At 54.0% G+C, this 52,496-nt stretch overlaps 1 protein-coding gene across 2 annotated transcripts; it reads left to right on the top strand.

Annotated features, from left to right (window-relative positions):
* The first annotated feature begins 26,533 nt into the window (after nucleotides 1–26,533).
* On the top strand, nucleotides 26,534–39,605 carry LOC142594832 (uncharacterized). 2 transcript variants are annotated; one of them, XM_075720715.1, is made up of 11 exons: nucleotides 26,534–26,586; nucleotides 28,412–28,555; nucleotides 30,501–30,842; nucleotides 33,164–33,433; nucleotides 33,648–33,764; nucleotides 34,879–34,980; nucleotides 35,805–35,927; nucleotides 36,168–36,263; nucleotides 36,626–36,718; nucleotides 37,884–37,960; nucleotides 39,189–39,605. In XM_075720715.1, the coding sequence occupies exons 2-11, from the start codon at nucleotides 28,522–28,524 to the stop codon at nucleotides 39,228–39,230; spliced, it is 1,296 nt and encodes a 431-aa protein (XP_075576830.1). In that variant the 5' UTR covers nucleotides 26,534–26,586; nucleotides 28,412–28,521; the 3' UTR covers nucleotides 39,231–39,605. The 2 variants fall into 2 exon arrangements, with proteins under 2 accessions (XP_075576830.1, XP_075576831.1); XM_075720716.1 differs by lacking the exon at nucleotides 28,412–28,555.
* Nucleotides 39,606–52,496: the final 12,891 nt, after the last annotated feature.

Raw genomic sequence — 52,496 nt, 5'->3', positions numbered from 1 at the left:
TTGTGATTTTTTTTTTTTTTTCTTTTTTCTTCCCCCCCCCCCCCCCCCCCCCCCCCCCCCCCCCCAGTGAAAATAACCAAGGTCGAGGTTAGGTTCTCCACCCTGTGCTCTCTGGTCTGGAAACCACGACAAAACTTATAGACTTATAGAATCATTTAGGTTGGACAAGACCTTGAAGATCATCCAGTCCAACCATTAACCTAACACTACCAAGTCCACCACTAAACCAATTAAGGGTAGAGTAGTAATTAATTTCATGTTAACATCAGCAAAGGTTTTCATCCCTGTTTCCAGTGTCCATCGAGCTCTCCCATCCGCTCTGCAGGCTGTGTCTGTTTTGTCTGAGAGGTCCTTGGGCAAAGTAGATGTCACCCTCCGGTGCACCTGACGGGTTCAGCCAGTTTTGCATCCATGGGGTGGGGGAGCTGGGACCAATGTTCCCCCACCGCTACCGTGGGTAAAGCCGCCTGGGCTTTACGTAGCTCCTGCCTCTGCCAACTCCTCATTGAGTGCAGACAGTAGCTCTGGACCCCTCCTGATCCCAGCACAGCCTCTGGAGAAGGCTCTCATCTTTGGCGTTTCCTTTGTACTGCTCTAGGTCTCGAGTGCGGAGGAGTCCCACATGGAAAGCACCGCGATGAGGGACATGGCAACCGTTTATGCCAGAATTGGAGACAGCTTTGAACAGCCACAGCTGAGCCCGGCCCCAGAGGTCGTATACACATCCATAACTGCTCCTGGTCCACCAGGACAGAACCCTAGATCCTACAATCTCCTCGTTTGACTCTGGGAGCTGCCTCAAGCGGGAGCTTTGCAGAAGGTAGTCATGCCTTAAAGCAAAGAGGATGTTTTTGTCACTGATGCTGTCTCTGCTGATGCTGCACCCTTGGTGCTCCCCCTCCAGCAGCTCCGCACACTGACCCTAGGCTGTAAAGGATTTGGAGCAACAGAGTATGGAAATGCATTAGTTTGTCTCAAATTGCAGTCTCTCTTGAATTCGAGGGATGAGCTGGTTTTAGTTGCTGCGTGAGACTTCCTGGGAGTACAAAGACACCCAGTGTAAGAGAAAGATGCCTAAGGCAAAGGCAAATCAACAGGCTGTCTGTGGGAAGCTTGCTTCCATAGACTCATCTTAATTTGAGGGGTAATGGAGAGCATTAAATGGAATTTAATCATGTGTTCCAGGTTCACTACCGATAGTCTTGTCATATTAAAAGAATTTATGAAGATCCTTTGACCCGAAAAGTTGTCCTTATTTTTTGTAAGACTGCCAAGTAATTGTTGAGCAGACTCTTCCTACAATGAAATTTGCTTGGCCTCGGGATCCCAGGGCAACAGGTTCCTTCACTGTTGTTTTGAAATGTCCCTTTGAAGCACAAGGAGATGGGGTTTTCTGTATAATGGATCTCCTGGCACATAATGCTGTTTCCTCAAAACTGTGTGCATGGGTGGAAGAAGGCTGAGCTGTGTAATTCTAGTTTAAAATTAAAAGGCCATGTCTCCCCCAGCAGCGCCAGCATTTTCAGGCATCTTTAAAATGCAGTGAGGGCATAAATTGGTTTTGTTTCCCCCTGGGTTTCACGGAAAGACAGTTAGTGTGTACCAAAACATGGGGCCCCATCAGTAATAAATGGATGCTACAAAAGGAGGAGAGCTCTTGGCATCTCCCAACCGCAGCCGCTGTCGGTGCAGGCAGTGATGGCCAGGCTGCGGGGCAGGACTCCCTTGGGCAGGGCACGGATGCTGCTGCTGCTGCCTCTCTCCCTTTTTGGGTGCTCCTCCATCGGCTGGGAGGATGTTCAAGAGGGATGATGCTGAAGATGATGTTCAAAGCGCCAAGCACAAGGAGGCTGCACCTTCCCTCCTGCCTTCTTCCCTCCAGCAGGGAGGAAAGAACACCCAACGCCTGCAGCAGCACTGGAGGCTGCCTCCAACGCTCCTGTCTGCTGTTAGCGAGGGAAGAAACCTTTTTCTGGAGGGAGACATGCAGTGGCACACGCAGCTTTGACTTGCTGCTCACCTGCACCTCCAGCTGAGTGTTCTCCAGCCCCCCTCTCCTGGCACCGGTGGAAGACCTGCCTCGTGGCCTGGCTGCTCTGCTCTTGGAAAGCCCTGCTGGCATTCGTGATGGCAGAGCTTTGCTCCAGAAAGCAAAAGCCTTTTGTGGTTCAGTGAAGCCACAAAAGCTGAAAATGCATTAGGTAAAGAGAGATCTACTGCTGTGGTTGTGAGCCCTTAAGTAGCAGGAGACATGAAAGTACTAAAAATGTGAAGAAGTAGCAGATAAGTACACAGGAAATATGACTTTCACTCTCCGGCTAAAGCACGTATGGACTGCCTTGCTGGCAGAGCTGGGGGGTCTGTCTCTGTCCCACTGCTGAAGGACTTTGGAAAGGCCATCCCTGGGGAGCGTGCAAGGGCAAGGGAGGGCTGCTCAGGACACAGACCTGGCCCTCAGCGCCTGCCAGCAGGCACAGAGCCCATTGAAAGGGTCAGCAGAATAACCTCTTGGTCTCCCCCAGTGCCTGGTAAGTCACAAAATAATCTCAGCCCTGGAGCAAAATGAAGTCCTAGAACTGAATTCGTGTATCCACTAATCGCCCAGAAACACAACTGCCCCGTTACCAGCACCCATGTCTCCCAGAGCAGCCTCTGCCTCCTGGAGAAAACACCCCAGGGAGCCCAGCCCATGCTACGGAAACACGGCAGGCTGAGCTGCTGCTTCCCAGAAGGTAACACCAAGAGGCAGGAGCGAGCCCTGACCCTCTGCAGATCTGTGAGTCTGCAGCAAAGCTTTTTAGCTGCTGCAGGGCATGCACAGACTGTCCCGTATCTCCCCTACCCTTGCATTCTCCTCGTCTGTTTTGCACAGCGGTACCCAGGTGTCACCTCCGGTTGCCTCGCACCCTGTGGTGCCAAATGGCTGCAGAGGGAGAGGAAGACTTGTCGCCGTGAAGCTGCACATGCCGTGAGCTGCTGGTTTGTTTGGATGTTGTCCTGGTTTGGGCTGGGATAGAGTTAATTTTCTTCCTAGTAGCAGGCACAGTGCTGTGGTTTGGATTTAAGATGAGAAGAACGCTGATCACACGCTGATGGTTTAGTTGTTGCTCAGTGCCGCTTATGCCAGTCAAGGGTTTTTCAGCTTCCCCTGCTCTGCCAGGGGCACAAGGAGCTGGGAGGGGGCACAGCCAGGCCAGCTGACCCCAACTGCCCCAAGGGCCGTTCCATACCATACGGCGTCATGGGCAGTATGGAAACTGGGGGGGTTGGCCGGGGAGCAGCGATCGCTGCTCGGGGACGGGCTGGGCATCGGTCGGCGGGTGGGGAGCAATCGCATTGGGCATCACTTGCTTTGGGTATCATTATTATTATTATCATTATTATACTGTTACTATTATCATTACTATTTTACTTTATTTCCATTATTAACCTGTTTTTATCTCAGCCCAGGAGTGTTTCTCACTCTCACTCCTCCGATTCTCTCCCCCATCCCATCCCATCGGGGCAGGGGGACTGAGTGAGCGGCTGCGTGGTGCTGAGCTGGGGCTGGGGCCGAACCCCGACAGACATCTGTAGTATGCACCTGCACTTCGTGGGGAGATTAAACCCTCCCTGTGGGACTCAGGTTTGGTGTTACTGCAGGAGCTGTGGGCTGATCTCGGTTCGGACGTTTTCTTGAGCTACAGAAATGAGGTAAGCTATGACCACGAGTCTTCCTTAACAGTGAGTTCAGCTAAGGGAAACTTTTGATGCTTCGTGCGCTGCTGACAGGCTGCTGGGAATATAAAAATGGGATTTGGTTTAAGCAACCAGCTAGGTGATAGCAACTTCTCTCTTGGAATGAAATTATGCTTCAGCACTGAGTGGAAAGACGGATCTCTCCCTAATTATGCCTGAGGTAGGCTGAAACCAGCGGGAAGTGAAGTTTTGCAAGAGTTTCCAGGATTTTGCTTTATCCTTCTGCTTTTTGGTAAGGTTGGGAACTCGAGAGGAAGAGGAACCGAGTATGTTTGATACAGATCAACTGCTGTGGCTCTGTGAGAAAATACATAGGGCCAGACAGATAAAGGAGCACAGCCTGGGAGATTCCCCCGCTGCCGAGCTGTTGTGCCAAATTGGCAGGTCACTTTAGTATGGATTTTATTTTGGACTTGGAAAACGGAGCTGTCTAGCAAAATTCGCCTGATGGGCTGGCGTGTTTCTGTATACGAAGTGCTTGTGGTACGAGGCTTAACTCCGAGCAGGACGCTGGTGTGGGGCTTGCGAGTCGTAGCACGAAGGCGTACGTGATGCTTGTGCCTTGCTGACCCCGCTCAGCATCGTTGGAGCCGCTTCTGTGAACGACCCTTTTCCCAGGGCTGAAACCTGCTGTCTCTTTAGGTTTATTCCCCATCAATAACTAGCACCAGCTTTTGAAAGGCACCTCTCTGGGGCTGGAGTCGCTGCCCTGGCAGGAAGGACCGTGCAGCGGGGCTGGCCCCTCTGGCCAGGCGAGCTGGCGGCGGCATGGAGAGGAAGGGAGCGGTGAGGTCTGGGTGAGCTCATCTAGAGCTAACGGGCAATTGCAGCAGCTTCCTGGACATTGCACAGAAGATCTGCAGTTTTCACTTTTGCTTTAGCGTGCCCATGGGAAGACTGGGCTTAGTTTCTTTCTGGAAACTCACTTGCTCTTTTCCCCCTCTTGTTTCGAGCTAAAATTCAATTTCTGCCACGCTCAGCCTGTCTCAGGCATGATTAGGGGGAAGGCTGTCGTCTGGCTGGACTGGAGGTCCAGGATTTGGGGTGATGGGTTTAACAGGAACTTCAGTGCCTGATTCTGGAAGCGAAGTGCCACTTGCGCTCATTTTTTTTGTCCGTTGTGTGATGTGCATGTCATTTGCTAAGTGCGCCAACCAGGAAAATCGGTCTCTTCTATTACCTGCCTGCTCGGGAGCTCCCAGGCTTTGGTATATTCGCTTCAGCCCATGCATCCCTGCCACCAGCGCCTGCTCTTCCCTTCAGGCAGCCTGGGACATCCATGCACCTCTGGAGAGAGGCCGGTGTCTGCTGGTGGCAGGCAAGATGCTGCATTTAGTACTAATTACGCGTGGTTTTGTGCTGATGAGGCTTGCCTAGAGCTGTCCTCGATGCTGGCCAATATGCTAACGGCATAACTGCATTTGTGGCATCGTGCTGTTGAAGCTTCACGCTTCTTTGGTAGACTGCAAGTTTAGCTGGGGGGAGGAGAAAGCAGACCCTACGCTTTCTCAGCCTCACACAGCTGAGCGGCCGTGAAGTCCTCGCAGCAAGCCCACAGCTCGTCCTGCAAGGTTACAGCTAGGGCCTCGCCTCTGCAGGAGGGAGAGCACGCTGCATGCAAAATGGAGAGGAAACTGCAGAAATTAATGGGGGGGAAAAAATGAAAGTGAGAGGAGACAAGGCTGGCCACATTTGCTCCATGATGCTTTTCATGCTTCCCTGTTTCTACCTTCTCCTCTCCACCTCTTTGCTCACCCTGAGCTCCCACCACAGAAAACATTTGGTTTTCGTCTACGCCGTGCCTGTCTCTAACCCCAGCTGCAGCCTTATCAGCTGCCTCTGCCTTTTCATCTCCTTCTCTGACCAGCTTCTTCGCAGGGCTTTGTCTCCCAGACCCTTCTCTGCTTGCTCTTTGAAGCTCTTAAAGGTCAGTGTGGCTTTCCTTGTGGATGCAAATGGCTCGGTGCTTGCAGACCTCAGGTGCTTGCTGGCTGCATCTCAGAGCAAGCTTCCTCCCGCTGGACACGTGTAGCCTTGTATTTTAAAGACTTCAAGTGGCACATTGGTCCTCTCAACGGCCTTGCTGCTTGTCATAATTTATTCTTCCACGTTTCAATCCATCCCAGGCTCATGTGGCTGAATATCATCCTTCGAGACTGCTGCTGAATGGGTGGGGGACCTGGTGACAAAGGACAGGGGCCCAGGCACCCAATGCCTTCTTCACCTCAGTTTTTACCAGTAAGCGGCCCTCAGCAATCCAAGGGCCCGGAGAAAGTCCTCAGCAAGGAGGACTCCCTCGGTGGGAGAGGATCAGGTTAGGCAGCACTTCAGCAAACTGGACATGCCAATGGGCCCTGAGAGGATGCACCCACGAGTCCTGAGGGAGCTGGCTGCCAGCATTGCGAGGCCACTCTCGATAATCTTTGAAAGGTTGTGGCAACTGGGAGAGGTTTCTGAAGACTGGAGGAGAGCTCCTATCCTCAGAAAGGGGCAAGAAGGAGGACCCAAGGAACTACAGGGCAGTGAGCTGCATCTCAATCCCTGGGCAGGTGATGGAGCAGCTAATCCTGGGAACCATTTCCCAGCACATGAAGGATAAGAAGGTGATCAGGAGGAGTCAGCATGGATTTCTGAATGAGAAATCCTGCTTAACCAACCTGATAGCCTTCTGCAATAAGGTGACTGGCTTGGTGGACAAGGGGAGAGCAGTGGGTGTTGTCTACCTTGACTTTAGTAAGGTTTTTGATACCACCTCCCATAGCATCCTCATAGAGAAGCTGACAAAGTATGGGTTAGATAAGTGGATTTACCAGTTTTGTGGGTTGAAAACTGGCTGAACAACCAGACCCAGACACAGTCCTGGGCAACCTGCTCTAGATGCCCCTGCGTGAGCAGAGGCTTGGACTGGTTCATCTCCAGAAGTTCCTGCCAACCTCAGCTATTCTGTCGTTCTGGGATTCGGCTACATTTTTTGTTTAGAGAGGAAAAAAGTGTCACAGTTGTCCCTTGTACAGGGGTTGTTCAGAGCCTATGGGATGCATATCATGGCTACCTGAGCTGATTTAAAGTGATGAACACAGCACAGTCAAGATTACGGTTGTCTGCCAAGGCTTTGAGCTGCACCTCTTCGCATGTGAGCAGGCTGGAAGAGCTTGCTGTCAGCTGGTTTCCCAGAGCTGGGTCTCCAGACAACACCTTCTTCACTGGGACGGACCAGGTGAACCTGACTCCTTTTTACTGATTGCTTTTTTTTCTTTCATTTCATCCTAGGCGGAGAATTCCAGGAAACCCCAGCCATATGCAAAGCTCTGCGCAGACACCTCTGCTGAGCACCTACACGAGTATTGGTGACAGCCAGGAGCACCATGGCCACAGCAAAGCCCTCTCCTTGCCCGGAATGCCCCAGCATGCTACTGTCCAGATCAGTAGTTTTGTGGGCAGGACTCATGAGCCTTTCCCCATTGCCTTTGACTGTAGGTGGGTGGCAGTTTGTCTCCTCCAGCCTGGGGACCGCAGAAGGGGGTGAGCAGCCATCAGCTGCGCCATGCATGTGCTTGCTGCATCCTGGGCTTGGTCCTGCTGGGGGTGGAGGGGTGTCCGGCTGCTGTCTGCAACAGGGATGTTGATTTTGACTAGAAAATGCAATTTACTTTTTCATCCACACACTTCTGACCTCTAGCAGAGACCGACTATCATCCCTTTGTGACTTTGGGGTTGCAGCAGCATGGTATTTGGAAGAGTGAAGGACCTGGGGTTGTGCTTTCAGACAGCCTGCGGCCTGAGTTTCATGTCTGCTGGTGGTTGCCTGCTCTTCTTATCTCTTTCCAACCACAATATGCTGCGCTGGCCCGAAGCGATGGCTGTGCAAACTCCTCTTCACAGCCAATATTTACACATTTGTGCTGCTGTATTTGCTGTTCGGTCTCTTCCAGCCCCTCAAAGGGTGCAGGGTGCAACACAAGTGGTGGAAAAGCTTTTAAAATTCTTGTGAAAGGAGTTAAGCACTAGCAGAAACCTGCCTCAGTTTTTCATTTTGTTTATCTAAGAGTAAGCGGAGAATGTGTTTTTAAAGTTTCCTTCCAGCAACCTGGAAGGATTAATGTGGCCAGAGTGGCCTGACTGATAAAAATGACTCTTTGGAGCAGTCAAATGAAGAGGTGGATATGGGTGATGGGGTCATGGTGGGAGCAGTGGGTGGGCAACACTCATCTACGGCAGCTCATCCTTCCTGAAAGCAAATGAAATATCTGCCTCGAGAATGAAAGATTTGTCCTTTAGTGTCTTTCTGAAGATACCTTTGGGTGAACAGTCACCCCAAACGTTGCTGTTGCACATTGATGCATCCATTGCTGCTGCCAAGGGTTACCCAAGAAGGGTGCTGCTCCAGAGATGGAACATCCCTGGGGAAAGGACAGAGTTGTTCTTCCTTTTCACAAATGGCATTTTCCTTCTCGTGTCTTGCACCTATGCCTTTGCACTGCTTTTGGTTGCTGTTAGCTTCTCAGGTGTTGCAAGCTCACGCAAACCGCATGCAGAATGCAGCAGCCCTTCACTGTGATGACAAAATGCTAATGGACGTGTGATACGAGCTCACAAATACCCGGGCCTGAGCTGAGGAACCAAGCAGATGCGAACAGAGAACTTTCACTCTGCTGGGCAGAGAGAGAAAGAGAAGTTAACTTAAAAATGAAAATGCACAGTTGGCCACAAAACAACATGAAAGGCAGAGTCTGAGTGGGAGCAGCCTCCCCCTTAATAGAAAAATAAAACTCCAAGCCAAAAAGTTTTGCTTGGCATGGAGTTTGTACTGAGCTCGCAAGCTCCACTTGCCTTAAAGGTCACTGTCCTTGTCTGTCCTGCCTGCTGGGGCTGCAGTGATGGAGTCACTGCCTAGGCTCCAGCCTAAGGCTGAGCAGCCAGCCAGGGCATAGAAAACTGCTGAAATAGCGGACACGATGGATTACAGCGGGAGGAGCATCAAAACTCGGAGCGGGTGCGCAAGGTGCAGCTGGGTTTCACTGTGGCCGAGGCGGGGAGAAATGAGAAACAACTGAACTTCTCAGATAAGTGTGTGGAGCACTGGGGACCTCTTGGGGAGCAGGCTTGCAAGGTCACTATTGCCTAGGTAAAACCGAATTGGCAATACCAGCGAAAGCTGAGAGTGCCCAGGTAATGGTGTCAGGAATACTAAATTTGGGATGGATGTAGCAAAACGAGGACCAATGGGGGAAAAGTAATTACAGGCATATTAATTTGGAAGGAGACAGCTAGAGAAAGGAAGGGTAAAGGGATGGCAAGGTCAGCATCGGGCTGACCACGGCACAGGGGTGGGATGTGCTTTGGCGGGCGGGATGCACAGGCTGGGTGCTTTCCCTGGCTGGCAGGGAGCATGCAGACGGGGCTGGTGGAGCCGACAGGAATCACCGTGCTGGTGCTCTGGACCTGGTGAGATCTGCACTTAATGCTTTACCCACAAGCTGTCCTGTCCCAGCATCCATCTCGCTCTGGTTTTGGTGGTCCAAGGGAGTCAGACAGGGCCAGCTGTGCTTGGCAGGGCGGGAAAGCTTTCCCCAGTGCTCTGGGGCAGAGCTCAAACCTTCCCAAGTCTCATCCCTCTGCTCTTCAGTCTAGAGGTGAAACTTCATCCCCAGGTGTCCCTCTGATCCCAGGAGCGTCTCTCCCTTAAACTGAAATTCCCTTTGCAGAAAGCTTGTGGGACATGGATGATCCCAGCTGTCGTGGTTTATCTCCAGGCAGCAGCTCAGCACCACGCAGCCGCTCGCTCACTCCCCCTGCCCCGATGGGATGGGGGAGAGAATCGGAGGAGTAAGAGTGGGCTGAGATAAGAACAGGTTAATAATGGAAATAAAGTAAAATAGTAATGATAATAGTAACAGTATAATAATGATAATAATAATAATGATATACGAAGCAAGTGATGCCCAATGCGATTGCTCACCACCCGCCGACCGATGCCCAGCCTGTCCCCGAGCAGCGATCGCTGCTCCCCGGCCAACCCCCCCAGTTTCCATACTGCCCATGACGCCGGATGGTATGGAATGGCCCTTGGGGCAGTTGGGGTCAGCTGGCCTGGCTGTGCCCCCTCCCAGCTCCTTGTGCCCCTGGCAGAGCAGGGGAAGCTGGAAAGCCCTTGACTGGCATAAGCAGCACTGAGCAACAACTAAACCATCAGCGTGTTATCAACATTCTTCTCATCCTAAATCCAAACCACAGCACTGTGCCAGCTCCTAGGAAGAAAATTAACTCTATCCCAGCCGAAACCAGGACACCAGCCCACATCTCCCTTGGTGGAGGAAAAAGCTACCCGCAGCGGGACAAGGGTCTTGGAGCCTGCTTGAACCCCTGGCCACCCCTGCCTCAGGCTGGAGGACGAGTTCAACCCCTGCTCTGCGCAGGGAGCTGGGCTCCTCTCCCAGGGGCAGGCTGGAAGATGGCTGAGCTGTAAGAAAGGGACGGGGACGGATCTTCTGGCCTCAGGGCATGGAAATGATTTGGGACATCCCTTGTAATTTGTATTGATGCAAGAACTGAAATAGGAAACGTCTCCTGGAAGCGGAGTCAGGCGGGTTATTCTCCCGGGTTTAGCCTGGCAATCAAGCTGGGCGTTTCTACCAACCGGGCTGCTTCTGGGGTGTGTTGCAGCTCTGGCCACGTGCCCCTGCGGGGCTGCAGCATGGCCCCTTGGGGACCCCCCTCTGCCCGGCCCTGGCAGAAAAGCCATCGGGGTCTAAGCGCTGGGTTGCCGCGGTGCGGGGAGCCATCAGGCAGCTCTGCGTCCCGTGCTGCCCGCTCGCAGCGCCAGGGAGCGGCCGGATCCCGCTGGCGTCGCTGCCGGCGTCAGAGAGCGCGGGGACGGGAGCGGGGAGCTGCCCCCCGCCGCCGGGAAGCCTCCCGGGAAGGGTCCCCCGGCAAAGGGGCAGAAGAGGAGGCAGCAAGGAAGGAGAGGAGCAATCGGCAGGAGAACGGCGAGCCTGGAGCCAGTCCGGGCTGGGAGCACTGCCCTCACCAGCATTGGAAATCCAGTCCTTAAGACTGCGAAAACGCCTCAGACGGTACAGCCCGACCTGTTATCCTGGTTACAGCGTGGACTTTTAAGGGGCTATTTTAAGTGTGGCAATTTTTGAGCCATTTTCCCTTGACAGATGCTGATGTGCCATCCCTCAGAGCTGCTGGGGACCAGCTGGGTGCTCCTTGCAGGTAAATTGTCCCCAGGCTGGGCCATCCAGTGGGCTCCGGGCCAGATCCTCGCCCGTTGCAAACCCGCAGGGAGCCTGAGGCTTCCGCGCAGCTTTGCAATTGCACACGGGGATCCCTGGTCCGTGTAAGTTAGACTTTTTAGATGGGGTCACAACGCTTAACCTGAAAGGGAAAGGTGTCTCTGCTTCGCTGTCCAAAGACAGAGGAGGTGGAAGCAGCTCAGGAGCTAGGCACAGTGCCAAGGGTGAAAGTCTACTGCAGATAGATTTATAGTGGGGCTGTGTATGTGTGTATATATATATATATGTGTGTAATAACACAAAATTTACTGCGGTTATACTCATGTGAGCAATCTCGCTGCCGTCCTTATATATGCGCTGGCTGCCTTGAAGCACAAATGTACAAAGATTTTTCAGGGCGAACGCCTAAAATAGAAAAGAAACCCATTACAATGTACCCGGATTTTCCGATGCTGTGGTGTTAGCGAGCCCTGTTTGACTGCCTATAAAATGAGCTTTGGATATTGCAGTTGTAAAAAGATGCTGGCGATGAAGTATTTTCTCTTACCCTCTGCTAGTGGTACCGCATGTTCTGTATAAATAGTGTTCTCCTAGAGCTGGGGGATTTTCGGTCGTAAGATTGTTTCTTCTCTCTGCACATCTTACAGTTTGGGGTGCGTGAAGGCACAAGAATAAAACCCGATAGCTGTTTTTCAAGGTTATGAGAGCGAGAAATTAAAATCATCAGATGAGCCTGGTTTGCTTGGATTGTTACGCCTATTTTCCTTCCCACCTGTGCTGCAAAATTAGTAAGAGAAATCAGCGGTCAGAGCACAAAGGACCGTTTTCAGGATTGTTTGCAGAGACGGCAGCAGGCGGCACATGAACATCTGCTTATCGGGGCAGGAACTGAGACACGGTGGAGAGAGAAGAGCAAACACAGTCTGTGCAGCTGGCGCACCGGGAGCAGCCGGCCACCCGAGGCACGCACACCCTGCGTGCCGAGCACCCCTCCGCCTCGCTGCAGCCGGGCGTTCGGGGCCACGGGAGCTGGAAACGTGTTTTCATGGCATCTCTTTTGTCGGGAAGCGGGTGTCTGGGGACAGGCTGGGATCGCTGCCGCCGGACCCCGTCTCGGCGAGGCTCAGACCTCCCGTGCAAGGGCTAGGTGACAGCTTTGGCGAGGGCAAGAGGAGCTTTAGCAGAAATCCTGCCGCCTCCTTCGGAGCAGCCTCTTAGGAGTACTGGGATTGCCGCTGGCAATTAACTGGACCTCTGCCTGGGTAGATAAACACCCTTTCTTTCCTTTCCTCTGCCTAGGGCTGGCTCCTTGCTTTAAACCCTTTAACCACACCTTTTTTTTGTAAAGAATCCACTTTACAAGATAGGACTGTAGTAGTGATTTCTGCCTGGCTCTCGTAAAAAGCTCTTTTTTTGGGGGGGGCGGGGGGAGGCTGGGAGCTGTGACCGACCCACAGTGGCTCCTCCTGAAGTCCTCAAGCTCCTGCTAGAGCCCAAGTCATGACATGCCCAGAAATCGCCATGTGTTTTGGGGAGACAGCTGCATGGGAGCGTGCGGATGCTTTCAGCCCCAAACAAGAACAGGAACTGGGAATGAGCCATGGAAATTAGGTCAGGAGTAGAAAGTCCCTTCTGGGCACAGGCTGTGAGGAAATGCCATCCAAATACACACAAACCTCAAGTAGGAAAAGCTCGCAGCCCTGCAGCCAGGTATCTCCAAGCACCCTGTGCTGTATTTGGGCACCTGTACCAGCTCCGGCTGGGATGTCTCCCTGCCTGGCAGCACGACAGGCGATGGCTTTGTGAGAGGCTGTGACCAAACGGTCCAGGTACCACGCGTGTGTCCTTGGCGCAGCGGGTACCGAAGCCTCTCCCAAGCCACGCCGACTCGCTCCGTCTCCCCAGCTCATCTTCCCTTCCCCTGCCATCCAGGGCTGCTGGTGCCTTTGCAACAGGCTGCAGAAGCGGCGGGACCCCTCGAGAGAAAAGCCGCCGCTGTGGGATCCTCGGTGCTGCTTCCTGGGCCGGATAACGTCACGCACATCCGCTCCATGCAGTGGGAATACCTCAGCGGTACCAGCTCCCGCACCATCCTGCAGTACTACAGGGGGTCTCACAACCCCGCCATCCGCGCACCTTACGCAGGACGAGCCGTTTTCCATCCATCCAACGGATCTCTCTTGCTCAAGGATGTCCAGGAAAGCGACAGTGGCATCTACAAAGTGACCGCCAACGTGGGAGACAGGGAGAGCCTGAAAATCCTGCTGGAAGTCCTCAGTAAGTGGTGGGCAGGGGAGGGAGGAGCGGGGTGATGGCTGCAAGCAGAGCAGTGGTGTTATTTGGCTGTATATGGACCGTGGGCCAAAGGGATTTGGAGAAGGGATTTGAGCCAAGTCTAATGCACCAGCCATGAGTTTATTTGAACCTGCCATGCATGCAGACATCACCAGGGAAGCTTTGGGAAGAGGTTCCCAACCTGTCCTAGGGGAGAATCTCTGGTGGTGCTGCCCAAGGAGACCTTCTAGGGTGCCTGGCTGTGACCGAGGGCTGGGCTCCATCCTGGGAAGGCAATTTCCTCCCTTGTTTTCCACTCCTAGTGCAGGGATTGAGGGAGTCGTGGGATGCCGTGTGCCCGCTGCCACCCGTGCAGAGCACCTCCGACACCTTTTGCGAGGGGGGCCTGGCAGAGGGGAGGGAGCTAAGCCCAGCAGGGTGGGCTTTATGGAGAAGTCACGAAAAAAACCTCCCCCCCTCAGACCATACTGACTGATAGTCTGTTTGCAATTTGGAGGCACCAGCCGCTGTCACGGAGATAAGAGCACACTTTAAACAACACAGAAATTCCTCCTCGGTATCGCTCTTGGCAATTCCCTTAGTCTGCTTTGGCGCCATCCTTTCTCTGCTATAATAACACTGCTGCCATAATGCTAGCACAGCCCTTCACCAGCCATTTCTCCTTTCCACCACAGATAAATCTGAGTGGGATCTGCATGCTTTTCCTCTTTTTTCTCATTTCCTGACACATTTTGAAATGCCCTGTATTTACCCAAATGCAATAAAAGCATAAAAAGAAAAAAAAAACCCCAAACCCGGAAAGCACGGCAGCCCCGTGCAGCAGAGGACTTTCCAAGGGAAAGGCACCTGCGATTGCACCGTTGCAGGCTCAGGGATGCTGCGGTGACAATTGCAGCCCAGATCCCCATCACGGATGCTCCAGGTCACGTCTGAGAGAAGTGCTGGTGTTTCTGTCCCCTTTCCAGAGCCCGTGTCTCGCCCTCGGCTCCGGAGCAGCGCTCTCGTGGCCCAGGCCACCGGTGAGGTGCTCTGTGATGTGGCGGAGGGCAGGGTGGACACCATCGCCTGGAAGAAGGACGGGCAGCCCCTTCCCCTGGACAGAGGATTCCACCTCTCTGACAGCCTCAGCATTTTGTACCTGAAGTCAGCGAGGAAGTCGGACTGCGGCTCCTACTCCTGCAACGCCAGCAATGGGATAAGCTGGCAAGAAACCTCCCTGAACATCACCATTGCAGGTGATCGCTGCTGGGGTTTCGCCTCCCACCACTCCTCCTCCTCTCCACCCTTCCCCGGGGATCCCTGGGTGGTTTCACCCCATCCCTCTGCCTCCATCCCCCAAGGTCTGGCCGCCCTCCTGTGAGGTTGTGGCCCATATGCTGTGGACAGGAGCTCCCCATCGTAGGATGATCAGCAGCAATTCCTGGTCTCCGATACCACCAAGGCACAGTCCTTGGCAGGATGGGCGGCAGGAGATTGGCTGATCCCTCTTGGAGAAGGTCCCAAGTAATGGCCCTTGGCCAAGGTGATGGTGAGCGGGACATGGGCAGGGGGGTGGTGGCCAGGAAGCCCATGGGCAGCACACATCCCAGGTTGGGCATTTTATGGACCACAGCCTGCAGCAGGAATTGCGGATTTGGCCACCAGCTGGCAAATAAATTGAATCTGTCCTGGTGATGGAGGAGCCCCGTGGCCCACCAGAGCCATCCATGCTGGTCCTGCTGGTGGCCTGACTCCTGGCTCCTCGGGGATATTTTTTTTCCAGGTCTCTCCCCTCCCTTGCAGGATGCGCTGAGGATTGCGGTGGTTGCTGTGGTCTTTGCTGCCGTCTCGGGATGGGGATTAATTTTTCCCGTCTGCCAGTCTGAAAAGCTACGAATAAGTGAGTCTGCAGCTGGGGGGCAGCCGAACCCTCATCTCCCTTGGCTGGTGGAGGAGAGCAAGGAGTGTTGCTGTGGGAAGAGCTGGTAATCAGCTAATTCCCTTTCCAGCTGTCTGAATATCTTGCCTTCTCCTCATCTGGCAGGTCTTTGTAAGAGCAGAGAAACTGTCCTTGGCAAATTTTTTTAATGGAGAAAACTGATTTTACCCTGTTTTCAAGCTAGGTTAGATCCTACTACTTCCCAGACATTTTTGTTCTAGAGAGTTGAGGTGATCGACTGACACTTTAACAAAAAAAAAAAATGTTTCTCAGGAGCATTTTCTTTAATTACAAGTCTCCATTTTTAAGAGAGTATCTTTAATAATACACTGTATCGGGGGGGGCACAGAGCCCTTTCCAGCTACCCACACTAAAGAGTAGGTCAGACCCACTGGGCCCTGGCCAGGGATACCCCACGGCATCCCGGGTGGGGACGGGCTGCATCCCACCCTGAGGAAGGGGTGGGGGCTGGTGTGGGACATCATGAGGGGTCACAGCAGTCACCCCACGCTGCTCTGGGTGCCTAGGAGGGGAGCTGTGGAGGTGGCTCAGCGCCTACACCTGCGGGCTGGTGTGCATCGCCTCCGTCCTGGCAGGCACCGCCGGGATCCTCTGGATGCGAGAGGAAGGTAGGAGGTGGCTGCGGGGCGGTTTGGAGTGGGGGCCGGTGCGGTGCAGACCCTACTCCTTTACCCTACGCAGGGTGCGGCACGGAAAAGCCATCACAGAATCATAGAACGCTTTGGTTTGAAAGGGACCTTTAGAGCTCATCCAGCCCAACCCCTCTGCAGTGAGCAGGGACAGCTTTAACCAGATCAGGGTGCTCCTTGCTGTGTGTCCTGGTTTCAGCTGGGATAGAGTTAATTTTCTTCCTAGGAGCTGGCACAGTGCTGTGGTTTGGATTTAGGATGAGAAGAACGCTGATAACACGCTGATGGTTTAGTTGTTGCTGAGCAGTGCTGACACTGGTCAAGGACTTTTCAGCTTCCCCTGCTCTGCCAGGGGCACAAGGAGCTGGGAGGGGGCACAGCCAGGAGAGTTGATCCCAACTGCCCCAAGGGCCATTCCATACCATACGGCATCATGGGCAGTATGGAAACTGGGGGGGTTGGCCGGGGAGCAGCGATCGCTGCTCGGGGACGGGCTGGGCATCGGTCGGCGGGTGGTGAGCAATCGCATTGGGCATCACTTGTTTTGTATATCATTATTATTATTATCATTATTATATTGTTACTATTATCATTACTATTTTACTTTATTTCCATTATTAACCTGTTCTTATCTCAGCCCAGGAGTGTTTCTCACTCTCACTCCTCCGATTCTCTCCCCTATCCCACCTTACGGGATGTGAGCGAGCGGCTGTGTGGTGCTGAGCTGCTGGCTGGGGCTGAACCCCGACACTGTGCAAACCAGATGGGGTGAAGACCTCATGGGAGGTGTAGAGCCTCGTGGCGGGCAGAGAGGAAGGCGGTGGCCCGGAGAGGGAGCGTCACGCAGCTAAACACGTGGGGACAGACCCAGCCACAGTGGCATGTGTCTTCCCCATGTGTAATCTCAGCTAGTTGTGGGGGCCTGGACCACCTATGGATTACACACCCATCCATACAATTAATATACATATTCCCCTTCACTCAGAGCCCTTTCCCAGAGCTAATTGCAGAAGGGTGGTTTAAAAGATCGAGGGATGGAGAGGCTGCTTGCAAGGACAGGTTGAAAAGGCTGGGAGTTGGGAGAGGGTGGGGAAGGACTATGATGGAGGGTCACAAAATGATGAAGGTGGTAGACAAATGCAAGAACTGGTGCTCTGCCTCGTCCTGTTTTCTTTCAGGCCCGTCTATTGCGATCATATTGCCAGAGATCGCCCTTACGTATGTGACCGTGGTAACCTTCCTGGTCTCTGTCACCGTGACCTTCCAGCCTACAAAGCTCATCCAACTGAAAAGCAAAACAGGTGAGCTGTTTTAGCAAGGATGGCAGGGAGGGAGATAAAACTGGTCCACGGGGTTTTTATTTTGCCCAAAATCTCATGCTTAACTTTTTTAAACAAAAAGCGTTATTCCTACTTCTGTGCTAACTCAGGCTGGGGGATTCCGCACCAGACCATGGCCCCGTCCGCATCTCATAACACAAATTAACATCACTTTGTCGCCTTTCCCTCCGCCAGCGCAGCGCACGGTGGCCTACGCTGCTCCCGGAGGAGTGGTTTCGGTGGTGCTGACGACCAGCTTCCTCATAAAGAACATCCACCATCGCCACGGTGAGAGGGGATGCTCCAGGGACCACCCCAAGGATTTGTCACACTGAGGCTAAAACTTGTCCATGATATGTAATCCTGATATCCCTTCAGCTGGGTCATTTGGCGTTAGACCTGCTCCAAAAAAAATCCAACAAATTGGGGTTTTCAGGGAAGTGGACTCTTTGCAAAAGCAAAACTAGTTTTCACACACACACACACCTTTTTTTTTTTTTTTTTTCCACACATGCATGTTTTCACGGTGGCAATTCGCCTTTCTCCGTCCTCTCCTTCTGCTTTGGATGGCGTTTTGTGCCGCCGCCTGGTTTGTCTGACCACAGGAGAAGGATGCACAGAACTCGCAGACGTGACCGCCCTCACGGTCAGCACGGCGGCCGTGTCGGCCCTCCCACTCCTCACCATCTTCCTCTGCTGTAAGTCTCCCTGCTCTTTCATTTCCCTGCCCCTCTGAGTGCCTTATATTTAGCCAGCTCATTTCCCTCCGTCCCCATGTGATCAAGCAGCCATGTGAATTATTTAAAAATTATTTCTTTGGCTCTTGCGAAGACCCCAAGAGCTCTCCGTTGACCATTCCCCTTCCCCGGTGAGCCCCAGACACCATCCCCGAGTGCAACATCCCGTGCGGTGCGTTCGGTGCCTCTCATACGCGTTCTCCTGATGCCTGGGAACAGACTTGTCCTTTCGCAGATCACACGACGCAGGGGTGGCTGAAGGGACGTGACGCCGGGTGGGCGGACAAGGAGAGGTAGATCCTCTATTGGTTTTTTCCCGCGTACATTCGTACCATCTTGAAGCGAAACGAGTGGGATGTGGAAACTATCCCGTGGCTTGTTTTAAGTCCTAGACCCCAAGAAAGACGCAGTCCAGCGCTGCCCTCCCAGCCCCTGATCTCATTCCGGGTTCAGAGCAGGTAGCTCTGGTAGAGGTCCCCATCCAGCGAAGCGCTTGAGTGCCTGCTCAAATCTCCCCACAAATTTCTCCCTCATGGCCTCAGCCTGAAGCCTTTAAGCCTTAACTCCTGCTGGTTTCATCCCAGCGCTTTTGGATTTCATGCTGCGGGGGCATTTGGGCTCAGCCAACCTGCGTGCCCTGCGGGAAAGCCCCCGGGGCATCGCACCCCCATGGGCCTCAGCCAGCTTCTCTTCACCCCGGCCAAAGCCATCCTGAGACGCAGAGGAACGGCTATCGCGCCCACGGACGCTCCTAGGGTCGTCTTGCGCCTTTGGGCCGCGCAAGGGTGGGCGCGGAGGGCGGCCGCCGCGGCCTTCGCCCCCGCCTGGCGCGCGGGGCAGGTCTGGAGGGGCACTGCAGAGCCCCCGGCCCCGCGGTGCTCAGCACGTCCCACCCCCTCTTCCTTCCAGGTCCTTCCAGATGTCTCAGCCCGGCAGCAAGGATGCTCTTTCCACCCGTTAGAGGCCGGTCGGGGCGTTTCTCACTCGGCTGAGTCAACTCAGTCTTTCTCCCGGGTTTGGCGGGTTCATGGCTCTCGGTTTCAGTGGATTTGAGCCTCTGTAAGACCCTAATAAATGGCGATGAAGTGAGCTCATTTCTGCTTTTTTTTTTTTTTTTTTTTGGCACAGATCCAGGCCCTAAAGTAGAGAAGCGCCTCTAGAAATAGTTGCAGGAGTCTCTCTAACCTCCTTTATCGCAATAACAAGGCCGCATCTTTTTTTTTTTTAAGCGTATGCGGGCCAACCAAATGCGCCCACCCCACCCTTTCCCGCTGCCGTGCTTGACTGCTCGCTCCCCGGTGCAGCTGATTTCAGGGCATGGCGGGGGGGGTTTGGGGGGTGTCAGGCTCTCTCCCCCTGAATCCACAGGTCTAGGTGCTGCCTGTCCCCTTTATTATGGGACAGCATCTCCAGGGGACCGCCGGCCCCCCACTGCAAGGCTCGGGGTGCAGCTAACCCATTTGCTTACATGCAAATCGCTCTGCACGAGCCCTGGCCCGGCGCTGATATTATCTCCTCCATGCTGTGCTCGGTTTTCCTGTCTATAAGGAGGGGACCCAGCTGTGGGACGGTTTTGGGCGGTGATGGGGAGGCCAGGATTTGCATGCTGCCTACACGGCGGCAGTCCTACGCTTCGGGGCAGGAGAGGTCTCGTTCATTGTAGTCAGCAGGAATCTGGATCCTTATTAACCTTTTTTTTTTTTTGGTCTTCCTCCCTGGGTTTTCCTGCCTGAACAGGCAGTATCATATCCGTATTTCAGCCCTCCACCCACCTCTCCCCTTCCTGCATCGCAAAACAACAGCTCCTGGTCCTCTTGTATCAAGAAAACAGGGAAAAATCCTGTTGCCTTCAGCAGGAACTGTACTTTCTACAGGCCCCTCTCCACGCAGCCCGACTTAGGAGGAGCTTGCAACCAAAGATCAGAAGTAAGATGGAGACGTAAGAAAAATATACATTAAAATCAAAAGTGGGGGGTTAGACTCTGAGCGCCCTGTGGATTTACCCCCTGGCTAAGCAATGATACGTGGTTTGTGGTTTGTTTTAGCTGTTGAGATGCAGGGAAAATGAGACTTGGAGCTTAATCTCAGGCTGAGTGTCGGGGCTCAGCCCCAGGCAGCGGCTCAGCACCACGCAGCCATCGCTCACTGCCCCTGCCCCGGCGGGATGGGGGAGAGAATCGGAGGAGTGAGAGTGAGAAACACTCCTGGGCTGAGATAAGAACAGGTTAATAATTGAAATAAAATGAAGTAAAATAGTAGTAGTAATAATAGCAATATAATAATAATAGTAATAGTAATATCCAAAGCAAGTGATGCCCAATGCAATTGCTCACCACCCGCCGACCGATGCCCAGCCCGTCCCCGAGCAGCGATCGCTGCTCCCCGGCCAACCCCCCCAGTTTCCATACTGCCCATGACGCCGGATGGTATGGAATGGCCCTTGGGGCAGTTGGGGTCAGCTGGCCTGGCTGTGCCCCCTCCCAGCTCCTTGTGCCCCTGGCAGAGCAGGGGAAGCTGGAAAGTCCTTGACCAGTGTCAGCACTGCTCAGCAACAACTAAACCATCAGCGTGTTATCAGCGTTCTTCTCATCCTAAACCCAAACCACAGCACTGTGCCAGCTCCTAGGAAGAAAATTAACTCTGTCCCAGCTGAAACCAGCACACTCTGAACACTTCAGAGTCTGGCAAGTTTAAAGGCCATCAGACTGCGAGAGGTGGTTCTGGCCGTCGGCATCAGCTAATTGCCTGAAGCAAATCAGGCAGCCGAGAGTAGTCAGAGGCGAAGTAACTCACGGACCTAGCAGGTATCTCGGGCAAAATTCTCTCATCCCATCAGGACGCCAGTGCGATATCCAGCTCCTTGCTGGTACCTGAGAGCAGCCTGCTCTGCTGTGCCAGAGATCGCAGCTGCATTAGAGGTGGGAGTTAAGAATTCACCCATTTCTGTGGCTTTTTAAAGTCTCTTTTTCTGTCCCACCCCCCCCCCCCCCGCAGCTATTCCTGCAAATGTAGCTGAGCCCTGCAGTTCTGCCTGCAGGAAACCTCGGGGCTGGCCCCAGAGGAAGCCAGGACAAACAGACCGGGGGTCACTGCTATTTGTAAAGGGAATTTTCTCCCGCTTACAAGCACAACATCACGAGAATCTCTAGTTAATAATGGATGGAAAGGAGCTTTGCTGGGGCGTGTGGGCCATGTTTACGTATCTCCGAGCCTTATGTCCTCCTTTCCTGTTGCCCTGGTAGCAGCGGATACGAATTACTGATTGACTTTGTGTTTGCTTGTTAGCAGAGTCTCTGTTTTCTGTAATAACATCAAAGTTAAAAAAAAAAAAAAAAAAAAAGTGGCTGATTTAATCCAGCAGGCTAAACTAGACATGCAGAGAGTGCATGGCTGCTCAGGACCAATAGTCAGACGGTGTCAGGGTTCAGCCCCAGCTCAGCACCACGCAGCCGTCGCTCACTGCCCCTGCCCCGGTGGGATGGGGGAGAGAATTGGGAGAGTGAGAGTGAGAAACACTCCTGGGCTGAGATAAGAACAGGTTAATAATGGAAATAAAGTAAAATAGTAATGATAATAATAACAATATAATAATAATAACAATATCCAAAGCAAGTGCTGCCCAATGCAATTGCTCCCCACCCGCCGACCGATGCCCAGCCCGTCCCCGAGCAGCGATCGCTGCTCCCCGGCCAACCCCCCCAGTTTCCATACTGCCCATGACGCCGTATGGTATGGAATGGCCCTTGGGGCAGTTGGGGTCAGCTCTCCTGGCTGTGCCCCCTCCCAGCTCCTTGTGCCCCTGGCAGAGCAGGGGAAGCTGGAAAGCCCTTGACCAGTGTCAGCACTGCTCAGCAACAACTAAACCATCAGCGTGTTATCAACATTCTTCTACTAAATCCAAACCACAGCACTGTGCCTGCTAGTAGGAAGAAAATTAACTCTATTCCAGCCAAAACCAGCACAGATGGCTTTCGAATGCTGACAAGGATGGAGACTTCACCACCTCTCTGGGCGAACTGTGCCAGGACTTGAGCAACCTCACAGTAAGTCACTGTTTTCTTGTATCCGGATTGAATTTCCTTTTTAACGCATGCCCATCGCCTCTTGGCCTGTCAGTGGGCACCGCTGAAAAGTCTGGCTCCCTCTTCGTTACACCCTGTCCTTAGATATTTATATCCCTTGATGAGACCCCCGCCCAGCCTCCTCTCCTCCAGGCTGAACAGTCCCAGCTCTCCCAGCCGCTCCCCAGATTGTTGTCCCAAACGGGGCTCGTGTACCCAGTGTGCAATAAGCCAGTCTTCACACGCTGAGCCGAGATATTCTTTTACTCTCAAAGTTGTGCAAATTTGGGAGTGAGGTGGTAATTCCACAAAGCTAGCACACCGAATCATCAAGTTAGCCCCTATTTATACACATTCATTACCATATTTAATTCCCTAGTACCTAGTGCTATGATTGCTTAAAATGTCTTTGCCTACTATTTAAATTAAATGAGCATGCTCAGTGGTCCTTTGGTTTGAGTCTGGGGTGTAATTGTGGTCGGGGGCTCGTGAGTCGGTGGTGGCGATCTCCCGCTGCTGCAGTTGCCTTTCCCCTAATTGCCTTCTTGGCGGACCTTCAGTAACTTCTCACAGTTCGCTGGTCGCGCCAGTAATACATCACCTAGACTTCTGCTCCTGGACAATGTGCTAAGTTAAACAAAACCGCATTGCGTAATTTAGGGTCACCTAGACTTCTGCTCCCGGACAGTCAGTTCGCTAAACAGGAGCATAGTTAGGGTCGGGCCGTACAATGGGCATCTATAGCAGCATCACTTTTGGACAACGGGATGAGGGATGCTTCAGTACCTGCATCATCTTTGTGGCCCTTTGCTGGACTCCTTCAGTCAGCCCACGTTCCTCCTGTACTGGGGAGCCCAGAACTGGGCCCAGCACTCCAGATGGGGACTCGCCAGTGCTGAGCAGAGGAGAAGGGTCACCTCCCTCAACCTGCTCCTCCTAGCGCAGCCCGGGACACCGGTGGCCGCCTTCGCTGCACGAGCACGTTGCTGGCTCATGGTCAAGGTGGTGCCCACCAGGCTCTGCAGAGCTGCTTCCCAGCTGGCCAGCCCCTGCCTGTCCTGGTGCCTGGGGTCATTCCTCCCCAGGGGCAGGACTTTGCACGTCCCCTTGTTGAACTGCCACGAGGTCCCTCTCAGCCCATTCCTGCAGCCTGTCGAGGTCCCTCTGGATGGCACCAGGACCCTCGGGTGTACCAGCCGGTCCTCCCAGCTTTGTAGCATCGGCAAACTGGCTCAGGGTGCACTCTGTCCCATCGTCCAGGTCATTAATGAAGATGTTAAGCAGGACTGGCCCCACTACCACCCCCCGGGACACACCGTGAGCAACAGCCCTCCGCACCCGGCCAGTTTTCAACCCACCCCGCTGCCCGCTCATCCGACCCAGACTTGGTCAGCTTGTTTATGAGGACGCTATGAGAGACGGTGTCAAAAGACCAGCTTGCCAAGTGCCGTGGTGGTGTGTAGAGGACAGCACTTAGCGAGGAGCCAGAGGTCCCCGGGGGATAGAGATGGGCTGGGGATGTTTCCTAGAGCTGAAACATCTCACGCAGAGCAGAAAACCGCAGGTCCAGATCCCTGCAGAGGTGGGCACATAGGGCAGCGGGAGCATCTCACTGCATGGTGGTCCCATTGCTTTGGCAGCGGGTGAGCCAGAGGTGTGGGGCAGCCAGGGCTGAGCAGAAACCATGTTTGCTGACAGCTCCAGCAATCTCTGGTTTCGCACAAGCGGAGGCGGCTGACACTGGCCTGAACAGCTTCCCACGGTGCAGCAGCATAGTCCAAGCCCTGCAGCCTACCCGGGGCGCAGGCGCTGAGTCCCGTGGCAGGACGGGTGGAGTGAAAGCAGAGGGTCATCCCTCCGGCAGCTGAACCCCGCCCTATTTAATGCTGCAGCGAGGACGGCAGCGTCGGGGCAGCGGCCCCGGGGCCGGGTAAGCGTGGCGGGGGACCCCGAGATCCCATCACAGGGATGGGGGATGGCTCTGGGCTGCAGGAGCTGGGGAGATGGGCACGGGGGCTGGAGCAGCAGGGCTGGGGGCTGCAGTGATGGGAGAAGGGGCTGGAGCAGTGGGAGAAGGGGCTGGAGTGAGGGGACCAGGGGACCGGAGCGGTGGGAGCAGGGACTGGAGCGGTGGGGCTGGATACTGGACCCATGGGACGAGGGGACTGGAGCGAGGGGAGCAGGGGACTGGAGTGGTGGGGCTGGGGGCTGGAGCAGTGGGGACCAGGGGACTGGTGGGGCTGGAATTGAAGGAACCAGGGGACCGGAGCGGTGGGAGCAGGGACTGGAGCGGTGGGGCTGGATACTGGACCCATGGGACGAGGGGACTGGAGTGAGGGGAGCAGGGGACTGGAGTGGTGGGGCTGGGGGCTGGAGCAGTGGGGACCAGGGGAGCGGTGGGGCTGGATACTGGACCCATGGGACGAGGGGACTGGAGCGAGGGGACCAGAGGACTGGAGTGGTAGGGCTGGGGGCTGTGAGCGGTGGGGACCAGGGGACTGGTGGGGCTGGATACTGGACCCATGGGATGAGGGGACTGGAGTGGGGGGGCTGGGGGCTGGAGCAGGGGGGACCAGGGGAGCGGTGGGGCTGGAGTTGAAGGAACCAGGGGACCGGAGTGGTGGGAGCAGGGACTGGAGCGGTGGGGCTGGATACTGGACCCATGGGACGAGGGGACTGGAGCGAGGGGAGCAGGGGACTGGAGTGGTGGGGCTGGGGGCTGGAGCAGTGGGGACCAGGGGAGCGGTGGGGCTGGATAGTGGACCCATGGGACGAGGGGACTGGAGCGAGGGGACCAGGGGACTGGAGTGGTAGGGCTGGGGGCTGTGAGCGGTGGGGACCAGGGGACTGGTGGGCCTGGATACTGGACCCATGGGATGAGGGGACTGGAGTGCGGGGACCACGGGACCGGAGCGGTGGGAGCAGGGACTGGAGCGGTGGGGCTGGATACTAGACCCATGGGACAAGGGGGCTGGAGTGAGGGGAGCAGGGGACTGGAGTGGTGGGGCTGGGGGCTGTGAGCGGTGGGAGCAGGTACTGGGAGCGAGGGGATTGGGACGGGACAGGGGGACCAGGGACTGGAGTGATGGGGCTGGGGACTGGGACCCATGGGACACAGGAACTGGAGCAAGGGGACCAGGGGACTGGAGTGGTGGGGCTGGGGGCTGAAGCGAGGGGACCAGGGACCCCACGGAGCCAGGAGCGGTGGGGATGTGCACTGGAGTGATGGGGATATGTACCGGAGCAGTGGGGACAGGGAGATGAGGCAGGGGCTGGGGGGATCCCCCCCTTCCCTGTGGGGCTGCAGGCGCTCTCTCCCCCAGGCACCGGGCTCCGCTCTCCCCTCCCACGCAGCCCCAGAAAGAGCAAATACTTACATGTAGGCAGGATCCAGCATTAAATTCTCCCAGGCCTGTTTATACAGCTGCTAAACAATCCACCTCCCACCCCCCAGTCCCTTCCCGGCTGTTTGCGCACATCCAGAGAGCCCCCCTCCAGCACCTGGCCGCCGCGACCGTGCGTCCGTGCCGTCTGTCCGGCCGCCGGCACGGCCAGAGCTGGCTACTCTGCTGGCAACGCAGCAGTGGCCGGCTGCAGCCCCCTCGTACGTGGAGGAACTCGTCACGGCCCCCGCGGTTGGGTTTGGTGGCTTTTTGCACGCGGGGTCGGTGCCAGGCTCTCAATTCGTCTGTGCTGACTGCACGCTGCGAAGAGCGTTCGGCGAGGGCAGGGTAAAGTTACAAAATTCTCTGAACTTCCTCATAATTCATTAATGAGGAAGGGGTTTTCTGGGTTTACTTAGAGCTGCGCTTACGCATAAAGCCGCTCTTTTCCAGATGACTTCTACCTGCTGCTTCTTTTTTTGGTTACTCTCACTTCTGGTTTGCGCACAAATCAGTCTGGGGACTTTCGAGGCGCTCACGGTTTGTATCAGCCTACCTGCACGATAGTCCTGCTGTTTACAGGGGACTTGGGATTTTAGCTGAAGGTGGGTTTTTCCCCTTACGTGCAAGGCACTACCGTTGAGTACTGGTTTACAGTTTCTCTGCTTGTCATCGGTTTTAGCAGTTCCCTTATTGCTGTTCTTTTTTCTGTGCTGCCGCAGATGTGAGACAGAACAAAATGACACATTGCTCAGTAGGGTTTCGTATTTGCTAATGCGATACTTTATAGAGTATAGATATTTACTCATCTGTAGGATGAGCTGTAATAGGATGATTTGCTTCTCTTTTTTATGTCAGGCAAGACCAAAGATCATTCCTCATCATTTTGCAGGAAGGGCTTTGCATAAGAGCAGAAAGAGCACACAGTGGTTTTAATATATGAGAACATATATCCTTATCAAAGGGCCTGACGGTGCCAGCAGGTACGCCACACACCTGCTTTCCCTGGGCAACTCGCCTTCCGTCATGGCAAACACATCCCTTTCGTGGGTTTTTTTTGTTCCTATCACAAGGTCTATTACTACGCACGAAGGTCAGGGGAACTCCGTGCTTTTAACGACCGCTGTGTTTTTGTAAATGCCATTTGTATATGTATAAACATGAATTCATGTGTTCTGCAGGACGCCGCGGCACCCTTCCCCAGGAACCCTTCTGCAGGAGCCGGCGCTCGGGAGACATGCCTCCAGGTAAACGCGGTGTTTGAGCAGCCCCCGCCGCCCGCGCCCAGATAACGCCCAGCCCGACACGTCCCCCACCTTCCTTTTGCTGGGGGCTGATAAAGACCGCGGCTCCTCTTCGCCCGCCGCCGTCCGCGCGGGTGCTGGCGACACGATAACGCCGGCGCGAGCAGCAAGGCGCAGCGCCCGGGCAGATGGCATTTGGCTTCCCCGCCCCGCGCAGCTGCGGCTTGCTCTGCCAGGCCACAACAAGCCCCTTTTGCTCGCCGCGGACGTTGGCAGCTGCCGACCTCTGCGCGACGCGCAAACTGCCGGAGGAGGCGGCTGCGATAGCGGCGGGGCAGTTTTATTTGGCCTGTCCCTAAGGGAGCCTCTCGCCCCTCTCCAGCAGCAGGGAGGACTCCCCGCCTCGCTCGCAGAAGATCGATTCGTGCCCACAGCAGCCCCCAAAGCCTGGAAGGGCTTTGTGGCGCTGGGAAGCTTCCCGTCTCCGCCGACACAGACATTTTTTGTTCAGATACATGGTGTCTTGGTGGTATGGTAGCTCCAGCTCACATAATGAGCTCTTTTGCCTCAGCTGAAAAACAGCTGGCACACATTCCATTCCTTTAAAAGGCTGGGTGAGAGGCTACGGTGGCTCGGGCGTGTTTCCCAAGTGCCACATGCATGCTTTGGAAGGAGGATCCTGCTATTCCTTAAAAAGCCCTCTTTGTAAAACTCCAGCAGGCTGTAGCGTGCTTCTGTTCCAGCTTTTGCATGTGGATTTTGTAAAAATAAAAGATAACGCAGCATAGCAACAATGCTAGAGGCCAAGGGGAAAACATGACAGCCTTAAGCACATGCGCCTTCACAAGTCCGATTCCTCTCCCTCTTCATGTAAGATTCAGTGAAAACTTCTGCAAATATCTGCCCCTTGCCAAAAGCGTTGGTGCATGTTTGCAACCGCCTCGCAGACTGCAAATACTCGACTGTGCTAATGCCTTGTGTGGGACGAGAGGTTCTCTTCAAGCGATAAAACAGTTTGCGTGACTGCAGGGAGATCTAAACCACCTTCCACCTTGCATGGGCCTCTCTTGCCCCAAAGGCTCTTATCAATTTCCCCAGCCAAAGCTCTCAACAAGGAGTTGGAGAAGACCCAGAGAACCGCAGGCAAAACGATCAAGGGCTTGCAAGGGGAGACTGAAAAGTCTGGGAGGCTTCAGGGTGGGGAGGAGGGGGGTGGGAAAGGGGATGGGATGGAGGTTTCGCAGTCATGAAGGTGATGCACAAGGTGGATGCAGAGCCCAGAACAAGTGTCAGGGCTGCTCAGGAAGATGATGAAATGGGTTAAACCTGAGAAGAGAAAGTACTTGTGTAGGTGTCAGGGTGCGACTGTGTGGCTCCTGCTGCCCTGGGAGGCTGTGGAGGTGGTTGCTAAATACAAATGGCCAGCAGATGCAGATTGAACGCTAAAGGGTTGAGGCAGGGCTGCACCTGCCAGCGTTGCAAAGCCCCACCACACAGGAAGGGCTGCAGAAAGCACCCAGGCCCTCTTGTCCCCCCACAATAACTGCTGTGCCCATGCTGGTCTTGATGCCGTTAGCTGTCAGTGGTCTTTGAGACGAGATCTTTCTGTTTTTTAATAACTGCGGTGAATTGGTGCTATGATATGGCTGCAGTGGTTTCCCTCAGCTGCGCTGCTATGAGCGGCGCGGGCTCGGGCTGCCGTACAGCAGCGCCCTGCTCCAGCCCGTGCCGCCTGCGGAGATGCCAGCGCTGCGGGGGCACGGGGAGAAGGCGGGGGGTTCCCCTGTCGCGGCGCTGAGCCGCCTTTTCACTGTGGTGCTTTTCACAGTGTCCTGCGCAGGGCCATCCATCACGCTTAGAGCGGCCATCCCACGAGCGCGTCGCTGCAGAAGAAGCTCATCCCTCGTGCTGGTTTGAAAGAGCCTGCAGGGCTTTACCATGTTAACCTGGCTGCAGGCGGCCGTGGCAGGCTGTGAGTACGAAAAGGGACGCGCGGGGGGCTTGCATCGGCCGTGCGCCTCCTTGGAGAGTGTCCTGCTTTCGGCTGGGATAGAGTTAATTTCTTCCTAGGAGCTGGCTTAGTGCTCTGTTTTGGATTTAGGATGAGAAGAATGTTGATAACACGCTGATGGTTTAGTTGTTGCTCAGCGCTGCTTATGCCAGTCAAGGGCTTTTCAGCTTCCCCTGCTCTGCCAGGGGCACAAGGAGCTGGGAGGGGGCACAGCCAGGCCAGCTGACCCCAACTGCCCCAAGGGCCATTCCATACCATACGGCGTCATGGGCAGTATGGAAACTGGGGGGGTTGGCCAGGGAGCAGTGATCGCTGCTCGGGGACGGGCTGGGCATCGGTCGGCGGGTGGGGAGCAATTGCATTGGGCATCACTTGCTTTGGATATTACTATTACTATTATATTATTATTATTATCATTACTATTTTACTTTATTTCCATTATTAAACTGTTCTTACCTCAGCCCAGGAGTGTTTCTCACTCTCGCTCCTCCGATTCTCTCCCCCATCCTGCCAGGGCAGGGGCAGTGAGCGATGGCTGCGTGGTGCTGAGCCGCTGCCTGGGGCTGAGCCCCGACGAGCATATGCTTGCAGCATTTCTGTGCTCTCCTTGCACCCCTGCTCGGGGCCGCAGCAGTGTTGGTAAAGGCGTGCGCTCTGGGGAGCCATCCTGGCAGGTGCCTCCTTCCTCCCAGTGCTGCGGCATCGCCGTACCTGGGTACCATCACCACCACCTCTTACAAGCAGATCTCCTCCACTGCACGCCTGAGGATTGCTTCCCTGCGAGCCTCTTCTCCGCTCTCTGACCATGGTCTGCTCTCCCATAGCCTCCCCTGAGCCTCCCCTCCATCATCTTTCCTCTTTGCTTACATGAGCTTTCCTTTTGGCACCCGTTCCTGTAGCTTGTTCCCTCTTCAGCAACCAGCACAACCTTTTAAACGTGCTAAAAGCGGCTCCCGGATGACCGTTCTGGCAGATTTGGGGCTGGCGATGTTGGACGTGACTTTCCACTTGCTAAGTCCTTTTACGCCAGCAGTGCTACGGCGGGATTCTCATGCCTGGGCTTTGTACAGCCAAGGGTACATTTTGGGGTCACACTTGCAGACTGGCCCCTACATTAGCTTCATTCTCCCCAGGAGAAACCATAAAACATTTTCAAGAGCAGGGCTCTTATGTAAACGCCTGTTTATATTCCTTTTCATGTTAAAAGCAGCTCGTCTACGTCTACACAGCAGCTGCACCAGACAGCAGTTGCATTACTCAGAGGTGCCAGGAAATGTGACTATGTGATGAGTGAGCTCCTTCCAGATGCAGAAGGTCGACGGGCGCCTGGCTAAGTGGGAGCAGCAGTTTTGCAGGGCTTAACCTCTTCTTGAGAGGATGGTGAGGCCAAGGCTGAATACACCTATAGGTTTTAACAGCATTCAGAAAGGTCAGCGCTCAGACACCGCTTGTTTAGCAGCCAGGACTACATAGTCCCAACAAAGTGCGTTTCAGAGCTTGTTTTCCAAGCAATGCTCTTCCTTTCAGGTGCCAAGGGAGGAGCTCAAGATCCAGGGGTGAAGCCGCACTGATTATGGTCACTGTTAGCAATTCCTGATGTGCAGGAAACCCCCAAAAAGCCCAGGTTCCCACCATTTTCATTCCAAAGGGCAAGGAATTGTCTTAACCAGCTAAGAAGTATTTCTATAACGATGTGGTGTGTTCTATAACACCAACAAAAACGTTACAGGTTTTATCTTGAAAAAGGCGGAAGGAAACCAGACACATGGCATAAAGTGCTTCAGGGAAGTCAGTTGGTAACTTGTGCCAGAAAAAATAGAAGTAGGATGTACAAGCAGATTAAATTGCTCTTTGGCTCTTGCTTTAAAATTAACCCATCCTGCTCTGGCATCTCTTCTATTTCCAGACTTGTTGCTGGTTTTGCAGGGGTCCTCCGCGGTGGTGGAAATCACAGAAAGAAGAGTTGCAGCTGTAGGATCTTCCATACTGATGCATGCGCCGGATGTCAAGAACGTAACCTTCACCGAGTGGGAATACATAAGAAAAACCACCCCGGAGTTCATCCTGCAGTACTATGCAGATTCCCAGTCTGTAACCGTTTACACAGCTTACCAAGGAAGAGTGATTTTCTATCCAGAGAATGGCTCGATTGTCCTGCAGAGGTTACAAGAGGCAGACAGCGGCATCTATAAGGCAACAGTTGATCTGAAGCAGGATAAAGCTAGGACAACCTACCTTGAAGTTATCAGTGAGTCAAACGTGTTGAGAGGATGGTTTTCTCAGACAAAGATTCGCCAGTCAGTGCAGCAGACAGGTCCACAAGATGGCAACCAGAATAGAGTCGTAGACTATCTCAAGTTGGACGGGTCCCATAAGGACCATCGAGTCCAACTCCCTGCTCCTCGCAGGACTACCTAACGCTAAACCGTATGACTAAGAGCGTCGTCCAGATGCTCCTTGACTTCTGACAGGCTTGGTGCCCTGACCACTGCCCTGGGGAGCCTGTTCCAGTGACCGACCATCCTCTCAGAGAAGAACCTAATGTTCAGTCTGAACTTCCCCTGACGCAGCCTCATCCCATTTCCTCGTGTCTTATCGCTGGTCACCAGAGAGAGGAGATCAGCACCTCCCGCTCCGCTGCCCCCCTCCGCCCCCCCGTGAGGAATTTGTAGACTGCGACGAGGTCCCCCCTCGGCGATGAGGTCACACCTCAGCCTTCTCTTCTCCAGGCTGAACAAGCCAAGTGACCTCAGCCGCTCCCCGTAACTCTTGCCCTCGAAGCCTTTCACCATCGTGGTCACCCTCCTCTGGACACACTCATATAGTTTGATGTCCTTCTTGTATCGAGGTGCCCAAAACTGCACACAGTGCTCGAGGTGGGGCCACACCAGTGCAGGGTAGAGTGGGACAAGCACCTCCCTCGGCCGGCTAGCCATGCTGTGCTTGATGCACGCCAGGACACGGTTGGCCCTTTTTGCTGCCAGGGCACACTGTTGACTCATATTCAACTTGCCATCAACCCAAACCCCCAGATCTCTTTCTGTAGGGCTGCCCTCCAGCCTCTCATCCCTGTATTTGTGCATATAACCACGATTATCCCATCCTGCGTGGAGAATCCAGAGCTTGCTCTTGTTGAATTTCATACGGTTGGTGATTGCCCAGCTCTCTAGTCTATCCAGATCTCTCTGTAAGGCCTCCCTACCCTTGAGGGAGTCCATAGCTCCTCCTAGTTTAGTACCATCAGCAAACTTAATGTACACTTGACTCCTGCATCCAGATCATTTATAAAAACATTAAAGAGCACTGGCCCTAAAATCGAGCCCTGGGGAACCCCACTGGTGCCTGGCCGCTAGCCTGATGTCACCCCTTTTTCTATAGCTCTTTGAGCCTGACATGTCAGCCAGTTGCTCACCCAACGTATTATGGACTTGTCTAGCTGTGTGCTGTGAGAACCATTGCAGAAGAATGCTGTGAGAGGCAGTATCAAAAGCTTTGCTAAGAAAAAAAAAAAAAACCAAAACACATTTACTGGCTTCCCTTGGTCAACTAGACGGGTGACCTTGTCATAAAAGGAAATTAAGTTAGTTAAGCAGGGCCTTCCCCTTGTGAACCCGTGCTGGCTATGACCAGTGACTGCATTGTCTCTCAAGTGTTTTTCAGTAACTCCCAGAATGACCTTCCCCATAATTTTACCAGGCACTGAAGTGAGACTAGCAGGCCTGTAATTACCATGGTCTTCCTTCTTACCCTTCCTGAAAATGGGGACAACATTTGCTAGCTTCCAGTTGACTGGGACCTCTCCAGATTCCCAAGACCATTGAAAAATAATGGAGAGAGGTCGCACGATAACATCAGCCAGCTCTTTCAGTACCCTGGGATGAATCCCATCAGGCTTATGTGCATCCAGCTGGAGCAGCACGTCTTGAACTAGAGGAGGATTTCTGGTTTTGTCACTGCCTTGAAAGACATAGACTGGAGACCCTAAAAGAGCTGCTGGGAAATGCCAGAGGGGTTTTTGCAACTGAGTCTGGCTGTGGGTTGAGTTCCTGGTTGGGACATCAGGCTGCATGGTGCCTTCATCCTAGAGTGATAGAAAGGGGGGACACCTTCGACCTTAACTTTTATCTAGTTGTTTTGTCATGAACAGCTGCTCACAGGAAGCGTATGGCATAAAATTCCCTCAAGAGAAGGGATTTCTGCTCCTGTTTGATGAGCAAAACAAATGCCATGGTAATGATTTGAAGAATTTGGGAGCAGCTCTTTCGGGTTGGTATCCCTGAGGCCAGGGTGCCATGCCTGATCTCCAAGGGTTGGTAGTGTCCATCCCAGGGGCAGTGCGGTGGCAGGAATGGGGACATCTGCTTTCTGCTTTGAACTTGGGTGGATGTTGCCCTGCTCCCACAGTATCTTCTCTCTCTCCAACCCGACCTGGGGTGTAAATCAGAAGGGAAGGACCTGATCACTACCCAAGGGGCTTGGTATTCTTGCATGTCGGCCAGTTTTCAGGTCCAAAGCAAGGCAGTACTCATGCTCCTGGGAGTGCTACCATGCTGCTCTCTGCTTTTTCAGAGCCTGTGCCCCAACCTGAGCTCCAGTACAGTTTGAACCTGGCAGGTTTGCCCATCGAGCTGGTCTGCATGGTGCCAGAGGGAACGGTGGCTTCCATCTCCTGGAAGAAGGAGGGACATCCCCTTCCCCCTGAAAAACACTGTCTGCTCTCTGAAGACAGCACCATGCTGCAGATAAGGAATGGACAGAAGTCGGACTGCGGCTACTACTCCTGCAACGTCAGCAACGTGATAAGCTGGAAGGAGGCAGCCCTGAACCTGACGGTGACAGGTTAGCCTTGCCCTGCCTTGGCGGGTCCGGCGGGTTGTCATGTTGCTGCAGGTCCAGCCCACAGAGTGCAACTGTCTCTCGTGGGCTTTCCTGAGCAAGGAAGACCCAGGACTCATCCCTCAGGCTTTCCAGCATTTTGCAGTTTCCTGGGATTGCCGCTCTGTGTTTTGGGGTTGTCTCCAGTGTGGGGTTTCCCTCCTGCCCTGCCTTGCAGGTCTCACACCTCCCCTTTACCATGTGCAGAGGCTGGCCGTCGTCACGCTGATGTTCATCACCACCTCTGCCACCAGCTTCGTTATCCTGCTCTGTCTGCTGAGGGAGTACAGGTTCGGTGAGTGCCAGGACTACACCCCAGCCCCCCAAACTAAACCCTTCTCTCCCCACCGTGCACAGGGCAGATGGCAGAAAGCCTCAGCCAAGCTCATTCTCCCCTGTTGCCCTAATTCACATCAGTACTGGGAGGAAATGTGTTCAGCTCATGCATTTCTTCTTATGCCTCTGTAGCTTCCACGGAAAAATAAAATTCCCTAGAAGCAGCTAATCCCAAATGACGTTGTGAGAGATGGAGCCAAAAATATCACAGTACTGAGCATACAAGTCATTCATCTCCCATTCCTCAAGCATCCCTGGGAAGAAATAAAAAGTGCAGGACACGCAGGCTGCATGGGAAGAGCCTTCCTGCCTGGAGTTGGCCAAAGATCATGTCTCATGGGTTTTGGTGTCCAAGCACACTGGTGTTTGGGTCATGACATTGGATCAGTACCCGAGGAGCGTAGAGGTTAACATGCGTGCTTCAGCAGCAGCATTTATATTGAATAACAGAGAACAAACCTAAAGACGTAGCCAACAGCAAGTCCTCCCACACAGTCTTTGTAACCTGCTAGTGCGTTCTTCTACCCACCAGGAATAATCCCCAGAATAACGGAGACGATCTGGAGAGTAGAGGTGAAGCCCTACAGCTGGCAGGAACGTTCTCCCATGTGTATCTGTCTCTCAGCATTGACACTGGGGACATGTCCAGGTTGTGGTGTTAGGTCTTGCCTTTGAGGGTAATCTCCCCTGAGGAGCAATCCACTCCTGGTGCTTGTGGGCAGAGCTTGTGCTATGTGGGCTTTCCTCCATGAAATGGGTCTCCAGAGGAAATCCAGCACTTGTCAGGTCATTATAGGAGGCAAAAACTCAGGCAGAAGTGTTGTAAAGTGTCTCACTAGGTGGGATTGGTGTCTGGTTCAGTGTGGAACAACCCCAAATCTGGTGGGATTCTCCTGGTTCCTCCTGAAATCAAAGCAAGCCCTTGAAAGTTCACCAGGTTTTCTTTTCAGGGTTTCTAAACCTCAGGGATTCAATTCTTTACAAAGAAAACCTGTGCTTGTTGTTTACCTTCCCCTTGCAGGCTGCACCCATCCTGTTTGTGTGGTACTGAGTACGTTTGCCTTTTTTCCCAGGAGAAGCAGCACAGAAACTTGTAACTCTGACCACCCATGGTCTGCTGTGTATCTCCTCTGTCCTCCTGCTCACCACCTCCATCATCTGGATGCAGGAAAAAGGTAGGATTTGTTTAACCTCATTTGTTCTTGATTGCTTCAGTGTCTCATCTTTCTTTTTCCTCCAGGTCTTTACAGTAGCATCTTTGATGTAGCACTATTTGATGTGGAGAAATTGAAGTTAGACTTCACTGCTCTGTCGCCTGCAGGCTCCTCTTTCTCTGCTCTTTTGAAACCAAAAGGCTACATTTGTCCCTTTGCACTCTTTGGGTACCACTACGCCTTCTCCAGGACTTCTCAAAAATTAAAAAGTGGTTCAGAAACCACTTCCACCAGACCTTAAGGGACCACGGGCGACGAACACAAAGCTCGGCTGTTCTAAAACTGCTCCGTAGCCAATTCTTCCCTGCCCCAGGCTGAGGCTACCCGTTTGTCATGCCATGGGTGCTCATTTGCTACATGCTGAGCTGCAAGCAGACATTAGGGCAAACAAGCCCAAAGAAACCCACCCCCCAAAACATGCGGGTCTTCTCCCCATTCTCTGTTGAAAGAAGGGTGCTGCCTGTGTGTACATTTATAATAAATGTTGCTTGCTACCAACTTCCAGGACAACAACTGTCCTCAGCTGTAGGATATGGTCCCCTGGCCAGCAGCGCCGAGCCAGTCCTGCTTCCAGACCCATCCCCAGGCCATGGGGATGCTTCTTGGCTGCAGCCTGCAGTCCTGCTCCTGCTGCACAGCCCCGTTGCACAGGGTGACGGATCCTGCACTCCCAGACGCAGCAGTTGGGCGCAGGGTTGCCACAAGCCAACTTTCCTTGCCTTGTTCTCAGACCACTGCCTCCGCCAGTTTCCATCTCACCTTCTGGTTTACTTCTGCTCCTGCAGGTCCTTCTCCTCCCTTCGTCTTGCTTGGGTTGGTCGTCTTTGCCACGGTAATAGCAACTGCCTATGTGGCAGCAGTGGCGGTATGGAGACCAGGAGCTTTCAGCTGCTTGAAAATGAAAACATGTAAGTTGCTCTTTATGATCTAAACCTCTGGTGGAAAAGGCCTGAGAAGAGCCCAGGAGGAAACTCCTTAGGTGTTCACTCCCAGGAGGGAGCGGAGGCTCGGCACGCTGCTGTGGCGCATGTCCAGAGACATCGCCCACGCCTTGCTCACCCTCCCACCGAAGCCCGGCTCCTCCACGTGCCAGCCTGCACTCCTTATACATTTTTCTCTCATCTGTCAGCATTTTTTCCCTCTCCCAGGGCACTGTGTCCTCCGTAACTCTGCAGCCCCCACAACACTTATCGTCAACTTGTTGTTCACCACCCTCTTGCTCCACAATACCCAGCAGCTCCATGGTAAGGGGTGGCCCAGGTTTGCACCACCCGTGCCCTTGCTCGCCTTCCTTTTGGGGAGCGGTGGGGTATCTGGGGGGGGGGTTGGCTTCACACAGGGCAGAGAGAGTCCTTAGGTGGCTATGCATGGTTGGTCCTGCAAGAAACCTTGTAGTTGACATAGTCACGGCAGCTTCGCGCTGAGGTCGTAGCTCTTATGTAGCAAAGCAAGGCTCGCCCCAGCAGCTCCATGATTTGAAACACAGGGATCCCCCCTCTCCATCACATAGGAATTCCCTTGATTAAATTCGTGGTGCCCAAATGCTCAAAGCGGGGTGTTGGCCAGAGGAGCCACTGCTGACAAGTTCTCCCTTTCTCTTCGGCAGAGCAAGGCTGCTCGGAGGCCATTGATCTGACGACCAGCTATGTCTGCGGTGCTATAGCAGTCCTCATAATGCTGCTGCTCCTCTTCCTGTGGTGTAAGTAGCCCTGCAGTTCCCTTCCAGGAGCCGTAATGAGCTGCTCGGCCACTGAGACCCCCAGGCTCAGCTCTCACACCCTCCCCTGGCCGCAGGTATGAGGAAAGATGCTTTCAGTTAGGCGAACCCCAGATTTCTCTTTTAAAGAGCAGGACTGTCCAAATCAGCTGAGGACCCAACTCCAGTGTCCATCCTTTTAGGAAAGCCACAGTAGGCACTGGTCCCTGCCTGCGGTCCTTGCCAGCACCTCTGCTTTGTCCACGGATGCCCAAGGAAAGCGAGTTTCTCCTCCAGAACGTCCTACCGTGGTCTTGCCTAGCGATAGCCATACGCTGGTCAAAAAACCACTCAGCTATGGCAAGCTTTGGGAGGAGAAAACTGTCTGATAAACAGACAGAAATACATTTTATGACCCAGGAGAGCAGCTGACCAGTCATCCTAGTGAAGTGGAGCTTTCAGAGTGAGGTCAGCTCGCTCATTTTCCATCCCTCCAGCTCTGAGAGGGAAGAGATCAGGGAGGTGATTTCCACATGTCTACTGTGTTTTTTCTAGCTTCTCCTTTTAAAGTTCCTGGTGCCTGTGGGCTCACCATATGAATCCCCTCACTGCCACGATTAACAAACATATCTGGCCTCCCCCTGCACAGGCTCTGCAGTGGCCCGGTCTCGAGGGCTGGCTGGCCATCCCAAGCGGGCTTCCCGAAAATGCTGGCTCAGCCTTCGGGATCACATGTAGCATCTCAGGGAAGTGGTAAGAAGGAGGGTCAGTGGCATGTTGAGGAGACGATGCCCTCGAGGAGAGGACTGAAAGGGGATTCGCATGCTTTCCCAGAGTGCACAGAGCATTTCCAAGTCTGAAATGTAGGAAATATTGCACCGCGTCCATGCAGCCAAAGGGAGGCAGGTGAGAGCCTCGGGGGCTTGCAGGCAAGGTGGGTGTCGTAGGCAGAAGCCCACTCTCCATGCTGCCTTCTTGATTCCCCCCCAAAAAACGGGGCTCTCCTGGTTTTGGAAACAGAGAGGCTCTGCCCAGTGAAAGGCTCCCATCTTCACTGCCCTCTGCAGCCAGCTTTTCTTCACCCATCCCATGAAATGCAGGGTGCAGCCCGAATTGCCAGGGCGCTGTTGGAAACCCAAGAGTTACTTGGCCTTTCCTTTATTTCCAGATCACAGGACTAAGCAGAAGGAGAAGAAGATGAAAATAAAGCACGCTGGCCGGAGCACGGAAGTCACAGGCACCTTGGTAACTCACTGCCATTAGCTGGTTCCCTGCTATTGCAAATCCTTATTATTTAATGATGAATATCTAAGTCATAACAAATATTTATGAATAGTTAATTCATAATAACAAGGAAGCAGCTGCCCGAGTATGGCAGTTCTCCAGGCAGCTGCAGTCTGATTTGAGTAAAAACATACTCTTCTAGTACACCTAACCCAAAACAGCTACAAACAGAGGAAAACCACAGGTCCTTTACCCACACATCAACACTAAATATGCACACATCCTGTACTCGCTTCACTCGCTCCCTCTTCTGCCCCGCTCTGTCTCGGAGAAACCTCCCTCCCTCCCACGCTGGCACCGCAGACGTGCCCCAGCCCCACCTTCTTCTCCTGCCTCCTTATTTCAGAGAGGCCAGAAGGATTTGAGGGTCAGGGACCGCCTCCCCCACTACTTCTCCTGCAGCTGAGCCTTAGGCTTGATGTCGGCACGGGGGCTGATGCTGCACCCCTGCGTTTCGGGGGTGCTGGTGCATGTGCAGCTGCAGCCTTCCCCCGCCTCTGGAGGGGTCACGGTGCGGGGGGGAGTTACTGCTTCCCCCAGGCTGGCCCCTGGGGGTGATTTGAGGGATTATCATAGAATCACAGAATCGTTCAGGTTGGAAAAGAGCTGTAAGATCACCCAGTCCAACCATTAACCCAACACTACCAAGACCACCACTAAACCAGTTAAGGGCAGAGGAATAATTTCGTGTTTCCTGCCTTGGTGGCTGCATTATTTTTTAATGAAAGTAAAAACTAGGAATCACTAAGGTTGGAAAGGATCTCTAAGGTCATCAGTCCAACCATCACCCCAACACCCCCATGCCCACTAAACCATGTCCCCAAGTGCCACCTCTGCCCGTTTTTGGAACCCCTCCAGGGCTGGGGACTCCCCCACCTCTCTGGGCAGCCTGATCCAATGCTTGACCACTCTTTCTGTGAAGAAATTTCTCCTGATATCCAACCTAAACCTCCCCTGGCGCAGCTTGAGGCCATTTCCTCTCATCCTATCACTTGTTACTTGGGAGAAGTAGATTGGGATGTTTAAGAGGAGCGCAACGGCACCGCGTGCCGGGGACGCTCGTCCCAGGGCTGGCACAACCTGGTCCCCCCCAGCAGCGCGGCTTGCTATGGGATGCTTCACAGCGTGGTTGGAGAGCTCCTGGTCCCTTTCGTGCCACCAAAGGACAGGGTCCCTGTGTTTTCACCAGGTGATGGAAGAAACCCAAGGACAGAGGCAGGAAGGGGAGTGAAGGATCGTCCCTCCACCAGCCGGGGAGCAGCAGTCACCCACCACGGGCAGCCAGGGAAGAGCACCAGGAAGCTGCCATCAGCTGAAGCAAGGCATCCGTAAGCTTTGCCTCTACCCTAGCCCTGGAGAGGCAAAGGTTTAGACAAAAATCATCCCAAAATATTGCCAACCAGGTCTCCAAGCAATAGGTCCAGGTGACAAATGATACTCACCCCACTCTCGCTGCTCTCTATTCATAAAACATAGGCTAAGAGAAAATACAAGCCATTGCTCTTGCTAATGCTGCTCATCACCCAAGCAGGGGCAGCTTTTTCATGAGCTAGAAATTGTGTCAGGCTCCAAGCTAGAGGTTAACCACCCTCAATAATGCTGTCAGAGGGAAAAAAAAAAAAAAAAAAAAAAAAAAAAAAAAAAAAAAAAAAAAAAAAAAAAAAAAAAAAAAAAAAAAAAGAACAAAAGGCATGTTGTCCTGGTTTCGGCTGGGATAGAGTTACTGTCCTAGGTACTTGCCCATACTGTCCCACACACCCTGCCACTCATAACTTGGGGCAGATCTCTGGGTGATATTCTTAAATTGCTTATTAACCTTAGTCAAAAACAAAACAATGTTCCCAAGAAATACCAGTAGAAGTATCTTAACTACCCAAGGATGCTCAAGATACTTCCTTGCTAGTGTAACAAAGGTGGAAACATCATAGAAGGTGGTAACAAAGGTGCTATTCTGTATTTCCTCCACAAAAAAAACCTTTCAAAGAGGTATAATTGCTAATTGCCTCCATGAGGCAGTGCCTGAAGAACGGTGATGGCTTCTGTACAAAACCCAAAGACCAGATAATGCTCAAGATCAGTGCTTTAATAACAAATCCCCAGGCAAACCATCACCAATCGCTGCAGAGCACAGCAAACTGCAAAAACCAACACCCATCTTTAACACGTACAGCATGAAAAAGAGCATGGTACAGATCAGATGAACTAATAGCGTGGACAGATGAATCAATATTGTGACTGGCAACTGCTAACAGACTCCTTAATACACTCTGGTTAATCTGGTATTAGCTCAAACCCTCCGTGCCCCACACTGGGTGCCAAAAAGGACTGTCGGGGTTCAACCCCAGCCAGCAGCTTGGCACCACGCAGCAGTCGCTCACTGCCCCTGCCCTGGCGGGACGGGGGAGAGAATCGGAGGAGTGAGAGTGAGAAACACTCCTGGGCTGAGATAAGAACAGGTTAATAATGGAAATAAAGTAAAATAGTAATGATAATAATAACAATAGTAGTAATAATATAGAAGGCAAGTGATGCCCAATGCAATTGCTCCCCACCCGCCGACTGATGCCCAGCCCGTCCCCAAGCAGCGATCGCTGCTCCCCGGCCAACCCCCCCAGTTTCCATACTGCCCATGACGCCGGATGGTATGGAATGGCCCTTGGGGCAGTTGGGGTCAGCTGGCCTGGCTGTGCCCCCTCCCAGCTCCTTGTGCCCCTGGCAGAGCAGGGGAAGCTGAAAAGTCCTTAACTAGTGTCAGCACTGCTCAGCAACAACTAAACCATCAGCGTGTTATCAGCGTTCTTCTCATCCTAAATCCAAACCACAGCACTGTGCCTGTAGCATTTTAGGTGAAGTTGGACTAAGTTCTGCCAAGGTCCTTTTTTTTTTTGTCCCCCTTGGACAGTATGTCAGCTCTAAAACATAGAATCATAGAATCGTTTAGATTGGAAAAGACCTTTAAGATCATCCAGCCCAACCATTAACCTAACATTATTACCAAGGCCACCAGCCGAAACCAGGACACATGCAAATGTCCATCGGTGGGAAAAAACCTGATGCACTGGAGTGTTTCAAGGAATTTGATCCAGTTGTCTTAACCAGATATTGCTGCTCTTAATCAGCCTAGACAACTGCGGAAGAGCAGATTAACTCCCAGCTTATAGCCACTGGCCCAGTCAGTATTTGTTGCGATATCAGGCGTACGTACCGCACTGCCGAGACGTGCTGCTGCCCTGCCTGTGCTTTTGCCTCTGAAGCTTTAAGCTGCCGCTGGTTTGCTTTCAGCAGAGCTCTGCTGGATTCTGCCCACATGAGGATTTTGGTGTCACCACCCATGCACGGTGCTGCTTTCTGCACCGCTTCCTCCTCCTGCCGTTGTGAGTCCCTTTTTAAGATGCAGCAAGTCGGGCTGGTGGTTCTCAGGGACGGCGGCTCTGCTGTCACACCTTCCCCTCTAGCTTGCCTTCCCTCAGTTTGCAAGCCAAACATCCCCACGGCGCGTCACCTTCTTCAGAAAAACTCAGCCCAAGCCCTTGTCTGTCTGTCCTGTGCCCGCTCCTGTCCTTCCTTGTCTGCTGCCAGCTCCTCCGAGCACATCTTTGACACCATGCTCCCAGCCTTGGAAAGGATGACCACGGAAGGCAGCTCCATCAGCATCCCTACGTACCTTTGGGGTTGGATTTTTATTTTTTTTTTTAAATATATTTTAAAGCATCCCTGAACTAGATTGGCCTGAGCTTGTTGTCGCACAAAGGCAGTTCGTTAGCGTGTGACCTGGATTGTTGCACACCAGGTGAGTCGAGATACCGATTTTATATCATTTCTGCACAGAGATGGGTGCTGGGTGGTAACTCCACAAAGCCAGCACACCGACTCATGGAGTCAGCATCTATTTATACATGTTCATTACCATATTTAATTCCCTTTTTATTAACTAATTAATAAAAAGTTTAATACATATGTAGTGCTATGATTGGTTAAAATCTCTTTGCCTACTATTTAAATTAATGAGCATGCTGAGTTGTCCTTCAGTTTGAGTCTGGGGTATAATTGCAGTCAGGGGCTCATGAGTTGGTGGTCATGATCTCCCCCTGCCAGAATTACCTTTCCTCTACTTACCGTGCTTCAGCAATTGTCCAGTTTTCCCGGCACCAGAGCAGAGGGATGTGCCCGGAGGAGGCTGTGATCCCATGGGAAGCCCACGCCGGAGCAGGCTCCTGGCAGGAGCTGTGGCCCCGTGGAGAGAGGAGCCCAGGCTGGAGCAGGTTTGCTGGCAGGGCTTGGGACCCCGCGGGGACCCACGCTGGAGCAGTTCGTGAAGAACTGCAGCCCGTGGGAAGGACCCACGCTGGAGAAGTCCGTGGAGGACTGTGGAATTACCACCTAGCACCCATCTCTGCGCAGACACGAAACAAAACCGGTATCTCAACTCAGTGCGTGAACTGGATTGTTGCACACCGGGTAACAAACTCCCTTTGCGAGCCAACAAGCTGATTTCCCTTCCACGGGACTCTTAACCCACCTTTGCTGTGGCCTGCAGCAGTTTCCTTTGCAGGTTTGTAGCATTTTAGGTGAAGTTGGACTAAGTTCTGCCAAGGTCCTTTTTTTTTTTGTCCCCTTTGGACAGTATGTCAGCTCTAAAACATAGAATCATAGAATCGTTTAGATTGGAAAAGACCTTTAAGATCATCCAGCCCAACCATTAACCTAACATTATTACCAAGGCCACCACTAAACCAATCAAGTGTAGACTAGACTAAACCATGTCCCCAAGTGCCACCTCTGCCCGGTTTTTGAACGCTTCCAGGGATGGGGACTCCCCCACCTCTCTGGGCAGCCTGATCCAATGCTTGACCACCCTTTCCGTAAAGAAATTTTTCCCAATATCCAACCTAAACCTCCCCTGGCGCAGCTTGAGCCCATTTCCTCTCGTCCCATCGCTGTTCCTTGGGAGAAGAGCCCGACCCCCCCCTCCCTGCCCCCTCCTGCCAGGAGCTGCAGAGCGATCAGGTCTCCCCTCAGCCTCCTCTTCTCCAGGCTGAACACCCCCAGCTCCCTCAGCCGCTGCTCCCAGCCCTGTGCTCCAGACCCTGCCCCAGCTCCGCTGCCCTTCCCTGGACACACTCCAGCACCTCAATGTCTTTCTTGTATTGAGGGACCCAAAGCATCTTCATCCATAAAAAAAAAAAAAAACAAAGAAAAAAATACCTTATGTTGCTTTTTTCTTCACTTTGTTATAACACTGCTCTAATAAACGTGTGTATCCCTGACTTGCTTCCTCAAGCAGAAGACGACTCCATCCTATTCCGGACCACGCTTACGGACTGGCTCCTGCCCTGGCAAGTGCTGGACCAGGTTTGAGTGCCCAGCTGTGAGTTTAGGGCTTTGCTGCCGTTCCCGCAGCTGCCTCTACCCTCGGCTCCCCAGCCGCACACTGGTTTACATCGACGAAAGCGGAATGCTGTTTTGGGAAGCAGCCGGATTCTCACTCTGTGCTGGACCCGCTTTTTCCCGGCTGCCGAGCACTGCGAGACTGGGATGGGGCTCGAGGTGCAGCCAGGAATCATCCGGGTAAGCCAGAGGTGGGTGCTGGATGCTGCACCCTGGCTGGGGGGGGATCACCACCTCCCTCGACCTCCTTACTTCAAGCGCTGCCTCCCTGAGCTGGCTGAGCGCCCGTGGCCCGGCCGAATCCCCACCAAGCCGTGCCGGCAGGGATGCTGTGGGCAGCAGCGGGCTCTCTTACCCCGCTGGCTGCGTTGGGACATTCCCTCGTCCCCGCATAGGGACACCAGGCTGGATTCGGGGTGTCCCTCCTCGCTGGGGGAGGAACAGCCCTCTCCCCAGCTGGATTTGGGGTGCAGGGGACCACTTCCCACCAGCGGCGCAGCCCGGGCAGGGCTGGGGCTGAGCCGGGGACGGGCGCTCCTACGGCGCGGCTTGGACAGGGACGGAGAGCCCAGGGCAGGGACGCGTCTCCAGTAACACTTGCGCCTTAGAGCACAGCTGCAAGCAGCCAAGAGGGAGCAGTTTGGGACGCTGTGGATCAAACCTGGAGTACAGACCTGAGACTTCCCCGGTTTTCGCCCCCGCTGAGCCCAGAGCGCCGGGAGGAGGAGGATGGGGAGAAGGAGTGACGGCAGGGCCAGGCGTGGGCAGCAATGGCTGGGCAGGCAGACTGCACCTCCGGGCAATCCATTGGGGTCTTGGCTTGCTCGGGGGCCTGGGAAGGGCTGTGCCCCATAGAAACGCTGGCAGCAGCGACTGCTGCCCCATAGCAAGGAGGAAAACATCCTTCCAGCCAGCCAGCGCTGGGCTGGCAGCCTGCGTGTCGCTGCATCCCTGTGGCGGGGACCAGGACGAGGGACACGGCAAACCCAGGGAGCTCCGGCCATTAGCTGGAATCTAATGAATTTCCCACACCGAGCTACAAACCCCGTGAAACGGCACTCGGTGAGCTCCAGGCTCCCGGGGTACCAGGCCAGAGCTGCATCCATCCTGTCCCAGCTCATTCCAGGTTATCCGATCAAGGGCCTTTCCTGTGCAGAAGGGGAAGGGATAAACAAAAGCACACGGAGACACAGCCCAGGTAGACAGGGGCAAAAGTGTTCAGAAAAGGGCAACGGAGCTGGGGAAGGGTCTGGAGCACGGGGCTGGTGGGGAGCGGCTGGGGGAGCTGGGGGTGTTCAGCCTGGAGAAGAGGAGGCTGAGGGGAGACCTGATCGCTCTGCAGCTCCTGGCAGGAGGGGGCAGGGAGGGGGGTGCTGGGCTCTTCTCCCATGTAGTTAGCAATAGGACGAGAGGAAATGGGCTCAAGCTACGCCAGGGGAGGTTCAGATTGGATATTAGGAAAAATTTCTTTATGGAAAGGGTAGTCAAGCACTGGAACTGGCTGCCCAGAGAGGTGGTGGAGTCCCCATCCCTGGAAGTGTTCAAAAAACGGGCAGAGGTGGCACTTGGGGACATGGTTCAGTCTGGTCTACCCTTGATTGGCTTAGAGTGGACTTGGTAGTGTAGGTTAATGGTTGGACTGGATGATCTTAAAGGGCTTTTCCAACCTCAACGATTCTAGGATTCTATGATTCTAAGGGAGATGATGCCAAAGACCAAAAATCTCCAGTCACCAACTGATGGGCCAGCAAGAACTGCCAGGCAGAGCTTTGGCGAGGACAAACCTGGAGTTTGGAACCAATACGCAGGGGGAAGCAGGAGGAAGATGAGGGTTTGGGATATTTGCGGGGGGATGTGGCACTGGGCAAAACTTACTAAGGAACGGTCGGGGAAGGGGTAGAGAGGAGGAGGGTAGAAGGGGCTGGTTGTGTGCAAGCGGCGCTTGCCTGACCGAGCCCCCATCACCGCAGCCTGCCCCAGCCTCTTATTAAATCCCTTCTTAACTCCCCGTGTCATCGCACTCTCCCGCCCGTGCTGTAGGGACTCGGTGCCAGTGGTGGGTGGGGACTGGTGCCAGTAACTGATGGGAGCAGGCATAAAGGTTGTAACGGGAAAAAAACTCACAAAAAAATGTCTGCTAAAACGCTGACAGCAGAAGATGCCTGCAAGCCTGCGCACTGCCAGCCTGGGGACCAGGAGCATCCCTGCGGAGCGCAGCTGGGCACCCGAGAACCCGAAACAGCCTGAGATACCCTCGATAACCACAAAAACAAGAAACGACAACGACAAACTTATCATCTGGAAAGGGGAAAATTAGTCAAAAAAAGGTGAAAAACGGTCTGGGAAAGTAGGAGTTGGCGACAGGTATTGGCTGCTTCACGTGGGGGACTAGAGAAACAGCCCGGGAAAGCAAAAATTGGTCTGAGAAAAATTGAAAACATCACCTATGTGCTGTTCCGGGAGAAACAGAAACGTCTGGTACGCCCCCTCGTGTCGCTATGGTATAAAAATGGCTCGCTTTCTCCCCAAAACGAGCCTCTCCCTGCAAGAATTTCTCTGCATGAGAATGAGAAATCCCCGACTCCCGATCCCCTGGCATGGCTCATCCATGCGGGGAGGCTTTGTCCATCGCCGACCGGCCTCACTCCTGGGAGCGGTGTGACGAGCACTATACTGGCAACATTTCAAATAATACATAGCTATAGGTATTCACACGAGAAACTAATCGTAGATATACATGCTTCTACTATTGATACGTAGACACCTAGACAGATAGTTGCTGCTTTAGTAGTGGTAATTTTGGTAGTAGCTTGAAATATATACACATCCTTGCTTTTCTGAGAGTAATTTTGTAGTAACTTGAAATATATACTTGCTTTACCAGTAGTAATTTGTTTGCTTGGCAAACTTGAGCGTGCCAAAACTGCTTCTGCTGCTTGGGACAGGTGCTTGGTCAGATTTTGTCTGTGCTGCTACAGCAAAACGATTGAATTTCAGAGGCTTTTGCCAACAGCTTGGCTAATTCGGCGTACGGCGCGTTAAGCTGCCAAGGCTTCCCAGGGAGGGGGGAGAGACACACGAGGGAGGAAGGGCACGAAGGCACAAGCACGAGGATGCAGAGGAGATGGCTGCTGGCAACATCTCTTCCATGAGTCCGTCCCAGCACATCTGACACGCTCTGGTATACAAACGCAGGGACCGATATACTCAGGGCACGTTTAAACTCTGCATATACTCGCTACCTTTCCCAAAGGCTATTTTTCCCCCACCAGATTTAGCTCTTACAACGCACAAAGGTATTCCCTGCAGCCCAGAGGAGGCTTTTCCGATCACAAACACAGCTGCTATGCATAAACCTGCATCCAAAGGCCACCAGCTAAACCTCCGAGCTAAAAACCTCCCTTGAAAAGCACCCACAGAGCGAACCCCAGAGGCGTCTCTGTCCCTGTCCTGGTTTTGGCTGGGATAGAGTTAATTTTCTTCCTAGCAGCAGGCACAGTGCTGTGGTTTGGATTTAGGATGAGAAGAACGCTGATAACACGCTGATGGTTTAGTTGTTGCTGAGCAGTGCTGACACTGGTCAAGGGCTTTCCAGCTTCCCCTGCTCTGCCAGGGGCACAAGGAGCTGGGAGGGGGCACAGCCAGGAGAGCTGACCCCAACTGCCCCAAGGGCCATTCCATACCATACGGCATCATGGGCAGTATGGAAACTGGGGGGGTTGGCCGGGGAGCAGCGATCGCTGCTCGGGGACGGGCTGGGCATCGGTCGGCGGGTGTGGAGCAATTGCATTGGGCATCGCTTGCTGTGTATATCATTATTATTATTATCATTATTATACTGTTACTATTAGCATTACTATTTTACTTTATTTCAATTATTAATTGATTTAATTATGAGTGTTTCTCACTCCTCCGATTCTCTCCCCCATCCCGCCGGGGCAGGGGCAGTGAGCGACGGCTGCGTGGTGCTGAGCTGGGGCTGGGGCTGGACCCCGACAGCCCCTGTCCCACTTGGGTGGCATCTTCTCGCAAGTCCAGCTACCCCAAGACGACGGGCCGTGCCAGGGCGGCTGCTTGCCAGGTCCCGGTGACTCAGGGAACTGATACAGGTTAAAAATACCCTCACCCGGCTTCCGAGCAAGGCTGTCACGTTGCTTTTAACCCCAGCTCAGTCTGCAAGCTGCAGCCGCCGCAGGAGGAGCCGGGCTGCCTGGGCGAGGACGGGGATGCAGGAGCCCCGCAGCAGTAGCAAATGACCTCCCCGAGCACAGCGGCTCTTCCCGCAGAGCCAGACATCAGGGATAAATCCAGCGTCTCCAAGGTCTGCCATCAGCTGCAACCCGCCACCGAAGCCTGGAGCCCACGCAGGGTCCGGCAGCAGGGGGCACATCCCTGCGCTACCGCGGGCTTTAGGTACCCCCGAGGGGTTATTTCCCACCCCTGAAGATCACGACAGTATCAACTGGGATAACGCACGCACTTTTATTAGTAGCAACAGGCATTAAAAAAACCCACAACATCTCCACACTGATTTACACACAACTCTCTGAAAAGTTTAGGAAAGTATTTTTTTTGTCAAATGTGGCTGCATTCGTTTTACACCCACAAGTGCAACAGGGAACTTGACAACCTGCACTGCGGCTTAAAACTGAGGTTGAAATCTAGTTTACTCCACCCACACTGCTCTGCTTCCTTTAACGCTTCAATCGCAACATGAAATCCCAGGCTGAGAGATGGCCCTTTGCTGCCGGCCCCTTTATATCCTGGGTATCTCCCCAGGACAGAGCTACGCTGCACCGTCTGCCAGAGCAGCGGCAGGGCGGGCAACGTCCGAGACCATAAAGCCACGAGCCAGTTTGCTCTCCGGCGATTTTCCTATTTGCCCCGGAAAAAGGTGTAGGACAGCTTAGCGACCGCTCATGCCATGGGATGTGATTTGAGCCTCTCCCAGGTGCACTTCTATTCTCCCTAGAGAAGGGATAACTCCGAGGAGAGGGAAAGCCACCACTCCCCTGGCCAGGAAAGCCCTTTGCTGCAGAATCATAGAATCATCGAATTGTTGAGGTTGGAAAAGCCCTTTAAGATCATCCAGTCCAACCATTAACCCAACACTACCAAGTCTTGGTTCAGTCTAGTCTACCCTTGATTGGCTTAGAGTAGACTTGGTAGTGTAGGTTAATGGTTGGACTGGATGATCCTAAAGGTCTTTTCCAACCTAAACGATTCTATGATTCTATGATTCTAAGTCCACCACTAAACCCATTAAGGGTAGAGGAATAATTTCACGTTTCCTGGCTTCGGGGCTGGAAGCAGGTCTACAGGCAAGACCCAAGCACCCGTATCGCTCTCCATTTGCTGACTGCGGCTCGGCGCAACAAGAGAGCCACCAGCTGCTCTGGGAGAGAAGTGCCCATCCAGTAGCTAGACCAGAGCACCCAAAACGCCTGCCCCAGCAGAGGTGCTGGGGACCAGCTCAGACAGGGGGCTGGACCGGGGGTTGTCCCCATCAGAATGAAAGATGGGTGCAAACGCCCCAGACTGACCATCAGCAAGGCACTTGGTGAAGCCCAGCACCCCTGGGAGAGCATCCAGTTTTCTCCAGGGTGAAAATGCCATTTGTGCCTCCAGGCTAAGTAATGCCAAGTCTAAGAACGAATAATGGCCCCTTCACGAGCAAAGCCCAGAAGAGCTTTGCAGAAGCGTGGGGAAGGGAGGCAACAGGAGCAGCGCTGCCCTGGCCACATCAAACCAGACCAAGCCTACCATCACCCGCAGGAGCGGCAAAAGGGAAGGACAAGCTTGCATTGGCACCGTACGACCCAGGCGGCTAGCGCTGGGAAGAGGAGCCGACGTCCCCACGTCCCGCCGGAGCCCAAGGCTGGAGGACAGAGGAGATGGGCTCGGGAGCATCCCGACGTCTCCCATGCCAGGCTGCGTCGCTGCTCGAACCCAGCCAGCCACGGGGATTTCTTTGGGGTTTGCTTTCTAAAACAAAACTACTTTGCTGCTCCTCCATCCTCTGCCACTTTCCACCGGCTCCTCCACTCATCTCCTGGGCTCCCCGGTGCACACAACAGCAAAATCCTGCCCTTTTTCCTCCCTCCGAGGGCCAAACCGAGTAGAACGCCCACACGGCCTCAGCCCCTGAGCCACCCGGGCAGATCCCGGGCACAGCAGCGCCGGGAGGCCACGGTGAAGGGCTCAAGCCCTGGGGAGCAGGCACCGCGGCACAACCCAGCAGCCCCAGGACGGCGTGTTTGTCCGGCGGGGATGGGGGCTCTTTCCAGCCCATCCGCAAGCACTTACCCCACACGACCTCTGGAGTAAAGCCGGGAGAAGCAAGGAGCTCCGGAGCGCAGCAGCAGCGGGGGTTCCCGGCACACCTCTCCCCCAGGGATGTGCAAGGGGCCCTGGGGAAGGGCAGGACGGCATAGAAATAGTCCAAGCCGGTGTTTTACAAACAAGTATTTGTGGGGGTCAGCAGCTTGAGCAATTCAGAGGTGAGCCCAGAAGAGGCTGGGACAGCATCGGACGCCCGGCGCTCCCCAGGCAGCATCCACCACCGTCAGGGGAAGGCAGCAAGGGCGCAGCCGCTCACGGTCTCTACCTGCAAGGAGAAGAGAGGTCTCCAGCTAAGCCAGATGGATCCATCCAGGATCCTCCTGAGTGCGGACCCTTCTACCGCTCACTTAGACCTCCTCCAAAGCCCCAGGCAGCTGCAGGGTGCCTGGTGCTGGTGGTGGCAGCGCTGAGAAGGGCTGGACTTGTGCTCTGCTCCAAATTTCAGGAGCTACCTCGGCCAGCTTATCTCTAGGAGGAGTTATCTGGGACCTGGCTGCACAAGACAACCAGGACCTCTCATTTTTGACGGGCTGCAATGTGGGATGGGGTTTCCTATCCTTAGGGGATCACATCCTTGTCCTCACCCTCCAGGAAGCTTCAGTTAACAGCCTGAGTTTTTTTGCAGTAACAGAGAGCAAGCAAGCTCCGAGAAGATTTGGAGAAGCACTCAATTCCCAGAAACCTCTGGAGCCCTTTGGAGAGTTAAAAAGCCCCCAGCCATGAAGGAGCATGTTCCAGAGTGGGTCTGCACATCCTCTGCATCCGCTCCATCCCGGCGGCTGCTGCAGCCTGGTTTATGCCAATCTGGAAAGCGTTACTGGAAACCAGAGTTGGGCCCCATCTGAGCCACAGATGTGCTTTGGAGAAGCCGAGCGTTTCCCCTCCGGGCAAGATTCTGCTCTCCCAAAAAGCATCGCATGAGTTTTTTGACTGCTTTTGCAACAGAAGGAATTGGGGCAGGACCACCACTTATTACCCCACGTCGTGGTTTAGCCCCAGTCGGCAACTAAGCACCACCCAGCCGCTCGCTCAGCCTCCCAGTACACCTGGCTTCCGAAAATGCGTAACGGGAATCAAAAAGCCAGCGTAGAGGGAGAAGAGGTGATGGAGCAAATGGATGACGGACCAGGAGGAACCCCGAGGTTCCCCGCTGCCGGTGAGCCTGCGCTCCCCACTGCTCGGGGGTGCCTGGTGCCTTCTTTGCCAGATACAACCAGCAATATCAGGCTGCAGGTGCGGGAAACAAGGATATTTCCAGAGCAAATCCCAGTGGGGATTAAACAGGGGGGACAGCAAAGCCTTTGAGCCCCCGGAGCGGGGAGAGCAACCCCTCGGCTGCCTCTTGCATCTGCAAGGAGAAGCTGGCAAAGGACCCCGAGCCCTCCCAGTTGTCCGGCTCAGTTCCAGCCAAGGATAAATTTTGGCTCGCAGCTATGGCTGGAGGAGCGGGGCCACCCCCAAGAGAGGGGCTGAAGGCGTCTTACCTACAGCCGTTGTGACACGGGCGGTCCCTTCTCCTGCACCAGACGAAGACCCCTGGGGACAAACCAGTCATCGTCTCCATTGAACGCCCAGATGGTGCTCAGACAACGCGTGGCAACACTCGGCCGGGAAACCTCAAGCCGGGAGCACCCATCAGCCCTCCCCGATGCGGGGTTGGTGTTTGGGGTCTGGAGGAACCCCCCCTTGCCCTTGCCCGCCTCCACGCTGGCACCGCTCGCCCCAGCCCAGCCGATGGCCAGGAACCGGAGCAGAGCCAGCCACCGGCCCCGGCCACGCGCGAGCAGGTACAAGGGGAGCGTCGCGGGGATGACGAGAGCGGGAGCACAGCGATGAGCTTTTCCAGCACCTGCCCAGCGCCTGGAGGCTTTTCGCAGGAAAAACCTGAAAACTTTGTGCAATAGCAAAACATACATATAAATCACCTAGGGAGAACCTCCTACTTCTATTTTAAACTGCCAGATCCTCTTCTCAGGTCCAGACTTGGGCGTTTCTTTTTTTTTTTCTTCCCCCCTCTGAGTTTGCAGTTGGCAATCTGCGAATTAAAATCCCCACTTTGCCAGGGACTGGGGACAGGCCGGAAAAAGCGTTCTCCCGCTCCAAAAAAGGAGGAAAAGCCAAACCACTGAGTAAGGAAGCACATTTCCCTTCTGCGGGCAGAAAATCGCAGCAGATGGCGGTGGGGAGGGCTCAGTGCTCTCACCCTAGAAGGGATGTGCGACATCCCCCAGTGCCCATGGGACTTTGGGGCGGGGGGGTTAACCCAGATAAGAAAAGTACAGCGTAATCTCATGCCTGTTCTGGACACGCAGGAGGCGTGCTCATGACTCCCTTCCCTCCCATGTTTGGGAGCAGGGAGGCAAGGGAAGGCAACGGAGGGCAAAATTACCTCCTCAGATTGGGGATGCCCAGCTTGAAACGACGGCGGTGACAAAGCCCCAGCCCCTGCCCACGGGATGGAAACCCCGGTCCCAGCAAGGACGTGTGGCAGCGGCCGGCACGGACCCTCTCACCCCATCCCTTCCCGCACGCGGCACCTGCCGTAGCACCCAGCGGCGACGCAGCAGCCGGCCAAAAAGCCGGGGTAAAGAGTCAGCCCCAGCACTCACCTGCGAGCAAGCCGATGGCAACGCACGCCAGAATCACGGGCAAAACCACGTTTGCAGCGTCTGCAAAGGAGAGGATCCACAGTCTCTGCAGCCAGACCAAATTTAACCCCCTACCCTCACCCTCCAAGCAAAAACCTGCCGCCGGGCGGCTATGCTCG

The sequence above is a fragment of the Pelecanus crispus genome, chromosome 13 (genome assembly GCF_030463565.1).
Source record: "Pelecanus crispus isolate bPelCri1 chromosome 13, bPelCri1.pri, whole genome shotgun sequence".
Taxonomy (NCBI): domain Eukaryota; kingdom Metazoa; phylum Chordata; class Aves; order Pelecaniformes; family Pelecanidae; genus Pelecanus; species Pelecanus crispus.
Note: the sequence above shows the minus strand (reverse complement) of the source record. Positions and strands in the feature narration are given on the sequence as shown.

What these genes read in the sequence shown, in the direction of transcription:
- LOC142594832 (XM_075720715.1), top strand. Translation starts at nt 28,522, where the DNA reads ATGTTAACCTGGCTGCAGGCGGCCGTGGCAGGCT. An exon ending in GCTGAGGGAGTACAGGTTCG is followed by an intron (nt 33,765 to 34,878) that starts GTGAGTGCCAGG and finishes CTTTTTTCCCAG; the next exon opens with GAGAAGCAGCACAGAAACTT. An exon ending in GCTGCTCCTCTTCCTGTGGT is followed by an intron (nt 36,719 to 37,883) that starts GTAAGTAGCCCT and finishes CTTTATTTCCAG; the next exon opens with ATCACAGGACTAAGCAGAAG.